The 60,948-nt window shown below is 43.0% G+C and overlaps 2 protein-coding genes across 2 annotated transcripts; one reads left to right on the top strand and one right to left on the bottom strand.

The window, feature by feature from the left end:
* Positions 1 to 14,916: 14,916 nt before the first annotated feature.
* MTPAP (mitochondrial poly(A) polymerase) lies at positions 14,917 to 31,841 on the bottom strand. The gene is given in 10 exon segments (XM_052805188.1): positions 14,917 to 15,488; positions 15,491 to 15,803; positions 17,555 to 17,628; positions 17,729 to 17,821; positions 19,035 to 19,261; positions 21,232 to 21,443; positions 27,742 to 27,966; positions 28,302 to 28,535; positions 29,096 to 29,268; positions 31,655 to 31,841. Coding segments are annotated over 10 exon segments (1,770 nt in total). The 5' UTR covers positions 31,827 to 31,841; the 3' UTR covers positions 14,917 to 15,441.
* A 2,510-nt stretch (positions 31,842 to 34,351) lies between these two features.
* MAP3K8 (mitogen-activated protein kinase kinase kinase 8) lies at positions 34,352 to 53,855 on the top strand. Its single transcript, XM_052805187.1, has 9 exons — positions 34,352 to 34,444; positions 37,325 to 37,449; positions 38,367 to 38,727; positions 41,541 to 41,705; positions 43,214 to 43,475; positions 46,112 to 46,218; positions 49,914 to 50,066; positions 50,691 to 50,937; positions 52,463 to 53,855. Exons 2-9 carry the CDS (start codon positions 37,415 to 37,417, stop codon positions 52,594 to 52,596), a joined length of 1,464 nt encoding a protein of 487 aa, XP_052661147.1. The 5' UTR covers positions 34,352 to 34,444; positions 37,325 to 37,414; the 3' UTR covers positions 52,597 to 53,855.
* The last annotated feature ends 7,093 nt before the right edge of the window (positions 53,856 to 60,948 follow it).

Below are 60,948 nucleotides of genomic sequence, written 5' to 3'. Positions count from 1 at the left end.
CTCCAGAAGTCCCTGCCAACCAGGGGCTTGGTTCCAGCCTTATCAGTCTGTGATTCCAATGTCACCCAGCTTCAAATTGTTAAGACTTTTATCTCTTCATTCGATTGTTGATAGAAGGACTTTTTAAGTGAATGACAGATGAGCTTTTTGTTGGTAAGAAACATCTGAAATACCGGACTTCATCAGCTCTCAGTCGAAACAGAAAAGTCTATAGATCTTCACAGGGATTAAACAATGCAGCTACTACATGTACCTAATAGGGCTTGAAAGAATTACCCTGGAATAATGAAAATTTTGTAGGAAAATGACACAGAACAAATGATATCATTATTCTGGTTCATGCTTACAAAAGTAAGAACAAACCTTCTGGGAAGACTCTTTTTCAAATTCAGTTTGAGAGAGATCTGTGAAGGGATGGGAAAGGTTTCCCAGCTTGCCTGGGACTTCAGCAAAGCCCTTTCTCATCAATGGCCTCATGCTCCAGCCCTGGGAGAGAAGGCCAGGCAGGCTGTTTCAGAGCTTTGGTGCCTCTGATGTGTGCTCCTGCAGAAGCAGCTATTCCATGTTAAAAATATGTATTTTTTGCACAGCAGCTCACAGCCTCACACTGAGAGAAAGAAGCTGAGCTGAGGGAGGGAGGGCTGATGCCACGAGGTCTGTGGCAGGCAGAACAGATGCATAATTTCATGCTCAAAGAAATCACCTCCTTACATGAGCTGCCTCTGTTATCCCTCCCACCACTGTTGGTGGAATTTGTCTTTCTGGAAAGTGAGCCTACCACACAGAAAAACTAATTTATCTTCTCCTTTTAGGAGATGTTTTTGCTGGCAGAGCCAGACACCTTCTTTGCTTTTCAAAGTTTTCCAACCACTGTGGTGGAACGTTTCTAAACACCCTCCAGTAAAGTCCATCAATGCAGTTGTTGTTTGGCTGGGAGCGCACACCCTGGCAGGGAGATGTGCTCGGCTTCATCACCCGCTTGCACCTCAGCTGGTGCACTGCCGTGTACCCCGACAGCAGGACCACCTGCATCCCGTGGTGCCAAGTGTAACTTCATGGAGCAGTGATGAGCAGACTCGGCTGTGGTTCAGCTAAGCAGTAGATGTTTTTTGACAAGGAACAGCAGTGTGAAGTTTAGTCTTCTGTGCTGCTCTGAAGTCATCCAAAATTATGATCTACAGCATCTCCACACCCACTGAGTTGCTACTCCTGGGAGCAGACCACCCAATCTGTATCTCAGCGTATTGCAGGCTGTCGTCCCTACGCACTAGGGGATGGAGAGCTTTCCAACCCGTTATCTTTGCCATTATCAAGGACTGTGTATGGCTAAACTCCATGCAGATAAAAGTTTTTTTTCTATTAATGCTGGGAAGAAACTCAAAATCAAGACAGGAGGTGGTGTTTTGCTGTCTTCTGACTGTCAGGATCTGCCCTTCTCCCTGCTGTTGAACGTGCAGAAGAGGGACAACATTTGTGCAGGACATGGACTTAATACCAGAAAGGTGTAAGGGATGCAGCAGTCCAGCACTGAATAAGCTGGCAGGTGAGTGAGAAAGTAGACAGAGCCCAGGAATTATTTGTCTCAATAAAGAACATACCCAGGGCTTTTCCCAGCACAAGGGAGAGAGAAGAGTAAGGTTCAGAGGTAGGTGTGAGCAGGCCAGAGGAGGCAGGGACAGCACACAGCCCAGACCCTGATTTGTGTGCTTTTAACATCATGAAAAGTGTGATGCAAAAGGCAGAGAAGCATGGGGGGTTTGCAGGGCAGTGCCTGCCCTGGGCTGCTGCCGGGCATCCGCGTTCCAGGGAGGCACCTTCTGCAGAGCAGCTCAGAGCTCCCAACCGCAGAGGAAGCCACGGCTGCACCCGTCGGCTCGGCATATCCCTACCTCCCCGCCGGGCTCCTGTAAAATGAGTGGGTGGGTATGTACGGGGCGGTGGGGGCTTGCGGTGGTGCTGCCAGCAGAGCCTGGATGGCAAGGGGCAGCGGGGGCAGCCGACACGCTAGCGTGGGCACTCGCTCGGGCACACACCACGGACAGGGTACAGATGAGGCAACTGCTTGAAAGAGCACAGCACCAGTACATGCACACAGGGCAGAGCAGCAACGGCACGGAGAAGGGGTGAACCACTGAGGACCCCGAGGACCTCAGCCCAGAGGGGAGTGGGGCTCCAGCTTGTAAAGCACTGGTGTTTCAGATAGGTGATGGATAAATGGCCTATATTTATCCAGTGCAAAACTAATTACTTACAAAGATTAAGCTTCACATTTACAGACTGCAGTCTCACAAGCCGCCCCTTCAAGTCTCGCCGGATCAAAAAAAGAGCCTGTCTGAAAGGCAGAGGGGGTTTCTATTGTGGGCTGTCCCACGGCACATTCACGAAGCAACCATCTTCCATGATGGAAAAATTTCTCTTGTTTTGAACTGAGGCGGATGATGAGAAAGTTAAATCACTGCAACCTGTTTTGAAATCCAGGTGCTCATAGCCTGTTGCTCCTCAACCCGAGTCCATCAGCCATGCCTGCTTTCAGGCACATGGCTCTCAGGCTTGGTGCAGTATGGAGTCACTCATGTGCTGACAGCAACCATCCGCCTGCCTTTGCTCACTGGTTTTGAAATACAAGTGAAATTTCTTCAGGCTGTGTAAATGCCTTAAAAGGAAGAAAACGGAATTAGCACACTTTTCATGCTGTCTGTGTATGAAGGCACTTCTCCCTCCAGTGTTATACCAAGAGAAAACGTGCTGTGCGTTGTATCCCTAACAGGGTTGAGCAGCACAGAAACAGTCTCATGGACTTTGCAGAGGAGATGGGCAAAGGAGGGAATCAGACCCTTTCCATGTTAACAGATTTATTCACTTCCCTGGGCTAGAATTTCCATTTCCAGGGAGAAAGGGAGCACTTTGCCCAGGGTTTTGGAATTGGAGCAAAACCCAGGAGCGCCACAGCAATCAGAGTTTCCTCTCTCCCTTACTGGAAAGTTGGGGGTGATTTTCTCTGCCAACAGAAAGCAGAGCAGCCAGCTCTCCCATCCCTAGGGACTTGGGATGATTTGGGGCATGCCTCTGCCCAGGGGGTCCCCTGGGGAGAGGCAGCGGGGGAGGATGCTGAGAAGGTCTCTGTGAGACACGGCATGTACCCTAAAATTTCTTGATAGAGCAAAAGACATTTTAAAATTCCCCAACCGGAGCTACAGCTTGTTCAAGCATTGAAGCATAATTGCTCCCAGCTCCGATGTCATGTTGGATGAGGCCAGAGCTTTCCACATTACCTTTTCTACAGCTAGAAGAGTGAAAGCTGCAAGGTCCATGCTATTGCACAAGAAGGACTCGCTTACGCAGGGGGATTTCCCAACGAGGAGTGCAGCTTGCTTAGCCCAACCCTGAGAGAAGCTCTCTGCGTCACGGGATGCTGTGTGGGCATGAGGCATGGTACAGCGATGGTGGGGGCGGTTGCCTTGGGAATAAAGCCCACGTCAGTCTTTTTCGTATTGAAACATAAAGAAAACATAAGTTATTAGAAACGGGTCTGTTATTTACTGCTGACAGGCTGCAAGAGCTCATAAAAGCAGAAGAAAACCAAGCTTGTAGCTTCCTGGGCTCATTAAACAGACAGAGGCGCAGGGGAACTGCGGGCTTTGTCTGGGTCACTTTTATGGTCTCTCTTGCAGGGGTGATCACTGCGTGGCTGCCCAAATGCGTGTGCCTGTGCGAGAGGGCAATGCAGGAGCAGGAACAAGGGGAGGGCAGCTCCCTCGGTGGCAGCCGCAGCTGAAAGGCTGTGCCAAGCTCAGCTGAAAGGGCCTGCAAAACTCAGCAAAAGGGGGTACAGAACTCAGCTAAAGGGTCTGCAAATCGCAGCTGAAAGGGTGTGCAAAGCTGAGGCCTTCGAGCAGCTACAGCCAGAACTCGCTCAGCAAAGCGCTGCACGAGTTTCTTTCCAGAGGCATGGGGAAATCTAACGGTCTCCAATGTTTTCTTGTCTTAGCCTGTGCTGAGCCACTGGAGCACATATGTATTTTGCTGTTGACAGTTTTCACTAAAGGATGAAGTGGTGTAGCCACAGTCACTCCCTGGTATCGCTAGAATTGCATGGGGTTAGGCTACAGCAGAATTTAATCCAAATATTTTTAATTTTAGTGATTATGCGTAAATTCCCCTACTCTGTCTCCATTGTTTATCTATGCCCAAAAAGTGAGATTGAATTTGCCTTCTATCAGCTAGGTAAATACACTAAAAAAAGGCTTTCAGTCAACTTACAGGACTATTGTCACAGCTGATCCACTTTAATAGTTTAACAGCCTTGAGCTTGCTCTCGATTCAACATCTGACCTTGCTAAGGAGGAAAACACTACAGTTCCCCTGAGTTGTAACAGAGTGGTTTTGCAAACCTCAATACATTTTCCTTGTTATAAAGAGGAGCTTGTTTCTGGAAATGGTACCAGTAGGATAGGCTGTTATATCCCAACAAGAAGCTTTCACATAGATGTGTATAAAATGCCTTAGAACTGTGAGAGAGGAACAAGAAAACTTTCATGAATAACTGAGAAATCCAGCCTTGAACTTCGGGGGGGGTTGAGCATCTTCTCAGCTGCATCCTTAGTGCCAATGGAGAAAATCAAGGGGGACCTCATTTCTCTTATTTTTTATAGGAATCAGACCAAACCCAACACTTTTAAAAAGTAGATTTATTTAAATTAGTGCATTAAATAGATGCATATAAAAATAGCCTAATATGATAGTAATTATTACACCATCCAAATCTAAATACAATCTTTAAGCCTGACAGTCAAAGTGTATGTGGTAAAGCCTTATCAAAAGATGTTTTTTCATCCTATCATGCTACTCTTTATTCTGGTATTACAGATATTTGAATGGGAAGATTAGAGTGTTGCTCATGACCTATACTCCTTTTTTTCTACTTTCAGCAACAAAAGTAGTGGCAGTGTTAAACAAGATTATAATATCTTGTTTAATTAAAAACATCACCATTATTGAACATTTGACATAGTCAGCCATGCTTTTATCACAGCACCGAGCTACTTGTTGGATCAGGTTTCCAGATGACTTCCCATCCTTCCAGATATACACTGGCTCATTTACAGAAACAAAGACCAGACTGGAATGGATGACTGGCTCACCAGACATACTGGTCATTCATCACAGCGTGATGCTTCAAAAGAAGACATGCTCTGTTTCTTCTTCCCAGCATAAACTGCTGTGTAATTGATTTTTCAGTGATTTTTCAAAGATGCCGAAAAGATTTGGGATTCGACACTGGAGCCCTTTGAAAATCCAGGTTGTGTTTACATGCTTCTCTGTGTCAGAACATGGTGTTCTGCTCTGTGTTTGCATGCATTTCACGTAAGAGCGCAGTAGCGGAGATCAAAATCCCCTTCCGTTATTATTCTTTATGCTTTTATTCATAATCAAGAACAATCAAGATCCTCAGCTAGTGACCTCTGTTGAAAGCCATTGAGCTACAGATACTTACACAAACACTGGCTAGGGCTTCAGCCCTACAAGAAGAGAAATCTGACCTTTAGGCAGGTAGACAGAATTTCCCTGGCTTTTTTTTAAATTAAGCCTCACCAGCAATAAAAAAGTAGATCAAATTGAATTCTCATGATGAAGCTGAAATAAAAATATCAGAGTTACCACCCACTTCCCTTCCGAATTGTGTTGCAACTTAAAATCTTTGATTGCACATATTGTTATTTCAAATTTATTATCACCTGACTTGGTATCTTTCCTGTATGAGACAGATTTGCATAAGCTAATTAACTGAACACTGGAGAAAAGAATCACTATAAATGGTTAGGACTGATAGAGGGAGGAGAACAGTCTCATAAAAGTCCACACTGTGCTAATAAACATGCCAAGAAAAAGTATGATCATTAGACAACATCATGTCCAGCCATCAGGATTTATTTCCTTCTTTCCAGAGGGAACAAAAAGGGTAGACGATCTGGTCTTGGAACACTGCCTCCAACTGCTTCAAAAGTCTATTCAGCTCTCAAGATATGGGACAAAGAGAGTAATTTTTTTCCTTGAACATGTGTGGTGTGGAACCTAAAAAAGTACTGGGTTTGGCTGTAACGTTTGTCACAACATATATTCTGTCGATGCTGTAAGGCATTGCACATTTCTCCCACTGGTATGAGAAGAAGCTGACAGTTTCAAGGAGATGCATCATTTGGGAAAGAGTTATTCTCCCCAAAACAGGAAGGCACAATATGTGCCTCAGCTTCTCCTAGCTATAGAGCAGCATTAGCTGTACTGCTGCTGTTTGTGTAGGTAATGGTGACAGAGGACCAGAGGGACAAACCTGGAAACTAGAGCCTGAGGTGCTTGCATGGGCACATGCAGAGACACGCCATGCTCCAAAGGGTGCATGATACCATCCAAACCTACCAAACAAAAGCAGTCCCAGGTCCCTCCCTTGGAACACTTGCATAGGGAAAGAGATAAAATCTTGGTTCTTCACCTTTAATAACCAGGGGCTTTCCTTGAAAGAAGAGGCATCAGGGGAGAGCTGGTAGACTCCCACAAGAAGACATGTCGTCATGATGTGCAATGGGGTGTCCAATAAAACATTGTAATGCATTACACAAAATTATGTCCCAAACAACTTAATCTCCTGCCAATTTGCAAAGCCTGTATTTACTGAAAAGGTAAACCCCAAACTGACAGGTGAACAGGTCTCTGCAGCACTATTACAGACATTAAAAGGCACAGGGCTGAAAGAAAAGTCTTGAGCTAACCAAGTTACCTGCCAATTTCCCCTGACTCTTAAGTACATGAAATGTCTACATGAACATAAACTGCTGTCAGGAACTCTTGCTGGAACAGCATGACTGAGTATTTCTAAGGGCTTTCTCCTTGACATAGACCCAGACTTTAATCACAGAGCTTGGGTAAAGAGTAAATGAGCTGTTTAATCTGAAAAATTAAACCTCCTCATATACAGACAGTGTCCAGCTATGCCAGCTAGACAGCAAGTATTTGACAGCAAACTGTTTATAGCCTACCTCTGCCAGGGGAACAATTTAAATAGTATCAGAATAGGGTTTTTCCTGTCGTGCTTCCCATTCCCAGACTTCTTTGTAAAGTCTGCAAACAGAGATGCCAACATACCCCATTCTGACCTACATAGCAAACAACTGGGCTTGTGTTCCTGCTGCGTTATCACCGAAATGAATCATTGTCGCATCTCCTCAATGGCCTGGCAAGACGGAGAGTTTTCTGCTGGGAAGTGTCAGCTGAATCCTGCACCTACTGCTCTCATGACACCAACTGCATATTTTGTGTTTATCACAGAAAAGAAAAACACCCAGCAGAAAAAGGCTTAGCTTTAAATTTTGCTCTTTGCCAGGACAAACGTGGGAGCAAGTGAAGCACAACTCTGAAAGCTCTAGCTTATTAAACTCCAGGGAAGAAAAAAAAATCAGTTCATCAATCTTTTTTAAAAAACAGAATAAAGATGCTAGATAAAAATGTGTCATCCCCCGCCAACAACATAAATTGCACAAATCTGAGGAATAGAAATGGCCATGCTATAACATCATTTTCCGCTCCTTCTGTATCTGAGAAGAATTTTAGTGTTGTGTCCTGTTGTTATTGGAGTCGGGAGAAAAAAACATGCCGGGAATGGGGCATGGGGATGACAAACTGTTCTTTGGTTTCTCAGGCTTCACAAGTCCCTGGGTTGGCTTGGCAATGAAAGGTCCCCACTGAATCAGAAAGATTAACTCCAAGGGAAGGCATCCCTACTGGGAGTGAGCAGCTGGCGGTAGTTAATATTTATAGTCTTCTCCTGCAATGGTGGGTGGGGTCTAAAAAAGTGTAGGAAATTTGGACTAGGTGTCTTTGAATCAAGTCTACATTAACCTATGTGATCTGAAGCTTCTCTCTCACCAGCATTTGGAGCATAAAATCCTATCACTTATGCCTAACTGCCACATACTTGTAACCCTATACATGTGGGATAAAATTTAATTAAGACAAACTGAGACACCCATATTCTCCCTTTATAATTTATGAGGATAAAAGGCAAGTTTTTTGCCAGGGCAGGGTTCAGGAACTTCACATATCCTGCTAGAAAAAATTCCTTCTCTCCCCATTAAGAGATATCTTTCAGAGTTTGTCAGACATCCAAAATATTATTTCTGCTCTCTTCATTAGAAACCATGTTTTGTAAGCGACAGAGACGTATTCTTCACAGACCACCATTTACTTAAACAAATTATTAATCATAAAGTGATGTCGGAATGCAAGAAATGCTACATCTCCAACCATGACTCAACGGCACTTGGTTTGACCTTTGTTTTGTTTGGAAAATCCCCAAAGTTAAAAACCTCTGCTGGGTGAGTTGAAGCTGGCTGACAATCAGGTTGGCTTTCTCAGGGTTTTGTTTTCTTGCTTTTTTTTGGTGAGCTCTTTAGACATAGTTCCCTGGACACTGAGGGGTTCAGAGATCAACAGTTCAAAACCAATGCTGTATGAAACACATCCTCATTTCAGTATGCAACAAACCTCTGCCCGCACCTGAGGAACGAAAGCGCCAGGTATTTTATTCTTTATCTCATCAAAGACTTCAACAGCACAATGGAACAATAACTTACTGAACAAATACAGAGATCTTGCACTTTATCTCCTAGAAGAAATATAACATTAATCGCTGCAAAACATTTCAATGATTGAAAATACTGTGTACAGTAAAAAGGGGAACTAAAATCATACAGCCTAAGTGGGAGAAGTGTGAAAGTCTGTTGCTATCTGTAAGCATTTGCATTTTTAGGATAACTGAAAATGATAATATTCCACATTCCTAAGCCAACTGCAATGCAAACCCTTTTAAACATGGATTTTAGTGCAGAACTGTAATAGCTAAGGTCTTTAGTGTCTCAGGAAAACAGATCCTGGTCATTTCAAAGACGACCTTACTTTGCAAGCTCAGATATCAAGCAATTATAGCAAACCCTCTTTTGAAAGGTGTCCAAAGATAATTTTCAAAAGGAAGAAGTATTAATCACCTAAACATCCACAGAACAATTCTCTATATTGTATTTTTGGAGTCACAAAATCTCTGAATCTCATTTCACAATGGAGTCAGTAATGCTTCTTTTTTATTTACTGCAGTGGCTAAATATTCACCCTCTCATGTATTGGATATTGTAATTTCCATTCAGTATGCTCTCCCAAATCCCATCCTTTATAAAAGTAATGCACCACTGGGAGGACTACAGAAAATTAAGGGAGGAAAATTGGTTCAAAGAGACAAGGCAGTGTTCCTTGTTATTGCTGGATTGTTATATGTATTACTTTCCACTATATAATTATTTTTGATAATTAATCTAATAGTAATTAACACTTATCTAATTACTTGAAATATGAAGCCTTTATGTATTCTCCCAGTTCTTCTCCCATCCTGAAAATCTCTAGCAATAGCTCCTAGAGAAGGACGTTAGAAAATGAAACTTAAGATGTAAATATTCAGAAAGAATTTAAATACTGCTTTTCAACGTAACAATCCACCTTCTAACATATGTACCTTTTCTCTGCAGGAAAGCAGAGTTTTGCCTGTGTCCAACATGAGAAAAAGCAATACAGAATTATGGGAATTCTTCCATCCCGTGGAGTCAGCAACACAAATGGGAGGCTATGCCTTAGTAATTCGTGGGGCTTTTACCTCCCCCGTCAGGCTGCGAGGATAATACTTAGAAGACATATTCTGGGAGTTGTTCCATGCAAGATTCCTATATGGGGCTGCACTGTTTACATTGACTACAAACCTGTATGCCCAAGAGAGCTCAGCATGGGAACAAAAACCTATCTCTGAAGTCTTCCTGTGAAACAAATTGAACACAGTTTTCCCCCTAACAACAGGGGAAATCAGAAATAATTCTGAAGGGTAAAGTGTCTCAAAAAATTTGAAGAGAACTTCTGCTTTCTAATACTGCAGACTGTGTTAAATGAGTCTCTTAAATGAACAGACTTCCTAAAAATACATGCTCGGTATAGGTGAGGCCCATCAAGTCCAGCTAATTGATCCCTCTACGAGCCACAGAAAAGGCAGTATGGAGACTCAATCTACACAAGAAATTAAGCAGTCGAAAAAAGGTACATTGCAATGTGAGAGCCACGTTTTAAAAACTACCATTTCTTGAATGCAGCTGTATTCACTGTTGCTCCACAAAATACTATGGACCAAATGAAACACTATTTTTTACAGATCAGATCAGATCAGATGAGATATGATGAAACGACAACGGGGACAGCGAAAAGAAGCAAGAAGGTCCTGAAAAAGAAAGCAAAACAACCCTCTACTTAAAGAAAATACGAGAAACAGGTCTGCAAAAGCAGTGGATCAAGACTTTCAACTAAGAGGATTTATGGAAGAAGAGATTTTATACAAGGCACAGGATAGCCTTGTATAAATTCTAACCCTTGTTTTAAAGAAACTGACCCCAAATTACCCATGACAAAATTTAGAAAAATTTTGTACTAGAAGAGAACCTTGTTGTAATTTTGCGATAAGCAAGACAAAGCATTTGGAAGAGAGAGCTTTCCAGTGAATGGGATGATTTCACTTTGAAAAACTTCCTAATTGTTGATTCATCAGATCTCCAGAGCAGCCTAGGCTGGAAATCCTAAACTTGCTTCAGTTGAACTTGGCATGGACCTTTAACTAGTTCGTTGGCAAAATTATTTAAACAAAAGTTCTTTGTCTATCTTTCCTTTTTCCAAAGGTACAAAATTGCATCAAGTAAAAACATAGCCCATACCCCTGGAGAGTATAAATGAAATTGAACTTAGAAATAAATTTGCAAGAACGAAGATGTGCTGTTGTAAGAACAGGTTTCCTCAATGACCACAGACCCAGCACAAGCATGGAGTGCAGCTATGTTGCAGTCGAAAGCCCAGCTGCTCTGGACCCAGAAGTAACAGTGCACCAGCAACGTGCCAAATCCAAGCTGACAAGCTCTGCTGGGCAGCAGAGTCCTGTTCCACACTAGTGCATGCGTGGAAGCAACAAAGTCTTGGAGATGCTGTGTCTCTAGAACTTTGTTGCTTCCACACCTGCCCGAGTGACTCTACATGGTGTTACGTGCTTCTCTGCAGAAGCACCAGCACAGCAAAAGCTAGCTCAGACGTTTCCACCATGCTCCCCTGCAGCAGCACAAATGTATTTTCTGCTGCTTTTCTGCAATGGCAATCTGGTACTCACGATCTCATATTTTCCTGCAGATCCTTTTAGAAATTAATTTTTAGGCAGGATTTTAATGTCATGGGGACTTTCTAAGCTGGATAAGAGCAGTGGCCATATCAAGGGTTTCAGCTAGGAACAATAAGGGAGGACAATTATAACCCACAGTTAAGTGAGGCAGCAGTGGACATGGATTGAGAGCAAAGGATACAGGGGGATGGGAACAAGAGGGACTTACTGAAAAATAAAAAAGTATGAACAGGTACCCACCCCAAATGTACAGATACAAATGTGTGGCAGTTTGGAGAACAAGCAGGAGGAACTAAAGCCCCTCATGCTGTTAGTACAGCACTGTTGGAATAACAGATATGGTGGAAATGCTCACATGTGGTGGAAGCACTGTGAAGGATGGATACAAGCTCCTCAGGAAAGACAGGGAAGGCAGAAGGGAAGTCTTGGGGGGGCTTTTTACATGAAGGACCAGCCTGAACATTTGTGATGGATGGTAGTCTGATTGGACTGTGCGTCAGGATCAGAAAAGTAGCCATTAAGAGTGACAAGGATGTGGCAGTGTATTACAGACCAGCCCATCAGGGTGATGAGGACAGTCAAGCATTGAAACAGGTTGTCCGGAGAGGTTGTGCAGTCTACATCCTTTGAGTTTTTCAAGGCCTGACTAGATAAAGCCCTGAGGAACCTGGTCTGATCTCACAGCTGATACTGCTTGAGGAGGCAGCTGGACTAGGTCCAGAGGTCTCTCCCAACCTGAATTATGCTGTGATCCAAAGCATAAAGAACAGAATCCCAGGCAGGAACTGTAATTTTGAAACTGGGGCAGAGGAACAGAGCATCTGCTACCAGCCAAGAAGTCTCAGTTTTGTGACTGTATCTTAGCCATGAGCATCACACACAGATGCTTACCCAGCAGCCAGCTATAGACGAAGACTGCACATTCCCAGGAAGCCACAGAGGAATGATGGCGCAGTGGCAGTTGCAGCAGAACCCATTCCTGCAACTAGTGAGCATCAAACATTTAGGGGGAAAAAAAAAAAAAAATCCCTGGCAACAAATGTTAACTTGAAGTTATTGTCCCAAAGAACATTTTCTCAGGGCAAGGAACTTTTAAATGTTTCAGTTTCCCTAACCAGTTAAGAGCCAGGGAATGTGAGACTGCACTAAAAAGTATTCCCAGTGAGGGGAAGGGGCAGAAGGGCAAAAACGTGTTTAATTCACTGATGTTCCTTACACATGGCCTCCCCAACAGTCCTACCCTACAATGTAGCACATCAGCCCCAAGTCCAAGAAGCAACTAAAACTTACTGCCTCACTCTTGCCGAGACATTGTTTACATGTTTTTGGACCATATGAACGAGCTCTCATATCCACTGTCACCATAGTCCTTTCTTGACAAATATCCAACCCTTGTGTTTACTGACAGAACCATACTGCTGTTTCTAACCAACTTCAGTGTGATAAGGCTGCTGCCCTCAGGAAATTATAATCACACCATTTCTCTTGATTTGCTAAATACACCGCCTCAAATCTTGGTCATCCTCTTCTCTGTCTGGTTCCCTTCACACAGGTGGCTTCAGTTTCACCAGTGTCACCCAGCTCTTCTCCCAGACACAGCTCATGCTCTAGGGAAGCTTACGGTCAGCTCTCCACCCCCAGCTAGCAGCCTCCTCTATGAAAGCTGCCCATCAGGCTTATTTGTATCATCAATGATAGCTGCTCCTCAAAGTCTCTAGGCTTCACTCAGCAGCTGGCCCACAGCTCCCTGGACTTGCAGACATCTGAAACAATCACTTGTGCATTTCCATTGCTACAACACTGCTTTTGGCTTCTTTCTTTTCAGAAATTGGCCTGCAGCCATGACAAGGGTTCAGAACTACTCCCCAAAGGGACAGGCAGTCTAAACAGAAAAGTGATGCTGAAAGATGTTGCATGTGCAGTAACCATGTTCTGCCCTGCCTTTTAAGGAATACTAAGCAGCTTCAATGCCTATACACATTTACAATTAAAGCATGTGCTTCAGGATGGCTCAACAGTAGAACCAAATTACAAAATTTATTAGTATTTGACAAGTGTCCTGTGTCTATGTGTCAAAATTCTTATAAAATCTTTTCTATCTATGTCAGAGTGAACCACTGTGAATGTAATACAAGTAGGTCAGTTCTGCTGTATGCTCCTGTCCCTGATAAGCCATTTTCTTACTATTGCACTGCAGTATTACCCATTTTGTTTAGCTGGAAAAAAGAAAACTCGCAAGTACTCGAGTACTGCCCTAATCTTCAAAAAGCTGCAAAGTCTATTGCTGGAGAAACAGCAGAAAATGTACCTCTAGGTTCTGTAAAGATTAAGGTAGCAATGGACTCCTTACAGCATCAGTGCCAAGCTTGCTATCAAAGGCTTTGGGTTAGCACCAATAACAAGTTACAATAAACTTCATACCAGCCTCCAAAAAGAAGTTCACACACCAGCACCAGGATTTAGGTACAAAACTAAGTCTGAAATTCAAGGCTCAGTCTTGAAGAAGTTCATACGAGAATTAATTCCTGTGACCAAGATAATGACTATGTGAGTCATTGTTCAAGAAAACATTTATAAATCAGAAATGGACACATATGAATATTATTTTAAATTCCAAATAAACTAATACAGAAGTGATCTGTAAGAGGGTCTTCCTGCCACTCAAGGTCTAACCCTTTAGTCTGCCAACTGCTGAAAAGTACTTTTCCTTGCCCAGTTTTTACAAGTACTTTGGAAGTATGCATTACTGCCCACAGTATTTCCAACAAATAATATCTCAGGGAAAAGAAAAAACACACTTTTAAACTGTTCAGACTACACCATTAGAAATAAGTCTACACAAAATCATATACCACTGCAACATTAAAGAATCTAAAAATACTGAAAATGAAACTGTAATCATAAACATCAATGTTGCATCTGTATGATAATCTCTGAGTTACAGTAATTTCTTGTACAGAATTTCTGTTAAGAATATAGACAACAGTCTGTAGAGTTGTTATCACTGTTGCCATTTAGTTTTCATGCACGAGTGGCTCTCAAACTGGACAGGTGGAATAGTCACAAATGTACCTGGAAAATCTATCTGACATTTGCTTGCTCTCCATTTCCCTTTCTGACTTCCTTCCTTCCCTTCTCTCTCTCCCTTTCTCTGAAAACACTCTCTTTTGTGGCAGATGGACAGAGAACTCAATGCTTGTAAGTCCACCAGAAGCATCAATTCTCGCTGGGCCAACTGATCTGGAAGGGAGACTGTCACCGTTCTGCTGGATATCTTAAAAACAAGGCAAGACTAGAACAGGACTCCAGCATGATACATGATTCCCTATGGATCTCTGCAAGGGACAGATCCCTCTGCAAAGGATAGTGAGAGGAAGGCTTTGGTGTTGTCTAGTAGGCAGCAACTTTGAGGAGAGTGATGAGGCAAGAAGGGCCTGCAGAAGCCCCTGCCTTAACCTGAAATACAAGTTCAAAGTGAAGTTGAAGGCAAAATGAGAAACGTGAGTGTATATACAAATGTGGGTGGTAACCAGTCCTATGGGTACAGAAAACAAAAGAGAGTTGACTGAAGAAATTTGAGATCAGGTGGTAAAGACAAGAGCAAAACCACTTTTCCAACACAAAACAGTTGCACTACCCTTGGAGAGCAATGCTTTATGAAACTGCAAACGCTACTCTCTAATTCCATTCTCTTTATTTTGTCTTCGCACTATCTACATGAATGAAAAACAATTGCAAAAATAGATACATGCACTTTGGTTTTACTGGCTTCCAGAACATGATTGGATTGGAAGCAATGGTTCTAAAGCGTTCATATTCTTTCAAACTGTGGTTTCACTGAAAGGTGGTTGTTTTTTGAGCTTTTACTTAGCAGATCATTTTTATGTTAGTCAACAGAATTCCCAAAAGCTTTTTCCCATGCTGCTCCTGTCAGTCTTTTTTTTTTTTAAAGACTGCCCAACTGAAGGCTACTTCCAAAATGTATCTGTAAAACTTGCATTTGAATGCTCTTCATTCATAGAACAGATAGAAAAGTGAAGAGTAAGGAGGAGAAAAACGTACAGAAGGAAAGCAGACCTGTACAAAAAGCATCACAATGGAAAACAGAGGTCATTTGACTCTCCATTTCACCATAATAGAAATATTAAAAGTAATGTTCTTCGGACTGTGTGTCACATTCAATTCCTAGAACAGAATATCAGCTACTGGGTTTCTGTGCTGGAAGTCACTTTCCCACTGCTTTTTGTAGACTATTTGCATTAGTTAACCTTAAAGAGTCCAAGAGGCTTCTGATTGTTTCACTTCCTAGTCCTTTCACCCTATTCTTCATCTTGCCGGGATTACTTTTTCCAAATGGTACCAGTAAGGCTGCCAATCCCCAAGGCTCTTTATTGGTCATTTGCTGAGTTTTATCTTCCTTCTGTAAAATCCAGGCACTTTCTCTGGCCATAGCTACAAATTTCTCCAGCTGTGGCTGATTAACATTCTTGCTGATATTAAGGTCTTGTTCAAAGGGATTCCAGATATAAAGAGGAGTCGACTCAGGTTTATTTACTTCCTTTCCCTGCAGACAGCGTAAAGAAAAAGCCAAAGTTGCATATGTGCATTACAGGCTGAGCAAATAACAATCACTTGAGTTGTTACATTAGCATTAAGAGTAAAAGTATTTTGATCTAGTAGAGAACTTTTTGGAAAAAAAAAAAATCATTATTAATCAAGTTAATTTTCCTGTCAACCTGACTGTAAGACTCCTGTTCCCTGAATCCTCTTAGTGGTGCTTTTCCTTGCCACATTCAGCTTAGATTTCCTTCAAGGCAAAGAACACACAGCTACAGCTTAGCCTGTCCATTTGGCCGTTCTCCCATTTGCTTTTCCACAAACCTCAGACCTCATTCATTGCAACCTCCTACTCCTATCTCCATTCATGTATGGACAGCATGAGTGTGTCATATTAACCTGCATAGCCCAGTTTGATAAACTACTACAAGCACTTAAACTGTTCAAACCATTCCTCTCACAGTGCTCATTAAGAGCTATATAATAAACCAAGATTACTGCCTTGGCTTAAATTCCTCCCAGTTCAGTCTGTCTTTTAAGTACAGAGCTATTCAGGTCATGGTCCACTTCTGGGCACTTGGTGTAGTACGAGACAAGTTGTTGACAACTATGTAGTTTGCTATTTAAATGCACTTCCATCTCAGTGCATATCAGTGCTACTTAGCTGACTTGCTCTGTATCATAGAACCTCTGCAAGCCTTCCACTGCAAGCTCTAGCAGGCACCCACCAGCTACTGCTAGTCCAGGAAGTGTCCACGTACATGCTGCATACTCTTGCCCCAGGGCCAAGGGGACTGACTAGTTAAACAGAAAAACAGCAGCAGCGCAGACATTTCCCCTGACTAGCTCAGGCTCCAACATGTGCATGTTTTTGCTTGCCTTTTTTAAGGCTTAATGGTAAACAGAAGTTCTCCAGCTTACGGAATCAGTTTCTAGGATCAACCTGCAGCAGCAAAAAGACTCTTAGGCCAGTAATCTGTAGTGCCCAAGTAGGAAACAGAACACAAACAAGAGCGTCCACACAGCAACATAGCACTGAAACCCCTCATCCTGTAAGCACCGCAGGAGGAACAGGTGCGAGTTAAGGTAGTTACATTTAGATATATATTTCTATTATACTCGCATACACTCACACATGTATCAATAAATAGCATGACTTAAACATATGAAGTAAACCAAAGTGATAGCACAGAAGGATCATGTTATCCATCATGCTTACTGAGTTGTAAGTACGCTTACTGTAGGCTGATACAAACTGCAGTAGGAAACTCAAGTGCCAAAAGCAAGTTTCAGAACTCGGTTGTAAGTTTTAATGCAGACACTGTTTGGGTCTGGACTCCCAACTTCAAATGCAAAGCCTGTTGGTGCACAGGGTTTGTCATAGACTTTTGCTATGACATACATCATGACATTTTAAAAAGTTTTCCTCTCACAGAAGCAAATAGCTTCTACGTTTTAAAACTGCCACTTTTATTACATGGTTTTCAAGAAAAATCATACAGGCTTGGCATCAGAGTTTGTGCTTTCCAACATATCCAAGTAATGACACTGTAAATTTTTTTAATGGTGCTGTAAGTGATTAGGCTCCGAGAGGAAAAATCTCTTCCATCACAGAAAGGACTCAATTTCTGGATACAACCAATTTAAATGTACTTTCTATATACAATATGACAGAAATTGTTGCTTAGCATATGTAGTTTGTCAAACGGCAGACTGAGAAATTCAATTGATAATGATGAGAGATTAAAATTAATTTACCTTTCGGAGATTTATGGAATTCTTTCTGAAATCAAAGTTTCCAAAGTATTCAAAAAAGTCACCCAACAATACATCTAAAAGAAAGAAAACAATAGCCATCAGTAACATTAAGCAAAAGTTTACTTTCGATATGCTCATAACAATTAAAAAAAAAGTTAATGAAGATTTACCTACCAAGTGTTTCTGTATTTTTTGTAGGTTTAATCTTGCTTAAATCACTAACAAATGAGCAATCATATCCTCCAATTACGTGCTTGTCTTTTTCATCTGAAACAAAAATCACAGACATATTTTGAAATGATAAACAAGAAAATACCATTGTATTTAATAAAATTCAGATGACTGAATTCAATGAATGCTACCATATTAAGTAAATCAAATTAGGAGTTCACAAGTGAACTTTCAGGTTAACATTCAACTTAAGTGGTTAAAGATTTACAAGAAAATCTTTATGGAAAGATTGGACACGCAATGGAAAAGCAGCATGAGTAAATGGCATATTTTCAAAAGCCTACAAGAAAAAGGTATACGACATCTTTGTATCTCTGAAGTTACTTCTTTTACATAACAAACCTGATATCTCTGCATACAGAGCTTTATTACACACTGAACAGCACAAACCTCTGAGATTAACACCTGTATGAGGGTTTCATAAAAATCAGACCCAAAGTGTCCACCATCTTTTTCTGAAAAACTTAAGAGAATTAGGAATATTCTTGTAAAATTTCAGGACAGGTGTTTTATGTATAAAAAGTCTATAGAATTCTGATGGAAAAGCTTAAACTGATTTTAAAGCAACTAACCACAGACCTTTTTCTCCAGTCAGAGCACTAAAGCTTCCAAGGAAGCATGTCAATAAGCAGAAGGCACAAGTGAGGAATCAAGAACTTAGGGTGTCATTCTCTACGCTTTCATAAGATTTACTGAAGATAATACAGCCTGAAAGCTACGTACGAAACCGCCAGAACAGCTTGTTTGTGAAGATATAAGAATTATTTGCAGATGGCCTGAACAGTCTCAAGGATATTACAAATTGTGAGGAAAAAATATAGCCTTTCTTTTAAACATTTGGTATCTATAAAACAATATACATCATATCAATCTGCACAAAATCCTTAACAACTGCAGAAACATCTGAGACCCTACAAGTCTTCTAAAAAACAAAATACAAAATAAACAAAAAACAGCCATCATGAGAGAACTGAGCAAATAAATGACTTTTAATTATGAGGCATAGAACAAGCCTAACCCCTCTAAATAGAATTTAGAATTGTATTGAAAATGGATTTAGTTTGCCTTTAAAAATGCATTATTTTCACCAAAAAGATACAAGTAAAACTCGTACATTCCCTCAAACTTAAGGCACACTTGATATGCATTAGTATTTGAGAGCATGAAGAAATTGCTTGGGTTTATTCATCACTTCAGAGAAAACAAATGTGAAAGTCACTTCAATAAACACAAAAACAGCTGTCCTTACCTGCCAGTTCTTTAAGTTGATCTAGTGTTGGAATGATAGGTGGTGATCTCTTTTGCAGAAAAAACATGACCATCATGGTCAGAGAGAAGTTTGTAATCCACGTACCAGGAACACTATTTGTAAGTCCATGAACACGGGCCCAACATCGTACACTGAACACTAGCGCTCTTACACGGGAATCAAGACAGCCATAGATATATAAGAGTTCTGAACTTCTTATAGCAATACTGAAGAAGAAATGAAAAGTAAAAGACATGTACATAATGAGAGAATTGTGCAGTACCAGATGCAGTATTCGTTGTTCATCCCTAGAACATCAGTTATAAGGGAAGAGGGTATCCATAAAAAAAAAAAAAAAAAAAAATTAAATTAACTTTCATGCATTTAAAAAAAAATAGAAGAGAATGCCTGAAATTGTCCAGGATGAAATACCTTGTAGTTTTCCATAGTAAGAAGGATACAGTTATGAGTAAATAATAATACTGCATTTGCACTGTTTCCTGTTTCCTTGTTCCACATCACAGTGGGGAAAAAAAACCCCCAAACCACCATCAAGTACTCAAGAGTGAAACTACGCAAAATCAAGGTGGAAAAATCTAATTTATCCACAATTGCCTTTGAAGTACATCAGACAATATCTCTATCCTAATATATAATAAAATACAACCAGAACTTCTTTTACAACTTTTAATCTGACAAGTAATAGAATAATGCACTGAAAAATACATGAAGTGCAGAGACAAAATGAAATCTGCAAAACAAGTCAATTTGGTAATTTTCAAATGACTAATGTTTGGTCCTGGTGAAAAAACAACTATTCTGGAAGGATAAAAGTTTTCAGCTGGATCAGTTTTTGATATGCTTCATCACATGGTCATACAAACATTCATGTAGTGTACAAATGGGAAGGCAAGAAAAAACAGAAAAAAAAAATGGAAGCATGGTGTGAGAGCAAAACTTACCTTGGGGTCAGTTTTAAAGTGCTTGTTGAACTACAGTTGCAGGAGTTTTTACTCCCAATTTGCACTGAATTCTTCTAAAAATCCACCATGGCATTTTGGGGAAATCTACTATGTCTAGGTTTTGTAACACCTGGGCTTCTAAAATTTCAACTGTGAAGTGCTTCCTTCTGTCCACAGAGGTCTGTTATTACTCCAAATGATAACAAGACAACACACACAGTCCCAACCAGCCAAACTGTCAGCAGAGAATTACACGGAAGTTTGCACAGAACTGCATGCTGACTTTCACTGTGGCTGCATATATGAAAGTAATTTTATTGTAAGACATTTGTTCAGTACTGCCTTAACAACTCCTGCATATTCTGAAACAGAACTTTGGGTAATTCAGAAAATTCAGTCTAGGATCTGACTGTATCTGTTGCAGACAAATCACAAAATCTCCACTAAAAGTCACACTGAAAGTATTCTGAAAGATAATCACTCATATTTTACTATTCCCCAACAACAATGAAAAGGGTTAGTAACTCATTTTTTATTATGTACCCTTATGCCAGGGCTACTGATGTATACTGGATTGAGGTGGGTATTTCTTAATAAAATAAGTGACAGCAAAACAAATTATATGCTTTACTATCAATCAAATGAGAGCAAGCCGGAAGAGGAAAAATAGATGCAGAGAGAGGTATTTCTAAGAAGCCTGCTCCCTCTATTGGGCGCTGCTGTGAAAGGTCCTAAATGACAGTAGCACTTTAGACTCCCGTTTTCTGATGCAGTGAGTTAATTTAGCATTCAAGATACCTTGCCAGCAAACAGGTGTATGCAGGCCCTTAAAGAAGAAAAAAAGGACACCAAAATAACTAGAAACCCTATCGCTAAAAATTAACACAATGGAGCTCATTAATCTGAAAAGCAATCAAAAAAAGGCTGTGAATATACCCATATACATGAAGGGAAGTAACAACCATCGAATGCTGCCTTCTTTCAATTCCTTGTAAGCCAACCTTATTGTATAAAGTGGTTTTCAAGTCTTCAGTTTCAGCTAGCAAGTATTTCCTATGCTGGAGAAAGATATCTTAAGCACATTAAAACCAAAGCTCCAGAAGTCAAAAATATCCTTTTTACTTTCAGAGCCTACACTCACATTTGTCAAGAACACAGCAACAGTTTTCATTACAGGTTTTCAAGAACATAAGTACATTAGTATGCTTCCTAAACTTTTTAAAACCAGGTCTCACCTGTTGCTCACTGACAGATCACACTGGAATCCTGTCGGTTGATGGGAAAATTTCACCAGCGGGCAGCGAGCATTGAGTATCTTCTGTACGCTCACACATCCAGGACCAAAATTGTCAAGGCAATCACCAATCACAGAAAGAATTTTCTGAGTTGCTAATCTTTCAGATGGTAATCTTTTCATCTGATACTCCATTTCGAAGGGACCTTTCTTCTAACACAAAATTTTAAAAGTAAACTGTTACGTCTGGAACCAAAGATACATTTAAGAATACTTCTGAAAGACTACACCAATTTGCAAAAGAGTCTGCACAATGAGAGAGTGAAAGACAAGAATTATTCAAAGCAGACCACAGAACTTAAAAAGGTAAAAACATATTGCTTTCTCTTTTATATTCTTTTCCAGTGATTCAATTTTTCCAGGTTAATAGTGATCAACTTACTGTAAAGTTACTTGTTCAGATGAGCGTATAATAATACTACATCTCACTATTGCCTAAAACAAGTAATTCTGGAATTCCCGAGAGAGGATATATGCTCTGACTGAAAAGAGGAGCATACAATTAAATTAAAAAGTAAGAGGGGCAAAATACAACCAAACCACCATTAATTTTAAACCACCAGTAACTCCATTTCAAATCCTCAAAGAACAATGTGTTATTAGTGAATCAAGTAGCAGTGTAAAGGAAAATGCCTTTTTCATTTAAAAAACCTTAAAAATTTTAGCATGCAAATTACTTAATCCTTCAAAATGAAGGTAAGTTTCCGTAAGACTTAAAATAATCACCTCACATCAGACATGGTTTTTCTGACAAATAAAAAAAAATGTGGAGATGTATTTTGACAACATCAGACATGCTTTTTCCTGTAGGCCTTCGTATTTTAAATTGTCATATTTGTAGTTTATACCTCAATAAAATAACTTTACACCTATGAAATCTCTGTTCTTTTTATAGTCTCTCTATATTTTTAAGCCTCAGCTAATTTTGCTTCTTAATCCAATACCTGACACTGACTTACCCTCCCCCCTTGGAACATGTCATGGGTGAATGCTGTCGTGGTTTAACCCCAGCCAGCAACTAAGCACCACACAGCCACTCTATCACTCCTCTCCTCAGCTAGACAGGGGAGAGAAAATATAACAAAAGGCTTGTGGGTCAAGATAAGGACAGGGAGAGATCACTCAACCAATTACCGTCACGGGCAAAACAGACTTGACTTGGGGAAAATTAACTTAATTTATTGCCAATCAAACCAGAGCAGGGTAATGAGAAATAAAACCAAATCTTAAAACACCTTCCCCCCACCTCTCCCTTCTTCCCAGGCACACCTTCACTCTTGAATTCTCTACCTACCCCCTCCCAGCGGCGTAGGGGGATGGGGAATGGGGGTTACGGTCAGTTCATCACACGTTGTCTCTGCCGCTCCCTCCTCCTCAGGGGCAGGACTCCTCACTCTTCCCCTGCTCCAGCGTGGGGTCCCTCCCACAGGAGACAGTCCTCCATGAACTTCTCCAACGTGGGTCCTTCCCACAGGCTGCAGTTCTTCATGAACTGCTCCAGCGTGGGTCCCTTCCACGGGGTGCAGTCCTTCAGGAGCACACTGCTCCAGCGTGGGTCCCCCGCGGGGTCACGAGTCCTGCCAGAAAACCTGCTCCAGCATGGACTCCTCTCTCCATGGGGCCACAGGTCCTGCCAGGAGCCTGCTCCAGCGCGGTCTTCCCACAGGGTCACAGCCTCCTTCGGGCATCCACCTGCTCCGGTGTGGGGTCCTCCCCGGGCTGCAGGTGGCTATCTGCTCCACCGTGGACCTCCCTGGGCTGCAGGGGGACAGCCTGCCTCACCATGGTCTTCCCCACCATGGGCTGCAGGGGAATCTCTGCTCCGGCACCTGGAGCACCTCCTCCCCCTCCTTCTTCACTGACCTTGGGGTCTGCAGGGCTGTTTCTCTTACACGTTCTCACTCCCCTCTGGCTGCAGTTTCTGTGCCCCAGCAACTTTTTTTCCCTTCTTAAATATGTGATCCCAGAGGCGTTACCACTGTCGCTGATGGGCTCAGCCTTGGCCAGCAGCGGGTCCGTCTTGGAGCCGGCTGGCATTGGCTCTGTCAGACATAGGGGAAGCTTCGAGCAGCTTCTCACAGAAGCCACCCCTGTACCTTGCCACGCAAACCCAATACAATGCATACTATACAAACAGCATTATGAAGTGACCTAACTAGTCCTCTGAGACACAGAGCAAGTTACTTTTGTCGTCACCAGGTTAGTGCAAAGAAAATTTGCACTCACAGACAGGTGAAACAATCCAGAACTTATGGACCTTGCAACCTTTCCCACAAATTCGCTTTAGGTGCTGAAATTGAGTCGCTCTGGCAATCACTGAGGTGACTGTTCCTGCTCTCCTCTTGCCAACAGTTCTCCAGGCAGCATGTGTGCTTGAACATACCAGAACAGAGGTCCCTAATCCCATTTGGCTGTGTAGCTGCATGCTACAGCAGGGCTGGCTCAAAGTGAAAGGAGCCTATAACTATCAACATTGAGGTAGGTAACAGGAAAGAAAAAGACGGGGACTCGGCCAACATGTAGGTGTGCTAGTGTTTGGACCTTTATGTTTGCGACAAAAATTACAATGTGCCTTACCAGACAGCAGGTCAAGATCTCTCAAAAGCTGGATGAATACTTTTTTGTAATGATAAAACAGACACTCTTAATAGTTGATAGGACCTTCATATCTGGCACCTTTGGTGCCAGATGGGGTGGATGAAGTACTGATCACTTGCCCCAGCCCTGTGGTTCTCCCCCTATTCTTGCCACGTTGCTCAAAACAGCAAATGTAGATAAAGTAAATTATTACTTTGGGGTAAATTGATATAGTACCCTAAGCAAGAAGTATAACTGTTTTAATGCAAAAACTGTTACTCTAAAAATATCACAGAACTCTGTTGTAAGTCATTCACTGATCTCCAAAACTGCCTGCATGTTAAAACATTAGTAATCAGTTTGCCATAAGACTCAAAAAATGTTATTTAATGTAAATAGGTGCTGAAATGCCTGGACCTCCTCCACTGCTGATACAGCCCTGAAAGGCTGCAATAGTACAGAAACCAGAAGATACCCTTTCCACTGCTGCTATATGATCTTATAACTAAAGCTACCTCCCCTTGTCTTCAACTTGTTCTAAGGCGGTCAACTTATGTATACTAGTAACACAATTTGCCAGGGAGAGTATCATTATCCCTATAAATCACACTGCCAACTATATGAGACTTTTGCCTTCATCTGAAGTATTGTCTGTTGCCTATCACAGGATATACACCCAACACCTTATTTTCCTACTGTATTGGGTTTACATGGCAGGGTTTTGGTAGTGAGGGAGCTGCAGGGATGGATTCTGTGAGAAGACACCACAAGGTCTCCTCATGTTGGACAGAGACAGTTCCAGCCAGCTCCAAGACAGACCAGCCACTGGCCAAAGCTGAGCCCATCAGCGATGCTGGTGGCACCTCTGTGATAACATATTTAAGAAAGGGTAAAAAATGCTGTGCAGCAGCTGGGAGAGTGAGAAAAATGTGAGAGAAACAACCCTGCAGACACCAAGGTCAGTGAAGAAGGAAGAGGAGGAGGTGCTCCAGGCACCAGAGCAGAGATTCCCTAGAAGACCATGGTGTTGCATGTTGTCCTCCTGCAGCCCATGGAAGACCACAGTGGAGCAGATACCCACCCTGCAGCCCATGGAGGACTCCATGCCAGAGCAGGTGGATATGCCCTGAAGAAAGCTGCAGACTGTGGAGAGCTCACACAGGAGCAGGCTCCTGGCAGGAGCTGCAGGCCATGGAGAGGAGCAGCTTTTCTGGCAGGACCTGTGACCCCGTGGGGAACCCCCACTGGAGCAGTCCATTCCTGAAGGACTGTACCCCGTGGGAAGGACCCATGCTGGAGCAGTTCTTGAAGAGCTGCAGCCCGTGGCAGAGACCCCATGCTGGAGCAGTGAAACAGCATGAGGAGGAAGGAACAGCAGAGACGAAGCGTTATGAACTGACCACAACCCCCATTCCCCATCCCCCTCTGCTGCTTGGGGGAAGGAGGTGGAAGCATTGGGAGTGAAGTTAAGCCTGGGAAGAAGCGGGCATGATGGGAAGGTGGTTTTAATTTTGTTTTTTTTATTTCTCACTATCCTAATCTGTTATTAGCTGGCAATAAATTAAAATAATCTTCTCCAAGTTGAGTCTGTTTTGCCTGTGATGGTAATCGGTAAGTGATCTCCCTGTCTTTATCTCGACCCACGAGCTTTTTCATCTTATTTTCTCCTCTCTCCTGCTGAGGAGGGGGGAGTGAGAGAGCAACTGGGAGGGCAGCTGGAGGCCAGCCAAGGTTAACCCACCACACCTACAAAGCACAAAGCTCTCTACGTGGTGGCACCTTAGTCTCCCATTTTGACTATGCTTGAATCAAGACACAAGAGTTGCAATAATGATTTTTACACTTCTTTACAGGACAATGCTCTAAGGTACCTTATTTTGGCACACGCTTTCACATTGATGCAGCAGATGCACCCATGTTTTAACGCTCCAAAATTTCAACAAAACCAACAAGATCATCATCTTTAGTGTGTAAAGACTGTGCTTGCAAGCAAGACAAAAGCCTCACGACACCACACAGAGTATTAAATGTGCCACACAGAGTATTAAATGTGCCACGCAGCCTATTAAGCTATCATGTAACCTGAAGACACACATTCACCTAGTATCCCTCCTGGCTTTTGCTGCAGCATCCCCATAGTAGTAAGTCTGTCAACCATCCACAAGTAATTACAACTGCTAGTAACCCCATCACCAAATAACTCTAAAGTTTACAACAGAACTTCTATTTCTACAGAGAATGAATACTAAAGAAAACAGCTAGTTACAAAACATGCTTTGAAAATAGACATTTTATACTTGAAAGATTTTTCCCTCAAAATTTAAGAGGCAACTTTACTGTTAAAACATAAATGGTTCCTAGATTTTAACACTTCCCACACACGCACGATGATCCTACTCTTCAGCCGACACATTTGCTTTCATTGTGTTTGATCACTGCAATAATACTAAAAACTATGTATGTTTGAAGGGATATTTCTTTAAAAGTAACGTACATGGCAATACACAAAGTGTACGGAAAAGCTGAGTGAATTTTCAATCTTCAAAAGCTTAAGCCCATTGCCTTTTTTTTTTTTTTAAGGAAAACAAAATTATTTTTTCTCAAACTATCTGTCACCATACAAATAAAAAGAAAAGTTTTCAAAAGGCCAGAATCACTTACTTAATTACTCATTCAGAATCCATGAAGAATCTCAACTTCTCCACAGGGCATTTCTGTTCCAGCTCTCCCTTCTTCCTATCCTGATTCTCATGTCTCTCTTTCATATTTTGTTCTCTAATCTGAAAGGATATTTACACTGCCCACAGCCAAAAAACAGCAGCAAGAGATAAGATCCTTCCAAAAAAGCCTTGTCTAGTCATTTCCCATTCTTAATGCCTACACGCACAAGGACTGGGACACAACCTACTCTAAATAACAGCTAAAATTTGAAGCTGCCCAAATACCAACACTAAACATGTGAACTTGGTTATATAGTGTAGATTTCTGATTCATAGTATGGGTAAAGACATGATTAAGATGAAATTTAATAAGTGCATTGAAAAAGGCAATACTGTTGAGCAAATACCGCTTACTGGCAGTCTTGTAACCCTCCAGCTTCTCGAGGTAGTGATGCAAATTCTGTACTTTGGTCAGCAAATTCAAGTGAGTGTATTTCAATTTCAAGCCTCTACACTTGCCTAGTAATCACCACTTGTCTTGGTGCTTACTATTGTATTATCAATGAGGCATTCAAATAATTATGAAGTATCTTATGGAAAGTCTGACAACTGAAAGTATCTGCATTATTGATATGGCTCAGTTCCTGTTTTGCTCCTGCGTCCTGGTCCCCAAAACATCTACAGTTGATTTATCCTCAGGTTCCTTTCAGGAGTAAGTTAATTAATTCCCTTCAGCTCTTGAAACTAAGGAAAAGAACCTGACAACCCTCCCAAAATGCACATGCATGCACACACACAAAATTACTATGCTTTAGAACATGGAAGACCCTAACAAAGCCAAGCTTCAAAACAGCAGGGATGAAGCCCAGCAGCTCGAGAGAAGAAAACACAACAGTAGGATGGGAAGGTCTGACATTGCTGAATCAATTTCGGAGGATGAAGGGGTTTTTTCACAGTGAAATTCACCCTAACAGTATGAAGACTGTGTAAACACCAAATCATTTTCTTCCTATTGCACGGAAGATCTCTTTCATGTCACATCAAGCTTTTAAAAGTCTTCAAATACAAACGTTCAAATAAACTCATTCACAGTCTATTGTATGAACTCATGTAAAACCTAAGTATAAATAAACTGATTCCTGTGTGTGAAACAGCAAATGAGCTGCCCTGTTGGAAGAAATCCAACAGACTGAAGATGCACAGCATAATCTTACCATTTTTGTAGCATGCTTTTGTGTATCATGGAAGTCCAGAAACATGTCCACATCACATCCCAATTTGCCAAAGGTGTTGACTGAAGAGCCAAATGGCTTTACCGTGCTGTCTGGAAAATACGCACGTGTGAAATCCCGAACCAGAGAACAGGCCAGAAATCGGAGCTTGATATTTTCTTCTGTAAGCTGATACTCATTCAGTAGAATGTACATCTGACTGCTTATCTAGTTAAGAAAATAAACATTGTAAAAATACAATGACACACCTTCTATCTATTAACATGTATTTTCAACTACTAAATATCACTGCAATTAGAAGATTTTTTTTTTTAATCTCAAACAGGTTTATTTCACACACAAAAAATTATTTTGACAACTAAAATTGGTAATTTCATCTATTTGTTTCAATGTAGGAGAACAATTCACACAAAATTCTAACAGGGGTTACTTTTTTTTTTTAATAGAAATAAATTGCTTTATAAGTTGCACACGACCACTTGCAAATCTGAAACGGACATTGTTCATTTTTAATTGAGAGAGATCTAGAAACCTCTACTTACATTGTCTGCATGACAAAGCTTTTCAGTAAGCTCTTTCACTGGAATGTGAGACTGAGGAGAGAGGTGAACTGGTGTCTCTTCAGCAGCTTGACTCACTGGGTTTTTCAGCGTGAAAGTAAAAAGTCTAGATTTAAATGGGACAACATGATGCTGTGCAGCACTTGGGATTCCAATAGCATCCTGCAATGAGGCTATACTGGTTTTTTCTGAAAATTCTATTAAAGCATGGATACCCTAAAACATTAAGAATGGAAATAGACAGGGTTAGATAAATGCATACAAGCCTTGAACTGATGGTACTGCTATTATTCAGATGTTCCTGAGAGTATTGAGACAGTTTAATATGACAGTCCTGAAGCTGAATGCTAGGTTCTGTACCTCAACACTCTTCAGACACTTTTTCACAAGAGGTCAAAAATATTTAAGATATGCTATTCTTGGCAGTAAGCACTCAACATAAAAGTTCTAAAAGCTATTTATCTTCACAACCGTAATGCTCAAGAAACACGTAAAAAAGAGTTAGCTCTATTGTTAGAATAATAAACAGTGCTACGTAGAAGTTTCAAAGATTTAGTGCAAAACAGGTTGCTAACTATCCCTTAGAGGTGTTGCTTAGCTGACTTATGAATAAAAATCTGTTGCTCAGCAACTTGTAAACATTAACAAAGGTAAAAACGAATTTAATATACTAATTACATATAATTTGCTTAACTTGCATATGTGAGGCCTTGACCAAATGCTGGTATTTCTTTTTGTCTAAGTCTAGATTTTAGTTTACATTGTTAATTACTTACACGGTTTTCAAAAAAGAAATGACTCTTAATATTTCCATGACTAGATAAATACTGCAAGAACTTTTTTTCGTTAAGTTTTGGTGGGCACTTAATTAAAACAGTCCGTTCTGCTTGCTCCGATCGTTCTGTTTGGACCTCAGCAAATGTCTTCTTTCTGGTATTGACTTCGGCATCTGTGAGAAGAAATGAGCATCAAGGCTTTTCTTTATAAACAGAAAGATTTAAAACTGATTTTAGTACACTTAATCTCTTCCTCTGGATTGAACAAAGGTTTGTCCTGGCTCTCTAAGAGGGTTACAGCAAAAGAGAAAACAATCAAGAATGAATGAAAGACACAAACATAAGTGTATTTCTCTCACAAATGCATACATTTGTAAGGAATAGGAAATGTACTAAGAAAACAATACTGACTCCCCTTGATGCCACAGGAAGCTTAATGATACAAGGAATCTTTGCTCTTCTTTGATTTGCTGTTCACCATCAAAAAACTCAGCACACACAGTCAGACTCATACATACGAGTCTGGAAATACCAGTGAGGGTGTGAGGCAGAGCTAGCTGCACTGAAAAGATAATCTCTCTCAGTTACCACAAAACCAGCACTTTCATCTTCGGAACAATTCAACACTTGCTTATTTTTACAACTCATCGCCTTCTTTTACAGTAAACTCCTACTCAAAATTTTCGTTTAATACTATACTTTCATCTACTCTACTACAATAAACCCACGGATCAGTCATATCTCACCATACTACTGGCAATCTATATTGTTGCTGACAGCCTACAGAATTAACATGGAAATGAGACATGCTGGAACATCCAGAAACACAGAAGCTTTTTTCTTGATTGCACACAGGCAAAGGGGCCATGTCCCAAATTTGAAATCATAATCACTTCCTTGCATAAGTCTCAAACTATTCCATTGACATCACATTAACAGAGCCTGTGAAGCTGCTACTTGTTAACACTGTCATTTGTAATTCAGTTTGGGAAGCTGGAGAACATGCAGTTATTTCTTTGCAGCTACTAGCTGCTACAGAAAGGTTCAAGAGAGCTCTTTATTCTATGTTTTTATTTTGAGGAACCCACAAGATATTACGGCTTCAAGAAAATCTTAACTACCATCTAATGACACTTGTTAGTATTTATGATTATTTTTAAGCAATCTTTTGTTTTACAAAGTTTACTGAGCTCTCACACAGGCTTGTAAATAATAACCAAAGTAGTTGTTTCAATAGCTTAGTTTTATGTAGCATTTTTCATCAGAAAACCAAAGAAACCCTTTATGAAGATAAATATCCTATTTTCCATAGGGGCAGAGAAGTGTGAAGTGACTGAGATGCAGAAAGGACAAGTCCCATGGACAAGTGACACAATCAGGAGATGAACCCAGATTTTCTCACTCCCACAGCTCTCTGCATTAAGCCAGAGTGGCTACGTAATTCTTGCCTGATTTCCTACCCGTACATGCTTAGTTACTATACCAAAAAATGTGCTCTAACATCTCTTCCCAGCTCTGCTGTCATTTGCACAGTCTGAGCATAGCACAGATGCAGATGATTGCATCTAAATGGTGGTTGTAAGCATTTTTAAACGCATGAGAGGCTGTACGCTTTGCTTTCTTCCCCTGTTCCATTCAACACTTCCAGTTAGTGACAGAGTTTCACAGTTATTTTAAACAGGTATACACCAGCACTGCTGCTGGATGAAACAGCCCCATCTTCCGCATGGTGCTCGTACATATTCTAATGCTGCCCTCTGCATGCTGATGCTAATGTGAGCATTCACATAGTCATGTAGCAAACCAGGTAAGACTAATGATCAAATTTATACACCAAAACAAGAATGATTAACTGAAATCTGGAATTGTTCCTTAATCGAATTTGCTGCATGTTTGTTAATACAAGGATGTAAACAGCAAAAGGTTTTGTGAAACTGTGATAATACAGGTGATCTTCTCCTCTCTTTTAAAAAAGATTGCTATCTAATGTTTTCCAAGCACTGAAACATGAACGTAATTAGAAGCACAGGCCTCAGGCTCACAAACGCATGAACTGCAAGTTACACGCTACATCCAAGTTACAGCGCATCAACAGCGGACAGTCCTCGCTAGTTCTTGGCTTCTACTAAAGACACGGCATCAAACGTTCCCTATGCCTTTTCAAGGGCGTCTCTCGGGAATAACCACCGTCGCTTCATCTGCCTGCACCTGACACCGGTGTTTAATAAACCAAGTCCTAGGCAACGACAGCGGATTCCGGCCTCCTGGACCGTTCCCTGGCGCTACGGCCGGGAGAGCACAGGCCGACCCCGCTGCTGCCGGGAGGACCCCGGCGGCGGCTCCCCAGGCCCTGAGGAGCTCCTCACGCCCGGGACGCCGGTAATGCCCTGGCGCCGCTCCCGGAGCCGAACCGCCGGCCGCAAACACGGCAGGCGGCCACTCCACAGCCCAGGCCCTCGCCTGACCTCGTCGCCCCCCCGGGAGAAACAGCCGGGCCGCGCCGGCCCCACACGGCAGCCAGGCCCCGAGGGGAACGCGGCGCGGCCCGGCGACCCCTACCTTCGCCCGCCTCCTCGGCGCCGGCTGCCTGCGGCGCCCGCTTCACCGCGGCGCCGGAGGAGCCGAGGCGGGCCTGCCCGCGGGCCGCGCAGCCGCCGGCCGCCGCCGGGCCGGGGAGGCGGAGGCGGCCCCGCAGCAGGGACAGCGCCCGCTCGCCCGCGCGGTGCGCCATTACCGGGCAGCGCCGCGCCGGCAGCAGCCTCTGCGCAGGCGCCGGCCGCCGCGCTCGACGGCGGCCGGCGCTGCTCAGCCTTCCTCCGTCTGGCGCGGAGCGGCTCCCGGCGTAGCGGGCCGCCCCCGGGTTGCCGGCGCGACGTTTCCCGCGCCGGGAAGGGCTGTTGCTGCCGCCGAGGCGCGCGAGAGCAGGCAGCTGCCTGGTCTGGCGTGAGGGAGCAAACCTAACTGGCCGGGCCCGGCCCACGGCGTGTGGGTACGGGCAGCTGCCTGTTCCAGGCAGAGGGAACAAACTGAGCTTGCCAGGCCGGGTCCGAGGCGTGTGGGTGCGGGCAGCTGCCTCCCCTGTGTGAGGAAGCACACGGCGGCCGAGGCGTCCTGCGTGCCCAGCGGTCACCCCCGGCATGAGCCCCCCCCAGCCGCGGGCGGGAGGGTGAAGGTGGGCGTGGAGGTGAACCTGAAGGGGCCGATGGCCAAGATGGCAGGGGCCGAATGCGGATTTTGGCAGACTGGCAAGTTAAGAAGGGGAAGTAAAACGTTTGGCTGGTCCCATGCCAGGGATGTGAAAGCAAGAGTTACTGTAGTGAAGGCAGCGGGGTCAGAAAGGCAGCGGTTGGGGCACAGAGCTGCAGGGTGCCCGGGAAGTAGTCGTTGGCCTACAGCACGGTTCCCCAGGTATGGACTGAAGAAGACGTCTTTTTCTTTAGTATTTAAAACCAAGTCATTTGTGTAAAACTTGTGGGCGCATCTGTAGCGTGTGTTAGGGGCCATGTGGCTACTTTGTGCGTTAGCAGGTCTTCACTACAGAGCTATATTCTTGGTAGCCTAGTAAGTCAGGGTCTGTAAGTAGTTGCTGTGACCTGATTATCTTGGGTTTGTATCCCAGGATGATCCTAAAGACAGAGAGTAGATTGCTTTTAAAATACTGCATTTCAGTCTATATCCTACGTACGTATGCCATGGAGCAGAAACTCGTGTTTCCTCCATCTCTCCATGGCGACTTTCTGCTGGAATCCTATGACTTGTCCTTCCTGTATTCATTGATGTGGATAGAGAGAAACTCCTCCTCTTTTCCCCTTTGAAGCTGCTCTAAAAGAGGAAAATGGTTTCATTAAAATTAATTGTGGGTTTAGGAAAACTAATAACCCAAGCAAGTTCCTGAAAGAGGATGCCTAAGGTATCCTAGTGTGAGAGCTGCTACATGTTAAGGATGTGTTGTTACTCAGCCTTAACCTCCCACTTTCAAGGTGTTGCCAATTCCACCCTCTCCTAGCCCCGGCCTCTCTCCTTTTTACCTACCTGTCCTGTGGCCTACCTTCTTCCTCAATCTCCTTCATTTCCTTCCTCTGTTTTTTCTTCCTTTAATCATCTTCAACTTTCTTGCATTTTTTCACAGATGTTTCTTAGCAAATGCTAGTGCAGTTGTAGTAGTGCAATTGAACAAGGTCAGACTCAAAAAAGAAGACACTTACTTCTTTATGGAGGTTTGGCAATGTATTTATCATCTGTATATTTTGGAGAAGAAACAATGTGCAAACAGGTTAATCCTGCTAGCAGTGTTCCACATACTAAGTTACGATGCTAAGGAAAACAAAAATCAGGTAGTGAGTCTGTCTGAGTCCCCGCACATTTCAGAACGTTGTTTGTGCCATGCTTTGGACAATTTTGAACAACATGGTAGAGGTAGCAGACATATAACCTTTAAACAAGGGAGTCAGTATGTCTGGATAATATAAACAGAAAAGGAGTTGTATGTACTGATAACAAACACTGAGGCCTAAGGTGGGTGTTTGTCCTGAAACTTTATAGTGAAAGTTGTGCCATTGACTTCAGTAAGCAAATAGTCATTATAGTGCAGATAATAAACAGAAAATACAGCTCGTGTCTCGTGAGACCTTGAGACAGGTTCAACTCATCAGCTCCTAGTGCTGCGGCAACTGGTTTTGGTGATCAAGAGGTGCCGCTTCTCTCCTTAAAAACTCATTCACTGAAGAGGAGCTATTGGGCAGCACGGTCCCGCAAGAGTTCCTGCCTTTTGGGTGAGAAATAAAACATAGTCCTGCCCAATTTTAGCAATCGCCAAACTCGCGCTACTGTCTCCTGGAGTACTTTAGTCCTACTGCCACTAACAAATCCTTCACGTTGTTGCCCTAAATTCCACCGGAGTTTCAGCTTAAGTTTTTTTTTTCAGACAACGCTTAAACTAAGCGTGTGTCGGAAGCTGCCGGCAGCCCCCCTAGATGCGCCTGGGAACACGAGGGGCTGTGGGAAAGGGGTTCGCCGATGCCGCCAGCCAGTGACACGCAGTGACCGCCGGGGACGTGCCGGGGCACGACGAGAGCGCTCGCCGGCATCAGGGCAGAGCCGGGGCCGCGCTTCCCCCCCGCCGGCCGCCCGCCCCGCTCTGCGCCCGGGGCCGGGCGGCGCTCGCTCCCGCCTTCCAGGAAACCGAAATAGAAACCCCGGCCGGAGCCGCCCCGGTTGCCCGCCCCCGGCCAGGAGCGGGCGGCGCTACCTGCGCCCTTCCCCGCCCCCGGGAGTTTCCCGCGGGACCCGGCCGAGCGGCCCCGGCGCTGGCTGCGGGCGGGCGGCGCGGCCTCTCCCGGCGCCCCTCGGGTAAGTGGGGCCGGGGGGAGCCGGACTGGGGGCTGCGCTGGGGAGAGGCGCTGGGAGAGACGGGACGGGACGGGACGGGACGGGGCTGCCTCGCCGCTCGCCCTCCAGCCCGGCCGGCTGGCAGCAGGGGATGGGCATGGGGATGCAGGGGGTTATAGCTGGGCAGGTTCCTGGCTGCCCTCAGCCTTCTCGACAGCCCCCGTTTGATCTCCAGCACCTGTGCTGTCCGCCGAGGGGGGCTGCAGGGCGGGCAGGGGGGCACTGCAACACCTCCCTGCTGGAGGTGAACTTTCTGCCACTGTCAGCGATAGGGGGTTTGGCTTTTTCGTGGTTTTTGTTGCTGGTGGTTTTTTTAATTTTTCCCAAGTAAAAATCCGAAATGACATAGAAGTTGAAATTGTCGATATTTCTTGTCCCTTAACAGCAGAACTGTATTTCTAAGGGATTGCGTTTTTCAAGGTCTGTCGATAACCTTTCTTAAAAGCAAATAAGGACTTTTTTTCATCACTGGTGGACAATTACTTGCCGCTTAGACCAAAAAATTATTCCCTAAAAGCAGCACAAGAAATCTTTATTATGGGTGTGTGATTGTGTTAAGCCAGTCTGTGCGGTTTTTGGTTAGGGTTTTTTATTATTATTATTATTATTATTATTTATTTTTATTGTAGGTTTTGTTTGGTTTTTTGTTTTGTTGATCCTTGACACAGAAAAGTCCCCCAGGAGCTCAGAAGTCTGGTATCCAGTTGCTTGTATTTTAATATGGTGGATATAAGGATGCTCTCAAGCAGCATACGTCTCAGAAAAAGGGGTTTAAGGAAAAGCTACTCGTGATAAATAGAGAAGTAAACTCTTGGCTTGCAGATTACTCATGTGATGATGTTGAAATAATGGCAGAACTGGAGAAAGAGTCTTGTGCTTTAGCAACTGACTTAAGTGCTTACGTTTAGTTTTATTTTCCTACTGTAGGCAAAAACAGTTTTTTAACTGAGAACCTAAGTAAAGCATACTTAGTGATGTAATTTCTTCATGTACCTGCATTGTGCAGAATGATTTAGAACATTAATTGGCTGCCCACCACACATACTAGGGTAGGATTTTAGGGATAAAAAGGAAGAATGAATTCCCTGTTGGCAAATGGACACCTTTTTAGTGGTGGAAATACAATGTAATAACATAAATTGCTGCATAATTTAAAAAAATCAGCTTTACGTAGTCTGGACACTGCTCTCCTTATGTAAACACTTAGTGTTTAGAATTTGCTAGATAGAGGGAAAATGCAGCTTTTCACAAGCACTAAAAGCACAGAACCAAGAACACACAGGTTATAGTCACTTTTTCTTGTTATTCAGAGCTTTTTGGGTAGTAGTGAAACTGTCAAGAATATTATTAGTATTGTGCTGTAGTTTGGGAACATTTTGAGGAACGGAACAGAGCTGGCACTTTTGGAAAGCTGCATTTGCTCTAAACTGTACAGATGCCTTACACATGAAAATGTTATCAGAGAGTGAATTAGTTAAATCATGGTACGTACTTGTCTTTATCCACAAAAGACTAGAGCATCTAGAGGCTCATGTTTTTCTTCAGAAAGTCCCTCAGGACTAGTTTCTAACTTTACCTGACTACACATGCAGTCTCTCAGTTCCTTTTATGACTGGACTGTTTCTTTTCTCTCCACCCCCACTAATTCAGCACCAAAAAAAAAAAAAGCGCAATGAGTAAAAGTCCTGCTGTGGGGAAAAATAGAAATCTCCTTTATAATAAAGAGTAAACACTTTCAGGCTTTGTTAACGGCCTTTAGCTTGGGCATAGAGCAGGAAGATGGGATGCTAGGGGTTAGAAAACACTCCTGGCATCTTTTATTTCTTGTGTAGGTTGGAAAAAACTGACCTCTGTCAGCACCCCAGATACAAAGCCTGGCTGCTCCCCGCTTGAGTAGTGCTAGCGACCGCAAGGTTTCCTACCCGGCTGCCCTAATGCTAGAGGTGCTGTCAGGTTGACTTGAGGCTGGGTGAACTGTGTAGAGTGCTGGTGAAAGTCACTCTGTCCGTCTTGGGGGGACAGGGGGGCAGGGTCCTGCTCTGCCACCGTCACCCCAAAGGTTTGAAAAGGAGCGCGTTGCACTGCAGGCACTCCCCTTGCCTTTTCCTATGTTGCATCTGCTGAGCTGTCCTGTCCTGCCTTTCGAACTCGCAGCACGTGGTCTCAGTTTCTTTGCCAAATCAGCTGCGTCATTTTACTCCGTTTTCTTCAACGTTAGAGCTGACGTAAATTCTCTAACCCATGAGAAATATGTGCCACAGAGCTTCCACGTCCTTGCGGGGAGGGTAAGAAAGATAATGATCATAACCAGAAACTGTACCTGGGTAAATGGCATTGCTTCATGGCCTCAGGGGACCGAGTCTGCTGCTTGTCCTTGAGATAAATAAGTTGTGCTTGCTGCTTTTCTTTTTTCCTTTTTTTTAAGTATCTTTTTGTCTGGTTGTTATCTTTTGCCCAGAATAGATGGTTGCAGTGGATTATGAGAAAAGGAAGTGAGACCTCTCTAAATAGGGCATGGTCTACTCAGTTCTGCTAGAGGAAAAGGAGATCCTTTTCTTCTTTGCTACTAGCAAGCATGAGGCAGGGAGAATAAAACTGAGGACCTAATCATGGAAAAAACTATTTTTCACTACTACTTGGAAATCTGGATGATATACAGTAGCTTGAATCTTTTGTGAGCTGTCATCGTTTTCTGCAGAAAAATCCCCTGTTATCTCAGCCTTGTGATTACTAGTTTTTCTTTCCGTGAAGCCTGTGAAGCAAATGATCATATGAGTATAAACCAGTCTTTCTGCCTGAGCTGGTATGCCATGGCTTTTTTTGTTTTGCTTTTTTTAATAGACTGCTACAGAACACTGTGAAATTATCATCGGTGGTAAATACAGGTTCAAGAAACATGATGACTTTAGGGATTATATTGAGACGTTTTTGATGGGTTTGTGTGATGTAACCAGGATAAATACAAGGTAAGTGCTGTAGACATTTACATGTTGAAAACTATTTGTATAAGTATTTTAATGACTGACGATGCATATGTTTTTAACTTGAATAAAGTAACTCTCTCTGGCTTAATGTAGGAACCTGGGATGGGAAGGGACTTCTTGGGATATTGAACCAAGTTTCTTGTAGTGAAAGTCCGCTTCAGCAAAATGGTCAAGATTTACCTTAAAAAGTTATTGTTAGGACTAGCGAGGGCAGAACAAACTGCTGGAAACTGCTTCAAAAGGTCTTTGCTTTTGTGATAACTCCATTTCTGACTTTCTTCTGAAACTGGTGAAAATTTCAGTTCAAGTCTAGTTCTGATCAGTTATTTTCAAAAAAGATGGATCGTGTATATCAGGTGGTGACTTGTGCTTTATGCAATGATACTAACAGATGCTTATTGCTAGTGAAATGATCTTGCTCCATGACCTTCTCATCTTTCTGGACACATCACATAAATTGCTCATAAAAACTTGGGGAAAAGCTAATTGAGTACATTTATATCCCTCTTTGTCATTAATTTCCAAATAATAAATTCCTTCATTTGTATTGAGGGTGCTCCTTCATTTTTGCATATCCAGCAAAGTAGAACTAGTATGTGCTTCCTTACTGTGCCAGTTCCTCTAATGAAAAGCTTTATCAAAGTAAATTCCAGGAATGAATGACAGGGGAGGTTCACTAATAACTTCTAAATAAAATTTCACTAGCAGAGAGTTTTCCTCCATTTCCTCTTCACCCAGTCTACTAATTATGATTTTCTTCATAATACAAATTAATAATTTTAAATCTAACTGTATAATGATGAGCTGTCTATCACCCTGATCACTTCTTTTCATTCTTACTTTGCTAAAACAAATTTAGGTGAAAAATGTTTTCAGATTTGTTTGTTTTTTTTTTTCAGGAGTGGTTTTGCAAAGTGGACAGTAATGGAGTATATGAGCACGGGTAGTGATAGCAAAGAGGAGATTGACTTGTTGCTAACTAATTTAAATATGTCTGAGGTGATAGACATCATGGAAAACCTTTATCCAGGTGGAGACCTTGCAGTCTATGAAGACAGCTTGATTACAATGTGTGAAGAGGCAAATCAAAATGAAGAACGTGCGGAATCTTTACTGTTTTGTGAAAGGGAGGTTTCTTTGATGTCCTCTGTCAAATATGGGACTGTGGAAGACCTGCTTGCTTTTGCAAATCAGGTGTCTAACACTTCAAAACAATTTAAAGGATGCAGACAGCAAGAATCTGGAATCCTTTTGAATATGGTATGTCTCTCTTCTTTTTACTTGAAAATTAGTAGACCTTAGGAGTTAGAAGTTTTTAGCGAATCTAAACAAAGATCACCCCCAGTCCCAGGAGTAACAGTCAGGCTGTTGTTCTCTGCGCAAATCTGGGACTGGAGGGATCTCTGAGGTCATCAAGTCTAGGCCCTGCAGTCTCAGGCAGCTATGGAGAAAGGTCTGTTGTTCAGGAAGATCCACTCTATGTTGCCTCTTGGGATCCCTGGAGATTAGAAAACATTTCCCAACATTGAATACAAACTTGAGATGCGCAGTAAAAAAGCAAAAGCCACAACTATGATGGCTTACAGGTTTGGGAAATGGTAAGGGTTTTCTAGTGCCTTGCGTTCATGCAGTAAAAAGAGTTCATTATGCAAAACTCCCAATAAAAGTCTAGCATCTGTTTTGGTATATTTACTGAATTCACTCTCTATGCACAAAATGTAAAAAGTAGTAATGTAAGGAGAAAAAGCATATAGTATCAACTGTGACTTTCAGAATTAACAGTATTATGTAATATCACACACTGCTAAACTCAAGTATAGGTGTGTTGCTTTGAGATATGTTCATTTTTTCCCTAAAATGGTTGGTGTTCTACAAGCGTCTGTAGATGTTAGTGTCATTGGACTTCTGTTTAAAATCAGTTGCTCTGGAAACAAATCAATTATGAAATGGAAGTTTATTCATATATGTTTGTGCTGCTGCTTTATTTTCTTAAGATGTTTTCTACATCTATCATCTAAAATATCTTGCATGTAACATTTTATATGTGAACATTGGTTGCTTGAGGCTTACTGGTTACTGAGTTGTGAAATAGCACAGGGTATTGCTTTATTTTGATTTGGAGGGAACATTGCAGTATTGCAAAACAGTCACTTTTCAACTCTGTAACACTGAAATGACACTTACTAATATTAAATGTTTCCTATACTTAGGACAGACACTGTTCTACATACTCGTGGTTATTTTGCTTGCATATTGTTTCTACAGATGCATACAATTGGTATGAACCAAGTACTATGAGGTGCATGTGATCCCATTAAGCAACTGAGGATTGGAGGCAGGGCATTACCTGTACATGCATTTCAGCGGGTGCATCTACACTGTAAATATCTACAGCATTTTAGTTAGGATCAGGAGTGTTTCTGATTGCCTGGTTACCCCCACTGACTGCACCATGGCTCGCGTCATGAAGGGTCTTGGAGCGCACAAGCTGGACTTCTTTCAGTTGAAACTGAACTGCAGGATGTGTTACAGCCACAGATGAGCATTCACTGCATAGGACCAGGCTAGGAACTAGTCCTGAAAGCCTCCTGAAAATGTGAATAGTGTGGTGGCTGTTACTCTCTTGCTCTGCAAATCCGCTCCACTCGGTCTCTGTTACTTTCCAGGATAAGTGTAACCTATGTGGATTATCTAGTCTCAACCCCTTGAAATGCAGAAGTGAGCAGGCGAGATGTACAGATTGCTAGAGTTTTTACCTTGGTTCCGATAAGTAGAGGGGAGGGTCATTCTGCATATCCTAAGCAAAATACTTTTAATAAAAAGACACTCACCCCCCAACAGTTCAGAACTTATCCTCCTGAAAATTAAGAACTTCAAAGAATTAACTTATTTCATGTAAATACTAGTCACAAATTACAGTTTTAGCAGTCAAGAAGATACTTTTCTCATTAAAAAACATGAAGGTAGTTAAAGCACAGAAAGATTATGTGCATTACCTCTTAAAAAGAAATCTAAACCAAATAATTTTCCTAATATGCTGTTATCTTAAAAAGGGTAGCTGAAGAGCTGAGTACGTGAGGCCATGTGACAGACATGAAGTGATAATATCCTTGATCTGCCTTTACATATCTTCAAGAATCTCGATAAAGGAGCAGTGAACAGGTTAATGATATTCAAGATATGGACAATACTGTATATCCCTGAATTAATTAGAAGCATATTCTTAGGAAATATTACTAATTCTTTAGCTGAGAGAATACTAAGAGACTGAAGAAATGACATCAAACCTCAAGCAGTACTCACATGGCTGTACTTAGGAGTTTGGTCTTTCTCTGTCATGTGCAGAGGGAGGGAGCTGTTTCGGAGGAAGATTTAGAGCAAGATACTGACTTAGATGCTCTGAATCGCTTCCTGGAGCAACCCTCTTCGCCTTGTTGACGGTATAGAGAACCAAAGCTCCCAACATTACCCACCTAAAGCAGATGGTGTGCTCTTTTTTTTTTTTTTTTTTTTTGAACTACAGTATAAAACTAGAAGGTGGCTGGTAAAATTGCAGCAGACTTCTTCAACCTTTTACTAAGCAGCAGAAACTCTGATACAGGATGGAAAATTAAAATGTGTTCCCCTAGCAGTACATGTGATATTAGGAAATGCTGAAACTCTTGCTCACATTGTATAAGATAGCCTGTGAGTAACAGGTATGTGGCATAACAAGTTAGCAGATTACAGGAAGGACAAACATGTGCAGGTAAACCTAATAACAAGAGGTGGGTAATTTCATTAATCCAGCTGCTGTTTTTGTTGTTTCATGACAATTAATTGCAACTTACACTTTGTAAATTAGTCACTGGAGAGAAACGTGGATGCCTGGGCTATGAATGAATGCCACACCTCACATGCTGTTCCCATTTGGCGTTTCTAAATAAAGACTGCTGAACAGATCGCATGCATCATGCACATATACAAATGATTTTTTTTTTTCCCACCACATGTATAAAATTAATCAGGCTTAAAGTAGTTTTAACTTCATTGCGATTTTTTTTTTATTATTATATTTTTATTTAACTCCACAGATCACACCCAAGAATGGGCGCTATCAAATTGACTCGGATGTGCTCCTGTTTCCATGGAAGCTGACTTACAGGAACATTGGCTCTGATTTTATTCCTCGGGGAGCTTTTGGGAAGGTGTACTTAGCCCAAGATAGAGAAACCAAGAAACGAATGGCATGCAAACTGGTATGTTAGTTCAGTAGTTTTATCTCTGAGCAAATATTGTACGACACAGTACATACACTATATTTTCAAATATGTCTGCATCAAATTCCACTGTTAGGCTGGTGATCATCTTGGTTTTGTTGGCCTACACAAGGTAGGAAAAATCCATGTATTTAACTGTTAACTTGTTTTAATTTTTTGTCTCTGAGACTGCAAAAGTTTCAGCATTTTGAGAGTATCTGGAAGTATGTGTAACTGCCATGTGGGCAGGCCTGCTGTGCTGTGGGGGTAGAAGTATTTCTACTTGTCCTGCTGTACTCACGGCAGTAAAATATCAGCATGAGGTCACGTCCCTGCTGAAGGTGATAGCAAAACCCTGTTGCTGCAGATGGTTTTAGGATCTTGTGCTTTCACTGGGGTCTTCAGACATAAGTTTTCTTTACTCCAGTGCCATTAATGTCCCTGAGAGCTCAGCTTAAGTGCAACTCTTATTGTGTTTTGGGCACTGACTGAGCATAAGGTTGTGAGACATTTCAAGAAAACTGCTGAGCACTTCCCTATTTTTATACATACCAACATTTTCTTTCAACTTTACCTTTCAACATACTATTCTGAACTGAACAGTAAATAGTTAGGGCCAGTAAAAGCTCAGCTGGGACACTGCTCTATATGCCCCCGCTCATGAGTAAAGCACGTGCATTACTTCTGTATGGGAAAGAGTTGGGAAGGCTGTTGTATGTCCTATTGCAGCCGGTGTATCCACATGGGGACAGATTTAGTTTGCCACTCCTGCATAACTCATTGCAGAATTAAAGCTTCCTAATGTTTCTGAAGATACAAAAAGTATTTCTCATTGCAGTAAAAATGTTAGTCTCTTATTTGGTTCACAGCCACAAATCTGAGGGAAGGAGAATAAAAAGAGTGGTAGTAGCCTTTCCATGTCTAAGCAAACACTGCTTTTTATTGTCTTAGCAATCTGCTATCAGGACTTTTTAAAGAAATACAGTGCTGCCAGTTGCTCACTTTAAAGCAGGTTTCATTTCTTGTAAGCCATAAAACAGTGCTAATAAGGATTGAATTGAGGTCAGTAATGGTCCTGACCATGATTAGTCTGTAGACTTTGCTGAGCACTGCAAGCACTGATCCACGTGTCAGACGGGTGTATAGTTCTGGTAGAGCAGATGAGACTGCACAAAGCTAATGGAAAAAGCAGCGGGATTTTTATCTCCTTCACCAGGAAGTTTGCACAGAGCTTTTACGTAACCACTGGATTTTGACAGGAATAACTCTTGCTACATCGCTTTTTCTGGAAGATTGCACTTTTTATTTGGGCATGATTCCAAAAACTCTCTCAACTTTAAACTGGAAAGGAAGAACAAGTCACAGGATCAAAATAAAGCTCCGTATTTTAACAAGTGCATAGGAATGCTTTGCTTCCTTCTTACATTTTAATCTACAGGATAACTAGTGTTAGTGCAGATAACTTGTTTTTTGAGCTGTTTTTCTGTGGTTTTGTTTCAATATCCTAGGTCCCAGTGGAACAGTTCAAACCATCAGATGTTGAAATACAGGCATGTTTCCGTCACGAAAACATTGCTGAATTATACGGTGCTATTTTGTGGGATGAGACAATCCATCTCTTTATGGAAGCCGGAGAGGGAGGATCTGTCATGGAAAAGCTGGAGAGTTGTGGTCCTATGAGAGAATTTGAAATCATTTGGGTGACAAAGCATATTCTGAAAGGACTTGACTTTCTCCACTCCAAGAGGATTATCCACCACGATATCAAACGTATGTGTGTGGGATTCTTTGGGGTGCTTTCTGGTCCAAGCTGGGCTGGGACTCTGGTGGAGAGCCTGGGACTGAACTGGGGTGCATAGCTTCGCATCTCTGGGAGGATGGATAATGCTTAACAAATGACAAGGTCGGGTTCTGGAGATAATCGTTATTTACACTATTTATTAATTCACTGCAGTGGAGAGGATGATTCGAAAGTCATAGTTCCTTTGCCTTTCTTGAGCAATTCAATTTGAAATAAAAACCTAAAGAAAATGAGCGAAATTATCAGTCTGTGTTAAACCAGAAGTTTCCCTCTTTCCATGTAAATTCATCCTGAGTGCTTCTGTGCCCACCTTCCGCTTGCACCTTCTTTTAGGTTTTATGTTTCTGCGTGGCTGTTTCTCAGTTTGAGACACTTTGGAACTAAATACCTAATTTGTACTGTTTTTTTCTTTCAACAATTACTGCAAATTTTACTATATATTCGCTTTTAAAAAGCTCTGAGTATTAACAGGTATAAATAATTGAAACATATTGATACTAAACCTAAATTAAATACATTAGTATTAAATTGTTTTAAAATTTAATTTTAATGCATTACATTTAATTTAATATCAAATACTGTTTCTCCCAGCACCACCTACCCCCACAGACAGGTAAATTCTGCCTTTCTGGTAACAGTGCTTCTAATGAAGACTTGCCTCTTCTCTGAGTTAATTTTTTGCTGAACTTGAGGGCTTAAAACAGAAATATTCAAACTGAAGTGTTACAATAAATAGTTGACAGAAGACAGTTATCAAGAATTGCTAAATTTTTATCTCAGTTTTGCATTACTTTTAGTTAATGTGGGTCAGTACTTTAGATGTAAGCCTTTGAGATTCTGACAACTATAAAACTGCTTAATTTTTCCCTTAGTTGTGCTTTCTCACTTGTAGTAAGAGTGTTTCCTATGGGTTTACTGTAATTGACAGTAACAATAACATTATTAAAAGGTTTAAAAACCAAATCAGCCAAAACCCAACCTACAACATCTACATAGTGGATAGGAGAACCATCCCATTGTGAATGTGGTGGATGTGAGCGCATTTTGCTTTTTCCAGCCTTTTTCTGCGTTACTGGATGCAGGGCAGCAGCTGAGGCAGAGGTGCTTGGGTGCAAACCCCGGCCACGCTCCTGCCTGCAGGGAGCTGTTTTGTTCGAGGGGGTGAGCTGGGTAACCCTGGCCCTTAATGGCAGTCGTACCCACCACCTGGCGAGGTGGCCTCTGCTTGAGGGAGATGAGGTGTGTGCTTTCGCCCATCAGGTGGAATCGATAGAAGAGGCTGTTTCCCAAACATCTCTGATTTCATCCTTACTGCATTTTGAGTCTGTCCTGCTGACGCAGGAGGCAATGGGGATTTTACTGGGAAGAAGACTGCCCTGAGCCAGGAAGGGGAGGAGGACTTTCTGTTGGTTCTTAGGAGCAGCTCAGTGCTGCCACTCACTTTAACCCTTGGTTGGAAAGCAGTTAAATTGAAGGTTATTTGGTGGGGGAAACTTTAGCCCAAAACCAGCTAAAGCTGGGGCTGGGTGCAGTCCCAAACAGGCAGCAGAGCTTGCTGCACTGTCGCAGTGTGGCCCTCTGCACTGTCCTTTATGTGGTGTTTAAAATCCGTATCTTCAAAGGTATCCCTAAAATTACACCTTTATTTCTGTAGTTTTGTAGCACTGGTTAGGAGGCAGGTATGTGAAGGATTGCTTCAGGAACCAGTACTGCTGAAATCAAGTCTGTGTCTTCTCACTGGGTGGGCATGGTGGGCACTGTCAAGATGGAGAATGACCCACAGTTTCCTCTGGGAGAAGATGTGTTTCTGTTGTGTAACTTGGAGACTTCATTTGTTCTTGTCTTCTGAAATGGCAAACAAGAATTTCTCAAGGTTTACATGCAGTACTACCTTCATAAATATTTGATCAGAAATACAACTGCAAAGAAAGCCCTCTGAGCACAAAGTTGTGCCTTAGGCAGAGTTTTATGAAGGAAAGTGAATTAAGCTCCTAGATATTGCAGCAATTTGGTGGGAGTTTGGAAATCCCTGTCTTGTATTACTTTTGTAGCCATAGTCTTGTCCTCTGTCATCATGCTGAGCTGCTGTTGCTGACTGCTGCAGGAAACTGGTGTGGCTGCTGTGGAGGGGCCTCGGTTCCTCTCTACTTCTGTCTTCATTTAAATTGTTAGTGTAGAGAAACCGCTTGGTGACCAACAGTTATGTTGTTTATAGCCAGACCCGCACAGCATGCTCTCCACCTTGGAGACCATTAAACGTCTTCAGAGCAAGCCTCACTGCACTGAGGTGCCTACCAATCTTCCACCTTCCTCCCTTACCCTCAGCCATTTTTTCTCTCTCTCTTTTTTTTTAAGCTAGGAAATTCTCCAAATGTTGATTCTTCTTTTACGTAAACCAGTCTAGGTTGATTTTTAAGATATGATTTAAAATTGGACCCAGTTGCTAACAGATCCGTTTTCGCTAGGAGAAGTACTGTGTTGTCTATAGAAACTGGTTGTGCTAATCTCCCTTTTCAGGCTTACATCCAAATGAAACTGGCACGTTGTAAAATAAATGCCTAACATGCTAGAAACTTAAATGTTGCCATTTTTATTTTTCTTTTAGCAAGCAACATTGTCTTTATGTCAACTAAGGCTGTTTTGGTGGATTTTGGCCTAAGTGTTCAAATGACTGAAGACATTTACTATCCCAAAGACCTTAGAGGAACAGAGGTAAGAAGCTGGAGGGACAAAAGTTCTTATATTACTCCCATGGTTGTGATGCTTAGGCTCAAATTTGGAGCTTGAGTGTAGAAGCTTGGGCAAAAGATTTTTATAATAACATCAAAAAGTTACAAACAAACATTAATGTAATCTCAATTATATTTTTATTTTCAACTTGCTGAACAAAGAATCAGGTTTTAGACTTTGAAAGCCATGTCACCTTCTCTGTAGTCCCATTTCTTAGCAATTTCTAAATCTGAAGTCAAAGAGAAATCAGGGTTCACTGAAGTCAAACAAAGGAACAGTACTCTGAGGAGGGTTGTTTGCAGTGGATCAGCTGCTGGTCAGAGACACTTTAGACAGGAATTTGTTCTTTGCTCTAGCAAAGATTTATTCTGAGATACCAGCTATGGACTGGGGTGACCCGCTCAACAGAGTAGTTTGACTCCTCCTTTGAAACTGCAGAAATTAGACCTCTGGGTTTCACTGTCTTTCTAGTCAGGGGAGTAAAGAGCTTACAATGCTTACTATACTGGAAGCAACATGCTTTCTGGCATTTGATGTACGTGCTTTGTGGGGTTTTTTATTTTGGTTTGGTTTGGGTTTTTTTATTTGTTTGTTTAAGGGGGTTTTGTGTGCTGTTAATGAGAATAAGAAAAATGGTGGGAATGAGTTGGAAGCCCTGATAGGGTATTTCCCAAGGATGGAGGTGTGTGTAAAAAGGAAATTTCCAAGTTTGTGGAGCGGACTGGTGATGATCCGCTCCTGGCTGTTGGAGAACAGGCCAAGTTCGTGTTGGTAAGAACAACTGTGAAAAACACTTAATTCTTCATTTAGTAGGAAGAAAATTATTCCACACTGTTGAGCACCTGCAGTCACGTCCTCAGAAAGCGGATAGTCCCCACAACCCTGAAACATGGTGGTGCTTGGTGTTGACTGTCTTGGGGGAGAGGTAGGCAGTCCTCGGAACCAGCAATCCTGCCGTTCCGCCACAGCATTGCAGGCCAGAAGTAAAGTCACAGAGAGAGCGCTGGGAAAGGAGATATTCAAATACCAGTCAAAGACTTAAAGGAACATCATGAATGCTAGTCTATAGGTTTTTCTGCTCACAGTCTTCCTCCTAGGCATCTTCCTCTCCACAGTGCCTGTGTTCAGCCTTGTGGGTTGCCTAATCCAGTCACCCACAAATGCCCTCTGTAGTCTTTGATAGTGCTGGCTTTCTTGATTTTTTTCAAAGTAAGATCTGGACTCCAAAGTCCTCCTAAGTTTTGCACCCTCTATTATGCAGCCTTAAGAAGTGGTGCAGTTGTCCAGGAGTGCTGTGTCTTCACATGGTTGTGCAACCCCTTGTTTGGGCTCTATCACTGCCATGCAGCATTGTGCCTGTGAACTGGATGGTTTCTTATGTCTGGTATTGGTAGGGACTCGTGTCCACAAAGGTAGTGGCAGTTGGAGTTATCTTTCTCCTGTGCATGTTCTCCTCTGGGGGTTTTTATTAGGTTTTATTAGGTTTTTTATTTGCTTCTATAGCACAGAAAGTCTGAATGTAGTGAATCTGCTTTGTGGTTATGAAAATGAATAGTTGCAATTCTGGGCAGAATGATTGAAAGATAGTTAAATTTTGTTTAGTTGGTGTAGCATAAAAAACCTGTGTTTCTGAATAGTGTGTACAAGGCATGCAGCACAATATACCCTGGTTGTGATGAAACTGCTCTGCAGGAAATACTTTTTCTAGGCATTTGCTACACTTTCTCTTACGCTTCTGTCACTTTGTTAAAATATGTAAGCTTCAGTTACAACCATTTGAGGGGAAGAAAAATTCGTCTGCTGAGGTTTATTGAATGTGGAAGGTGTGATTCATTTGCACGAATGCTAAAGTATAACTAGCACAGCATGAAGAAAAGGACTGGTTTTTAGTTAGGTTGTGTCTCTGGTCTGACTGGTAGACCCGTGCCAGCCCAGCAGTAGGAAGGAGTGAGAATGGGAAGGTATCCGGGGCTTGGGCTGCCTACTTTGGTGACAAGAGTCTTAGGCCAGTCTAAATCAGTCTGAAATCATAGCTTTGGTGCACATCTCATTTTTGCTTTTTGTCCCTGTGCAATCAAGGTGCCTCTTGACCATTTTCACACTTGGACTATAACTGCAGACAGGTTCTTGTTCCAGCATCTTTTTTCCTCAGGAAGGCAGCTGCTTTTTGTTTATATAGATTTCACACAAGTCACACTGTATTTGCTAATCACTTTTTTTTTTACAAAAGTAGAAATTCCGTTCTTTGGTCCTTATGAGACTTAAAGGCAGCAGGTGCGGATGCACTTACTCTATCGTAGCCCAGAGGAAAGCAATGGATAGGAGTAAGTAGCAACTGTAGATGCCTGCTGAACCTTTGCACATGCTTCCGATCTGAAGCTCTGTTTGCAGATGTGGTATGTGATTTACTGGGAAATATTCCTCGGAATTTGCGTGATCCCTGCAGCCTTTCTCAATCTGTGGTAGTAAGTAGTCAAACCATGTGGTGATGACTTAACTTCCTGCTCTTGTGTCAGTTAATGGCTTTTAATGTGATTCTTTGTGGCAGGATGACTTGAACTAATTAAAGTTCTGTTTGGTTCCTTTTGAGGGAAATTGAGTGAGGGAAAAGTAGAAACCAGAAGCAAATAGGGCGGCTTGCTAACCTAGTGTGTTGTGGGCTGTGCCCACAGTGTGTTGAAACGTACTCCCTCGGCCGGTGGCAGTGGCAGAGCTGTGCAGGCAGCTCCTGCCAGCTGCGGGGTGTGCCTCCTGCATCCTGCCCATCTCGTTCTCCTCCAGCTGTGCTCCCAGCTGCCTGGAGCTGGCAGGAGCTTCCCACTAGATCCTTCTTCAGGGTCTTGACAAATCCAAACTTTTCAGTGAAATGTTTGGATGGAAACTATTTTGGTTTAGACAAGATTAGAATTTTTGGTTTAAAAAAAGGATGGAAGAGGGATGCTTGCCTTAATAGCTGCCCTGGGGATAACCTGGTGGAAAGGGCATGCAGCAGGACTTAAGAGACCTGGCTTTTAATTTATGCCTTAGACTTGGTTTGTTCCTCACCATCCCATTTCTTAGGATAATACCCCAACATGCAGGTTATTGGATAAGGGGTGGAGAGGAAAAGAGTAAGGAAGACAGGAAGGTGTATATCTGTCAGTTCTGCCCAGAAGAGTTGTATAGTATCCAATGTAACAGGGATTTGAAGAGTGGACTCCTACGCCCAGCTGGCTGGCTAGCAGTGAGGGTCACCCTCTCTCTTTAGCCTAGTGCATGCCCATGTTGTTCAAGCAGAATGGAGCAGTCCTGGCAATACAAACTGGCAATTCAGGCACCTCCTTTTGCTATGAAGGGATGAGGTTCCTGCTACCCAGCTGAACGAAGTAGAGCCATGGCTTGAACCTCAGCCTCTCGCAGCTCAGCTAAGTCCCATAGCCACTGAGCTGTGGCCTGTTTGGGGAGGGCAAACCTGGAATATGACTTTGTCCAGGTGCCAGACCAGAAAATCCCTGTGATTGTGGTAATGTACAGAGCAGAAAAATCTTATTCCCCAGACGGTGCTTGGTCTTTAGGCTGCAGGTATTAGTGGGGTGCATCCCTTCAGAGGGGAGTTTTCCAGATCACAAAATGTAATGATTCATCTTTGCTTCTTGTTTTCGCCTATTGAGTAATCTTTTTTTGACTATTCTTCACAGATTTACATGAGCCCTGAAGTTATCCTCTGCAGAGGCCACACAACAAAAGCGGATATCTACAGCATGGGAGCTACTATTATTCATATGCAAACTGGCATCCCACCCTGGGTGAACAGATATCCACGTTCTGCATATCCATCCTACCTCTATATTGTAAGTGTCCTTAGCAAAGCTATAGCTGAATTTCAGTTGAAGGCTTTCCTGTACTTTTGTTGGGAAAGATCCAGTCATATAAAAACTATCAAAATATTTGTCAGAGAGATGATATCACCCTTTTTGCTTCGGGGGAGGGAGGGAAGAAGTGGGTTTTGATCATTTAGGGGAAGACAGAGACTGAGGTGGTGTCATCTCTGTGGTTTGTGTTACAATTTATAGGCCTTGAGTTTACTGCAAGGGCAGGGTTAGAACAGCGTGAAACTTGATTGAAACAAGCCCATCTGTGTTCTACTTGTCTGTTTTGCTTCAAAGTTGCAGATAAAAACTGGAGCCTGGCAAATATGATTCCCTGGTTCTTCCAGTGTGGTACAGAAATCTGGTGAATTTGCATTGCACCAGACTTTAGGCTTGCTTGGACTTGCTTTGAGTTTTTAAATTTATGATAAAATCTGATTTTAAAAAGGTGGATTTTGTTACATGTTCTTTTCTCATTGATCAGCCCAGCTTAAGGAGGTGATGAGTTTTAAGTGGGGAATTCCCAGACCACTCGTGGTTATCTGTGACTTCCTCTTCCATTGTTTTTGGAATAACTGTTTCAATGGTCTTTTTTTATTCCAACAGATACACAAGCAAGCTCCCCCCTTAGAAGACATTGCGGAAGACTGCAGCACTTCCATGAGAGAGTTGCTAGAAGCAGCTCTAGAAAGGAATCCTAATCATAGGCTGTCTGCAGCAGACTTACTGAAGCATGAAGCCTTACACCCGCCCCCAGAAGAGCAGCCACGGTGCCAGAGTCTGGATTCGGCATTGTTTGAAAGGAAAAGACTGCTTGCAAGGAAGGAGCTGCAGTTGCCAGAAAACATTACAGGTAATGACATCAGGCTTACTTATCTTGCACTCTGTAGATTTTACTTTGTGTCAAAACTTGATTTGAGTGAGTGTTTAGAAACAAACAAAACTCAAAAAGCTTCTGGAAAGACACCAGTAAAACTCCCAATCAGATGAGATCACACCCAGAGCTCATTAAGTGTTATGTAAAACGCCCATTGACTTCAACAGGGGAAGAACTTAGCCTGAATTCTGCAGCTCCGGAAGGGCTGGCTCATGAAAAATCCCTGGTAGTCAGTCATGGCACTTCATGAAGTATAGGTTGCTGTCCCAAATTGCCTTAATTTGCCACAGTGCTACAGATGTTTTATTGATACTAGCAATTTGTTAACAACAACAACAAAAAGGGTCCAACAACTACCACCATCACCAAATCCAACACTTTTTGCTTCCTTAAAGGAAAAGACAGATACAAAACCATGACTGTAATGTCGCTGAGTGTCAGCAGTACAAGCCCTTTATTTTAAAAACAAAAAAGACTGTAGGATAGAACACAGTTTCTCTTGTGCATTAGTAAGTGCTTTATGAAGGATAACACATGAACCAGTTAGGAAGCTCAGTGGGTCCTCAGATAATATCAAGCCCAAGAGAGATTTAGTGCCAGCAACTTGCTAACAGGCTTCAAAATGCTTTTCTTCTAAAATATGTTAGGAGGGTCCTGACAAAAGGCATTTAAGAACTGACCCCAGACAAGTGGTTTATTTGATTGTGATAAGTATTTGAAAAGATATCTATGCAAAGTTTTGGGTGCTGTAATTGTTGCAACAAATCCACTTAACATTTAAATCAATCACAGCCTTTGCATCTATTGATCCTTCGGGGTTTGCCTTGTGGGTGCATAATCCTTTAACTGGCTCAGGACATCTGAATTAATTCTTTTGAAGATGAAAAAATATTTGACCATTAAACTGGAACTTTAGTTTAGGAGCATGAGGTTCCATGACACTCATTATACAAGTATTCAGGGAAGTTCTGCCATTGCAAACCAGGTCTGGTTTCTTCAGACCTTGATTTAAAGGAAAAAAAAATCTGAGACTGATGGTCCCATATTTGTTCTGCATTGTCACACCCAGCGACACAAAGAGGATGTCATCTGTTTAGATGAAAATTCCCCTGTAATGAAGGGGAATTCTCAGCTGTCACAAAGTTAGCAGGATTTTTCTTGCACCAAACTCTCCTTTAGCATTATGGCTCAGAGGATGAGGAAGCTCTGCCTAGCTGTCCCAGCTGATGGAGGTCTTTTTTGAAACAGTTGAACACACTTGCTGTTTTCAGTAGCAAACTGCTTACCTTTCTTTTCCCTAGAGTTGTGGGTTGATTTGTTACCTTTTATTTTATTTTATATGAGGTTTATGTTATATTGTCCTTAAAAATGAAGCTTTCTAAACCACAGATAAATAAAAGCAAATATTAGGCCAATTATTCCAGTAACGTCTACAACCATGAAACTGAACTAGTGTAGCTATTTGTGCAATAATGACATGCTTTGTCTCTTTCCTTTTTAGATTCCTCATTGTGTACCGGGAGCATGGACGAGTCGGACCTGCTAAAGAGGCAAAGATCACTCTATATAGATCTCGGAGCTCTAGCTGGTTACTTCAATATTGTTAGGGGACCACCAGCCTTAGAATATGACTGACTCAGTAACATTTTATGTTGGCAGGTCAGAAGTGGACCTCTACCTCTTAAAACTTGATTTTAAGACTTGATTTTCAAATTTGTACATAAAAATATTGCCATTGTAGGCTGTCAAATGTGAATAGTGTTTAATTGCACAGATGATTAAGCTAAACCCTTAGGGGCTCTGATAAGCTGATCCCAAGCAACGATATTTGTGCGTCTGCTGGTTGACCAACAAGAAGATGGCAAAAAGAACACTGCTGGGAATGTCTTAATCCGGGATATCTTCCTGTGCTGGGCCTTGCACTTTTATAAAACTTGTAATATATGCTTGAAAATACTGCCATGAAAAAAAAAAAAAATTGAGCATGTGGGCTGTAAGATTCAGTCTCTCTGAGTTATCCTTAGAGAAAACCTTCCAAAAAAAAAAGTTCTTGATTTAACTCATCAAAGAATGGTTCAGTCTTGCTCTGTCTTTGAGACTTGGCCAGTCTGGTCATTCTTAATGGAAATCAGGGCCTCCCTTAAGCTGAGCTAATTTCTATCAGTTATCTCTGTAGCCAAAGCATCACTTGGTTACAGATGTGTTTTAACTCTGCATCTTCCCTGGGCTGTCAGAGCTAAGCAGGGCGCTGTCCCCCTTCTCTGTGGGTGGAGGGAATCCTTCACTGGCTATATCGGTTAGCTTTGGGAATAGCGCAGCAAGCTGGCCCTGACAAAGCACGACAGTGATTCCGCCTGCTTCCTATGTTACAGCTACTGCAAGGATATATTGGGTAGTTTTCAAGGGTAGATCAAATGTTATTCCCTATTGGTAACAGTGGGCAGGCTCCAGACTCTTGCTTTTTAATACTTTAAAATTGTACATGTGTATAATTGCCGTGAGTGCTATGGTTTGGAAAGCATGTCATTAGTGACAAGCTGTGTTTATGTTCCTATGGAAATGGAATTATATTGTTCTTGCTGTGCCTCATACATTTGAAACATGATGTTTTGGATGATAGTAAAACTATGTAAACTGCATAGTTCTGTACATCCCATGGGATGAGAATGTAAACTTTTATAAAACTCTCTTTGATGCTTAGGATGACTCTTTATAAGCATTTGTGTTAAAATGGCATACTATGTATGTTGTATACTGAATCTTTTCTGAAGCACAGTCTCTTTTTCGTATGTCTGTTATTTAATGCTGCTCCTGTCTAACACATGACCTTAAACAGATGATTTCTAGTTTGATACTGATATGGTCAAATGAATAAATCCAGCTCAGTGCCTTGAGATGTGGTCACTTTGTTATTTCATCTTTGCAAATGGCATGGGGCTGTGACTGTATTTGGGCCAACCTCCCCTACCATGGCCCAGGTACACCACATGCTGCATTGTTCCACTTATTGGGGAGTTGCGTGAAGGTCCTTGTTGATGGATTTTGGACTCTGGTAACAGACAATGAGTGTTTCTGACAAAATCTTATTCTCAAACCCCAACACTTCTTCTGGACTGCCTGGATGTTGCCCAGTGGTTGTATACAACATGCAGCGCTTCAGTCCTGATGTTAATTGCTGCAAAAAATCCTGCTGGGAATAACCCAACTGCTCCAGTACTCTGTGCAAAATCTCTAGATGACTAGTCGCTTTGAGGACAGCTGTGTAGGGGAACCCTCTTCATATCCATACTGGCTGTAGTGACCAGGATATTTGGGGATCAGACTTTCAGTGTAGCTGACTTAAAGAAAACATGACCTAATGGTTTGGATGCTCACCTTTGCCTTGAGAGACCTGGGTTCAATTTTCTGATCTTTTGCTGATGGCTTTTGATCTTTAATGAGATTCATAGAATTAGTAGGAAGCAGCTTTTCAGGTAACTGGAGGTGGTTTTAAAATCTCTTCCCCAGTTTCCCCTTTATCAAATAAAGGTGTTTATCCCCACCAAATAGTGGCTAGATGTTATGCGAATGCTTATCAAGTGCCTAGATACTTCAACAATGATATCCATGTCAGAATTACAGGCTGCTATGGAATTACATACCATTGCTTGAAAAGTGTTACACTGATTTTTCTTCTTTTATTGTTTTCTTTAATGCCATCCTCCTCTTCCCCACCCAGTTAAATGGTTTAACATGGAAATCTGCATATGGGCACAGACTCACAATTTAAGACTCGTTCTTAGTATATATGGCTTTTATATATCTTCACACTATGCAAGTAATAAGTGACCAGGTTATCCAAAGTAATTACACTTTATGTATTGCCAGGTATAGGTGATAAGGTTTGGCTGAGTGAACCAATAGCTCTGTATAGGCACATCCACAGGTCTAAACAGTATGAGGCTTCATGACAAATATCACTTCAGAGGACTGATAAACAGCCAACAAACAGCTGTTCACAGGTACACTGAACACCAAGCATTGCTACCAGCTCTGTGAGCTTTCTAATGGTTTAGGATTTTTGCAGGTAAGCCTCAAGCTGTAGTTAAGCAGGGATTTCTCTTTGGAGCAATACATCATATCCCAAGCGTATCGCATCCCTCGAGCATATGCCACAGCAGTTGATCCCTGTGTTGTGTAGGTTCACCGGTTTGTGCCACCGCCTGGGGCACGAGGTCAGGGAAATGAACTGGGTTGGAAATAACCTGGGAGGGGGAAGATCGTTTCTCCAATCTGGTTGCTTGAGCAGCTGTGTACTTGGAGCAATCAAGGCTGGAGGTGAGGAGGAGGGAATGAAAAGGCACGGTGGGAAAACCCTGCCAGCACAAGCCCCAAGGGGATGGCTGGTCTGCACTGAGCTGTGGGATTTTGCAAATGGTTTGCCTCTGTTTGTGTTGATTTCTGGTGTGTAGTTTCACTTTCTCTTGGGGGAATACTGAGACTCATGCTAACTGCAACGGAAAATACAAGGGGAGAAACCCACTGCTCACAGTGACTGGTCAAATTAAGTAGCCAGAGGTGCCTTTTCTCCTCCTGGGCTTAGCAGGTTTCTTGTCCTCAGATCAGCCTCTGACCCTGAGACTGAGCCCACCACTGTGCTCCTCCGCAGGGCTTCCTGGTGTGAGCAGCCTACAGCGGGTGTGGAGCTCCTTTGAGGATGTGCTGAGCTCCCCACTCTGTTCAGGAAGGAAGATCAGGTTCAGGTTATGCCTGGGAAACAACATGGAGAGAGAGAGAGAATTCAAAGTCCCTTTTTTTTCCATTTTCTTGTAGCTGCTGCTTCTTTGCAATCCTGCTCCCCCTCTTGTCTCCCATGCCTCCTGCAAGTGAGAGGGTTTCGCTTGCTGCCTGGTTTCTGGAGGTTTCTTAACTCCTTCTAAATTCAGCCCCTTGTTTTTCTAATCCTGCAAAAATGTCAGTGGACAGAAGAGACTGGGAGGAGCAATTGGAAGAAGTAGAAATAAGGGGTTTCTTGCCTGGAGGTTAAATGAATTTCCCTGTTAACTCAAATGGAAGTTTGAGAAGCTGCAGTAGAAGTACAGAGCAGTTTGCCAGGCCCTCCCTGCGTGTGGTGCTGGTGGGGATGAGCGGGGAGGCCCTTGGCCAGGTGTTAGTCCCTTTGTTGGGACCTTGGGGAAGACAGTGTGTTGCTCTTCTGGCTAAATGGCAGAAGCGAAGCAGCAGCTGGGGAAGGGGCACCGGAGGTGTGACCCCTGCAGCAGCTGGGAGGACCAAACGGGTCCGTTGGGAAGGGCTGGGACGTAGGGAGCGGCACAGTGCTGTGCGTGGCCAAAACTGGGAAGGTTTCTATGGCTGGAAACAGCTTCCCTTGGGGCTGTACTAGCTGCTTCCAAGGCAGGTTCAGCCACTGTGGGGGAGGACTTTGCTTCCTACGCTTTGCTTTGCATCCTGTGCCCAGGGAGGAAGGAGTTTGCAAATTCCCAGTAAAAGAGTACCAAAGCACTATTTGGAGCCCAAGCATCATTTTCTTTTCCTTACAGGAAAGGCCCAGCAAGGTCCATTTCTAAAACTGTCACCATCCAAAGCTAATCATTTGGGCAAAGGGAAAACAAGTCCTTTATATATGGTGCATGCTGTGCTGGCCAAACTCAGCAACACCCCAAAAAATCCAGTCAAACCTTGGGAGTGGCTCATTACAGTCCCATGGGCACACTCGTGCTGCTTCAGGCTGGCCACCAGAAATAGCCCTGCCAACTGATACTGGGGCACAGTGACTCACTGGGGAGGAGGCGAGCTGCTGCGACAGCCACGAGCCTTTGCTCACCTGTGTCCCACACCTCCCATGCGAGGCAGCACCACGTGCCACCTGAGCAGCGGGTTGGCACGGCTGTGGGGTTGGTCTGAGCGTGTCCAGGAGAAGGTGGGTTTGTCTGGAGAGAGGCTGTCAGAGGGAGGAAAGCCAGGGATGCTCCAGAGTGGGGTGTGCAAGAGAAAAAGGCTGCATGTAGCTGATCCTCATCAAAGCTACATGCAATAGCAGCATCACTCTCGCCCATGAATCTGGTCTCAAGTGTGAACCTTGTTCCAGTAGGAGCCAGTTTCAGAGGAAGGATGCTACCATAGTGTCCATGCACAGAGGGACAATGCCCCACTTGCAGGCTATGACACTAAGCATAGCTTTGCCAATATGAAAAAGTCAAATAAACGGTGATGTCTGAAAAGTTTAAAATCCCTCCTGGTGCTGATAGCAAGTCACATGCTGAAGCGGCATGCAGCTGAGGAAGGACGAGGGATGGAAATGAGAGACAGGCAGGGAAGGACTTGGTGAGGAGTATGCGGAGCCTGAGAGGAGGGGGTGGCAGGAAGGCATCCGTCAAACCTCCAGAGTGGAAGTGGCACAGAGCCAGTGAGCAGCCTGGGCCCTTGTTGAGGCTGTTGGCAGTGCAAAGGGTTGCCTTCTCCTGCAGCTCTCACAGTAAGCCAAGGTCAACTTTTATTCTCCCCCTGCCCCCTCCAAAAAAAGAAAAGAAAAACCGGTTTGCCCAAAGAGGAAGTCTTCAAAACCGGTGTGTGAATTCCCAGTGTAGGTCTTTTCTCTTTGTCAGCTCTTCTCTCGCCTGTCTAAACTGCAAGTGAGCAGGAGCTGCTGCGTGTGGTCCTGGTACACGTAAGCCCGTGGCAGAGCTGACCCTGAGCTGAGTTTGTGCCTGTATCACACTGTCACTGCGGATGCTGCTTCAGGAGCCTTTATCCACTGGTGGTATAAAGATCACCTCCAACCACCGAGCTGTTGTGCCTTATTTTTGTGCATAATGATAGTGGTTTCCAAGCCAAACTTGGTGACCCTATCACCCGTGCCAGCTTCCCTCCCATCCCCCAGCGTTGGCTCTCCCACTGCAATGCCCTCTTGTCCCCGCGAGTCACCGTCTGCACAGCACACTCCGTCGTGCCAGCCAGCCTGGGGATGCTGGGGGAGGCTGGCACCCTGGCTCTGCCTCTGCGCTGGGTCACCAGCCTCTTGGAGGTGACTTGACTGTCACTACTGGCACAGGTGGAGCTGTTTGGGGATGCCTTGCTCTGCCCACTAAGCTCCCACCACAGTGCCTGAAGGTGGTGGGTTTCAGCTGCTGCCCTGGGCAGGGCCAGGAGCATGGCCATGCCCCAGGGATGACAGCAGCCCAGTAGCACCCTGCTCCCATCCCCCAGGGGCAACCTGGACCACTGGGAGCATCCACCAGGTGAGCCCCTGCCAGGGCACCGGGGCTGGCACTGCGAGGACCATGGCTGCGCTTTCTGGCATACAGAGGTGGCAACGCCAGGGCGCCAGGGATGCCAGCAAAGGCTCCCACTAAGGGACGTGTTTGAAAAATGGTCCAAAACCCCCGTGCAATGGTGTCTGGTCCAACTGGCTCCCTGCTCGCCCTGCTGCGGAGGGACATGTATGCTGTGTACATATGGGTTTGAGTGTAGGTGGTTTTGAAAGAAAAGAAAACCAAGTTTCACTGTCTCAGGCAGAGTTAGCCACATGCCGTTTTCAGGTACACGCTGGGTTATTTTCAGGGAAAACTGAACCATTTTCTTCGTAATGAAAGATCTTTCCAAGAAATAAGGAGTACCCTTTGAAGCTGAGTTGGCTCTTCCCCAGAAATATGAAAACATCTTTGGCTGCAACACATCAATAACTCATCTTGCCAAAAGAGCAACATTTCAGGGAAGGGAAATGACCCAAATAATGTTAAAAATGTTCAGGAAGTTCTGGCTCCCTTTCTGCACTGTTTTATGCAACTACTACCCCAGTTAGGTTGTATTTTCCAGCCTTGCAGCAAGATTCCAGTATTAACTGTGACATCTTCTCTTAACCTTCTCTGTAGTGTGCGTGAATAAGTGCAGATTTGGTAAGACATCAGAAATTACATGGAAGGAGGAGGCCTCAAGGTGTGTCTCTGAGCATGCATATTTTAAAGAGAGGCATGGTATTTCCTCCTGCACCCCATGAAATTTGTAAATGGGGCCAGAAGCATTCCTTCATCCATGATGAAGGGGGGTGACTTACAGCGCTAATTTATCAGGCGGACCCTTGGGCAGCATTGCACATTCGGACGCCTGAAGCCAGAATTAGCACACGTGCCCGTCAGCGGGCATCCCTGCACACCTCATGTTCTGGCACGCCAGAGGACAGGAGGGACAACCCAGCAAACCCCTCCATAAGCAGGTCTTGGGCAAGAGAGACTTCTTATGCACACCTCCAGATGTCTTATTAGGACACATGGGAGATGAAACTGGCACGGTAGGAAGGCCTGCTGGAGATGGTCAGCAATAAAGACCTTTCATCCCTCAGCTGCCTGGGAGAAGGAGAAAAATTCTGGATTCAGGCAAGGAAATGTGGTGCGCCTTGCAAACTTCAGCTAACTCCAGCTGTTGTAAGCTGGAATTTGCCTTCTCTTAGCCTTTGACATTTTGCATGCCCAGCCTTCATATTTCAGTAGATATTATTCTTCTAGATTTTGCAATAGTGATGATTACAGTACTTCATTGTGCCTTTTTGATCAGAAAAGGTCTTATTTATATTTAGGATGTGGTTTCAGTGAACTGGATAGTGCTGCTATACGGAAAGTCATTACGGCAGAGCTTTTTGCAGGAGCAATTAGTACCAGAAGCCATGAAGATGGATCATCTTCTCCAAAATGATATTGTTGGTGTTGTATTTGCAAATGTTGTCTCAGGCAACATCACCTCTGCCCCTGAAAGATTATGAAATGAGGCAGAGGTTAGACACCAGGGAAACATGTCCAGCTATTAAATATCGGCCTGTTGAGCATGACTCATCTTTGTAACACTCCCTGCTGGGTGCTCTTCTCCCAGGTCCCGTGAGGCTGTGATTATTCAGCTGAAGTCATGCTCTCACAGCGACATAACAGTTTCAGACCAGAGTTTTGAAAATACTAGCAACCAACTGGGTGCATAACATCGCATGCACAGTTTCAAGCCTAATTTATAAGGTTAGTTGCCTTAAATTGGTATTTTTACAAATACAGGGACGTATTTTCAAAGCTTGAATGGGACAACCCAAATAACCAAGTGTGACTTTGCAGTCTGCCCTGTGTGGGGCAGGGATTGGACTAGAGATGCCTCCTGCTCCATGTGGACCTGAACCTTGAGGGGTGGCAGCAGAAAGCTGAGCCACCCTGCATCCCATTGCTCGCTGTCCCATGTTTTGGATGGAGAGCAGAGGCTGGTGCATGAAAAGGCAGTCACGAAAAGGCAAACCTTATCTCCCTTCAGCGTCTGCCTGCACCCTCACCTCCGTCTGGTGTCCCAGAGCAATGGGACCCTTCCTCTTCCTCTGCTTGCTTACCTCACCTCCCCTCCCAGTCTTGCAAGGTCTCAGGAATGGCTTTTATAATTTCCACCTCCTTATGACACAGTGACTTTTACACCCTGTCCCTGCAGCTCACCTAGGTTATTCCTTGTGCCTGGAAGAAAATACAGAAGGAAGCCTTGTTTCCCCCATCCAGGCAATTTTCAATGTGCTGCGGGGCACTGTCCCACCATCCTTCCCCCCTGCCTGACTCAGCCATCTTCTGTCCCCTCTCCTCTAAGGTCACTGGGAGAGGGACTACCAGGCCCTCAGTGCCTTTCTGAGCAGAAAAGTCCACCTAAGCACTAGCACTGTGATATGTGGGTTACTCTCCTTTCTCCTGCCAGCCCCTGCAAGGGAAGGTTTTACTGGGAGAGGAGCCAGGCAGAAAGCCTGGAAAGGTAACAAGCCTTTAGCAGAGGACAATACTTGACATATAGCTGCACTGTCACCAAACCGTGCTGAAGAGCAGGGGTGGCCTGTACATCATACTTGCCCTGAGCCAGAGCGCTGGCAGTGCTGGGCTGGCTCAGATGTCAGGTACTTTGGGAAGCCGACTGCTGTGGGAAGGGGTCCTGCGCTACCCACCAGCTGGTGCTGAGCACAGCACCCAGCGTGTCTCCTGCAGG

The sequence above is a fragment of the Harpia harpyja genome, chromosome 1, assembly GCF_026419915.1.
Source record: "Harpia harpyja isolate bHarHar1 chromosome 1, bHarHar1 primary haplotype, whole genome shotgun sequence".
Taxonomy (NCBI): Eukaryota; Metazoa; Chordata; class Aves; order Accipitriformes; family Accipitridae; genus Harpia; species Harpia harpyja.
This window is presented reverse-complemented; position numbering and strand designations above follow the sequence as displayed.

Excerpts from the sequence above, each read along its gene's own strand:
- MAP3K8 (XM_052805187.1), top strand. The coding sequence starts at position 37,415 with ATGGGTTTGTGTGATGTAACCAGGATAAATACAAG. Across the intron at positions 46,219-49,913 it reads AAGACCTTAGAGGAACAGAG|ATTTACATGAGCCCTGAAGT; the intron begins GTAAGAAGCTGG and ends TATTCTTCACAG. Across the intron at positions 50,067-50,690 it reads ATCCATCCTACCTCTATATT|ATACACAAGCAAGCTCCCCC; the intron begins GTAAGTGTCCTT and ends TTATTCCAACAG.